The sequence below is a fragment of the Gopherus flavomarginatus genome, chromosome 1, assembly GCF_025201925.1.
Source record: "Gopherus flavomarginatus isolate rGopFla2 chromosome 1, rGopFla2.mat.asm, whole genome shotgun sequence".
Taxonomy (NCBI): Eukaryota; Metazoa; Chordata; order Testudines; family Testudinidae; genus Gopherus; species Gopherus flavomarginatus.
The window spans coordinates 269714243-269786331 of record NC_066617.1 but is presented as its reverse complement, the minus strand read 5'-3'; the positions used below and the strand labels follow the sequence as shown (position 1 = coordinate 269786331).

At 44.3% G+C, this 72089-nt stretch overlaps 1 protein-coding gene across 1 annotated transcript; it reads right to left on the bottom strand.

Moving 5' to 3' along the window:
- Positions 1-41007: 41007 nt before the first annotated feature.
- Positions 41008-60737, bottom strand: LOC127043587 (maestro heat-like repeat-containing protein family member 6). Its single transcript, XM_050937559.1, has 15 exons — positions 60688-60737; positions 58582-59008; positions 54041-54193; positions 52819-52973; positions 52172-52340; positions 49669-49838; positions 47881-48015; positions 47636-47750; positions 47152-47295; positions 46610-46789; positions 45271-45426; positions 44752-44844; positions 44329-44431; positions 43940-44005; positions 41008-41405 (listed from the first exon to the last, which is right to left on the bottom strand). The coding sequence occupies exons 1-15, from the start codon at positions 60735-60737 to the stop codon at positions 41008-41010; spliced, it is 2514 nt and encodes an 837-aa protein (XP_050793516.1).
- Positions 60738-72089: the final 11352 nt, after the last annotated feature.

The following is a 72089-nucleotide window of genomic DNA, read 5'->3' as shown; positions in this document are numbered from 1 at the left end:
TTACCCCTACTTTGGCTTCAGCTACCCAGACATGTTTTGTGTGTTTATTTGAACACTGCATTTCACTGTAGGAACCTTACCTTTTAATGTGTTTTAAATAATACTAAACTGGAATGGTCTTGGCCAATAAGAGTTCAAGGATGTGGAACAGTGAGTGTACAACTATGCAGTTATTTCTAAGTTGTGTGTAGTTCCCTGTACTCAAACTGGTTGTAACTGTGTGATTTACACCATCACTGACATGTTATTTCTCAATAACTGTTAAGTAGTCTACTCTGTGGGCAACAATCAAACAGTATGCTTTGACAGTTGTGATTAACCACTCACAATGCAGAGGTTTACATAATCATATAATTGTTATTTTAAAATAACTTTACTGTGAATATGCAAATATCTCTCTTCTTACTGGCTTCTAAAATTCCTCTGCTCTGGTTGGCTGCTCTACTCAAATTTTTCAAGTGTCAGCCAGCAACAGATACTGTCTCAGATTTTCTTTCATGCTGATTTTGGACAGAAGGGAATGAGAAGAGAGGGGAAACAACACCCCAAAGAATGAGAAAATGAAGCTGAGGAGGGGTGAAGGTGGGGAAAGGACATAATAGGAAGGCAATAAGGAAGAAAAATACGATGGGAGGCTAAAGCACATGATAGGTGGTAAATCATAGAATCACAGAACAAGAAGGGACCTTGAGAGGTCATCTAGTCCAGTCCCCTACACTCAAGGCAGGACTAAGTATTATCTAGACCATCCCTGACAGGTGTTTGTCCAACCGGCTCTTAAAAATCCCCAATGATGGAGATTCCACAACCTCCCTAGGCAATCCAGTCCAGTGGTTAAGCACTCTGACAGTTAGGAAGTTTTTCCTAATGTCCAACCTAAACCACCCTTGCTGCAATTTTAGCACCTTGCTTCTTGTCCTATTCTCAGAGGGTAAGAACAATTTTTCTCCGTCCTCGTTGTAACAACCTTTTATGTACTTGAAAACTGATATCATGTCCCCTCTCAGTCCTCTCTTCTCCAGACTAAACAAACCCATTTTTTTCAGTCTTCCCTCACAGGTCATGTCTTCCTAGACCTTTAATCATTTTTGTTGCTCTTCTCTGGACTTTCTCCAATTTGTCCACATCTTTCCTGAAATGTGGCACCCAGAACTAGACACAATACTCCAGCTGAGGCCTAATCAGCGCAGAGTAGAGTGGAAGAATTACTTCTCGTATCTTGCTTACGACACTCCTGCTAATACATCCCAGAATGATGTTTGCTTTTTTTGCAACAGCGTTACACTGTTGACTCATATTTAGCTCATGGTCCACTATGATCCCCAGATCCCTTTCTGCTGTACTCCTTCCTAGGCAGTCATTTCCCGTTTTGTATGTGTGCAACTGATTGCTCCTTCCTAAGTGGAGTACTTTGCATTTGTCCTCATTGAATTTCATCCTATTTACTTCAGACCTTTTCTCCAGTTTGTCCAGATCATTTTGAATTTTAGTCCTATCCTCTAAAGCACTTGCAACCCCGCCCAGCTTGGTATCCTCTGCTGACTTTATAAGAGTACTCTCTTAAAGGAGGAAGAACCAGAATGGTGTCTTAACTTCTTAAAAACCATTTGCCTTTCCCTCTTTAATTTAAGATTAAAATATTTAAACAAACATTCAGTATAATGATTTGGTAATAGCTTACTATCGCTCATAAAGTCCTTGGCCTTCAGCCTTGGAATCTATTATTCCACATTATGAATACTGACTTGTAAACGAGAGGCACCCTCATGCTATTTTTATAATAATCAGATTTCTTGTTAACTTCTACTACAGAAAACACTAACAAGTATTCTTTCAACTTAAATGTAATACAATAACTAAACTTGAATGACTAAATACAATTAGTACTTTTAAATACTGTATGAATAATGCCCATACAAATATTTTGTTAGTATAAGTTAGCTTCAGTTGTTTAAACTATAAACAAGTTTATGCTTTGAAGAACTTTATGGGCTCCAGTCAAAATGGTGAGATAAGAAAATCTCGACTTCTCTTGGTCTTGTAGTTCTGATGAAAATACAGTTATTCGCAGGCTGTATGGTTGTTATATTCTAAGTTTTTCTGGACTCAAGTGGGGTCTTTTATCTATGAAATATTTATACACAGACTTCATTTCTCCTTCAGTTTAGTTACTCTTGATTTACACTGGTGTAAGTGAGAGGAGAATCAGACCTGTTGTTTTCATGTGACTTTAAGCAGGTGCTTTTGTTTTGTTAAAATTATAGTTTGTTCATAGCATAAACACAGAGAAGTTTGATAAAAATATACATATGCCTGCTGGAAGGTTGCAACCTAACATTACTTTATGTCTTAGAATTCAGCATGATTACGCACCAGAACCCCAAAAAAGAGAGTAAAAACAGGTTGCTCTCTAAGGCAGTGAGGCACAACTCACTTCCCTTTGCTTTCCTGTGTGGCTGACACTGATCAAATACTTTCCTACAGAGCCCCCTCTTTGCAAACATGAGCTGGAATTGCCTCCTTCCTCCCTCCCCCGCCACTCAAAGTGATAGTTTGCAATACCAACACAGACTTCAATACACCACTTACTTAAATCCTATTTTTATTATACTGATCAGCCCCATGAATACCTTGGCAGAAGGGAGCATGTCATCAGTTATCTGCTGCAAAACAGAAGCCACTTTAATTGTCCCATATTCATTTGGTCTGAAATATGCTCTCAAATAATAAGCCAATGTTTTGATGTCTTGCATCTAGGAACAATTTTGAGTCAGTTGCAATGACTCAGTTTCATGAGTACCAGAGTTCCAGCCATTGCTTGGCTCTATGTAGTGTTACTCATCCCCAATTTTTAAGAGAAAAAAACCAAGGAGAAATCATTTAAAAACACAAACAAAATTAAATCTTAATATGAAAGAAAGTTTTCACTGATTGTACAACATGATCTTGTCTAGTTCTTTTGGACCTACACTGGGTGATACAGAGTTTCAAAAACATTTGAACACATAAAGATGCAGAGAGACTCTTGATGGAACTTTCAAATCTTAACCTGTTTAGTCATCTTTGAAAATCCCACTAGGCACCTAGCTTCATATTTAGGCACCTACGTACTTTTCAAACTCTGTCTCTTGGTACGTGCGAAGGGGATAACTAATAATTGCTGCTTGTGTCCTGTGCTTTGGTTTGGCTAGGCAGGCCTGAAACTTAGTTTGGGAATGCTAAAAATGAGAAACAAACTCAAACGATCTGAAATAAAGCTGTCTATTACCTGGAGTAAAAGCATACCGATTAGTCACTCACTCCACGTGGCTAGAGCAGAGTCGAGCCAGCATATAGCTGTAACCCTTCTGCCCCTCTGAGTTGGCAGCAACAAGGGCCGGGTTCAGTATCCAGGGGTTCCATTTCAATAACACAATGCATAACTGGCTGGAGCCCCCACTCAGTGACTTGGGACACTTACATACCACACCCCCCTGGGCGCCTCTAGGAGGCAATACTTCCCCTCTCGCAACCACGGAGTCTGAGTGTAGCAAAATCCTTTTAATGAAGGAAACAATGCGGCATCCCATTGGAGAAACACCACAAACAGGATTATAACACAAACCATAAGCAAAAACCCTCCTCCAAGTATGTTTGGCAATGTCCTTTCCCCCTTAGGGTCTTAAGCCCAATCACCCCAAAGTCCAACAACCCGAAAGTCTCTGGTCAGTGCCACCCCAGAATTCAAAAGTTTATCTGCAGAGTTTTACCACCCCCAGCCTGGGTGGAAATGGGGGGGGGGAGTCCACACAAGGTGTTAAAGGGCACCTTACGTGGGGCCAACTGCTCCGCCTCTCCGTGGAGTTCTGCTGCAGCCTTCACCACGACCAGCTCCACTACACCAGCTGTGCCACTCCTCCAGCCATCCCTGCAAACTACTTCATTCCGCTCACTGTTCCATGGGCTGCTCCAACATGCTGCAAACTGCTCCACTCTGGCAGCCGCTTAATGATAGGTCTTCAGGCTCCCCCACTAGTTAACACAGCACTCAGTGATTTCAGCTCAGCTCTTTCAGTGATTTTAGCTCTTAGTAGGGGAGCCCTGGTGCTGGTGCACCATTGGCCCAACATGAATTCAGCTCAGCAGTCTCTAGATGGACTCTTAATGGAATCAAAATTAGCTCTACTCTTTAACAGTGGAGAGAGGAGGATGTGCAATTGGTGTTCCAGGCCCTCAAAAGGGGCCCATACCATCAGGTACACACACCAATCCCCAACCTCCCTCAATTCACTGGGTTTTGGAACCCATGTCCCTTGTCTAGCAAGTGTCACTTAATTTACATTGATACATCTCTGTCATAAAGCAATCTCGTAGTTCCTCATTCACATAATCAGGTGGCAACACTTTATTTATCCTGCCCCAATAAAAGAGAAATTGGGGATCCCAGAGCTGTCAAAATAACCATCCCAGGCTGCCTTGGCTATGCTGGGTGTGCCCATGCAAATACCTGAGATTTTACACTTCCTGAAATTCTTTCCACACTTCCCAAATTCACCACCAGATGTCAGGGTAGAGCTCATCCTGACTCGGCTTACATAGCAATTGCACTTTTAATTCTTAAAAGTAATAAAAGGTATTGTAGCAAGGTGGTGGGCTATCCCACAGCCCTGCTGCAGGACGAACCTTTCCAAACCCCGCTGTGGGCGGGGACACCGGGGCTTGCGCCCGCCCCTCAGAGGTCATGGTGCAGACCTAGAAGTATAAAAGCTCACCGGCGGAGCTCAGTATGGCTCCAGCCGCCAGAGAGACCAGACGTCTGTGACCGAGCTCCCGCTGGGGAGACAGCAGAAGGTCACGGCCGGCCTGACGTCGCACCAGGCCAGTCAAGCCTACCCCTCGCTCACTACCCCAGGGAGGCCTGGCTGAGCCTGCCCCTAGCTCGTTACCCTGAGGAGGACTGGTCAAGCTTATCCTGCTCCCGCTACCCCGAGGAGGAGCCAAGCCTGCTGCTTGCCCACTACCCCGAGGAGGAGCCGAGCCTGCTGCTTGCCTGCTACCCTGAGGAGGAGCCGAGCCTGCCGCTTGCCTGCTACCCCGAGGACCCACTGAGCCCACCAGTGAACACTTACCCCGAGGAGCCGATGGCGGTTGACCCCTCTGCTGACACCATGACAAATCAGGCACTCGATGAGGGGGAGAGTGGAAGTGGCCTGGGGGTAGCTGACCCCAGTCTGGCTGCAACACTGCCAGAACCAATGTCAGTGTGTTACAGCTTGGATCCCCACTGACAGCAGCGACTCCCCACTGCTGCTAGGGCCCCGGGCTGGGACGCAGTGAAGTGGGAGGGCCTGCGTCCCCCCTGCACCCCTCCAGGGGTGGCAGACTCCCCCTTTTCCCTGGCCTGAGGAGGCCGCAACCCCCCTATTGACTTAGTGTGTTTGCTGCCCTGCCCCGACCTAAGGGCCTGCCCTAGAATTGTTATTGCTCAGCCCTGCCTAAGGGCCTGAGCCTATTGACTGCTGTGTTTGCTGCCCTGCCCTGCCCAAAGGGCTGGACCTAGTACTGTTATTGCTCAGCCCTGCCTAAGCGCCCAAGCATAGTGACTCACGTTGGTTGTTGCCCCGCCCTGACCAGGGCCTGGGGTTAAGGCTAATAACAGCAAGGCAGTGGGATATCCCACAGCCCTGCTGCGGGACAAACTGCGGCCGCGCCGCGTCACTCTTGGGACCAGAAGTGGGGACTTCTGCCCAGAATGTGAGCACGAGCCCTTTGACCCCTGTGAGAAAGGGGCTGCAGGAGAACGACCCCCCTCCCACAAGTCATGGATCTGTCCCAGCTCTTCGCCTTTTGGACAGAGCGCCAGGAGCGACAGCAGGCAGCCCAGCTGCAGCAGCAGCAGGAGCAGCAGGCCGCCCAGCTCCAGTAACAGCAACAGCTGGTCGAGCAGCTAGGAGCCCAGCAGCAGCAGCTAATTCGGGATTTGACCACCCAGCACCAGGACTTCCAGCAACAATGCGTACAGCAGTTCGTGACGGCGCTGTCCCGACCTGCAGATCCCCAGCCAGGAGGCCCAGAGGGGACCGACCCTCGGCTAAACCCGCCTGTAAGGATAACCAAGATGGGCCCCCAGACGACCTCGAGGCCTTCCTGGTGACTTTCGAAAGGGTGGCCTGGGTGGCCCAGGTCGCCGAGTGGGCCCCTGACCAGTGGGCCACCCTCCTGGCCCCTTACTTGACCGGAACAGCACAATCCGCATATCGGGGTTTATCGACAGAGGAGGCCAGGGACTATACCCAGGGGAAAGCGACAATTTTGGACGCTCTGGACGTCAGCCTCGAAACCTTTCACCAGCGGTTTCAGAGTCTCGTCTACAACGCCGGTGCCCGGCCCCGGCTGGTGGTGCAACAGCTGAGAGACCTATGCAAGAGATGGCTACAGCCAAACCGGCGGAGCCCTGAAGAGCTCTTGGAACAGGTTATTTTGGAACAGTTCCTCCACATCCTCCCGCTGCGGGGAAGGGCCTGGGTCCTCTGGCACCAGCCCCAGACGGTGGCCGCCGTCCTCATGGAAAACTTCCTTGCGGCGGAAAACCCTCTTGGGCTGGGGATGCGGGACCGTCCTCCAGGGCTGGAGCGCCCCAACCCCGAGCGATGGCCGAACACCCGCGCCGACCCATGGACACCCCCGCAGAGTCAGGAACCCTGGGTTTGGCGGCCCGATGGGACCCCTCGGCAAACTCCTACAGGCGCCAGACCCGGGACTGGCCGCGCCCCGCGGAGTCCTGCTGCGAGCCCGAAAGGTTGTGCGAACTGACCAGGACGACCCGAACTGGGGCCCTGCTTCTCCTGCAGGAAGCAGGGGCCCCTTCAGCGGGACTGCCCGGCGATGGATTGCAGCTTTGCGCACGTCTGCACTGGCGAGAACCGCGCCCGAGGGCCACAGGCCACTAAGATCACCATGCCCGTAACCGTCGGGGACTGCCAGAAGCGAGCTCTGATTGACTCGGGCTGTGGACAGATGCTCGTCTGCCAAAACCTCGGCATCCCCGAAGACCCCCACCTGGGAACGATACGCTTGCAGTATATTCATGGCGACGTCTGACCATACGCGAGCGCCCGAGTTCCCCTTACGGTGGAGGGAGTCACGCAAACCCTTGTGGTTGGTCTGGCCCCACAGCTTGCTTACCCCGTAGTCCTGGGGCGGGACTGGCCAGAGTTTGTGGGCGTCCTGCAGGCCCACACCTGGGAAGACCCAGACGTCACCCTCGTCTTTGAAGGGGACCGCCCCGAGGACCCAGCCGAGGAGACTGAGGAGGCCGGGCCAAAGAGCCAGGATGTCTTGTCAGGGGACCCCCTGCCGATGCCCGTCAATAACCCCGCGATCGACACAGATTACTTCCGGGACCAGCGGGAGGACCCCACTCTGGGCCGGGCATATGAGCAGTTCATGGCGGTCGACGGCGCCCTGCTTGATCCTGCCCGAGCCAAAACCTGGCCCCACTTCGAGCTGCGGCACGACCGTCTCTATCGAGTGGATCGGGAATCCCGCACTGGGGAACTACAGACTGAACTGTTGGTGCCTCGGTGCCACCGACGGGCAGTGATGAGGCTTGCCCACAATGTCCCAGCGGCTGGGCACTTAGGCCAGGAAAAGACCCTCGCCGGGATCCTGGCCCGGTTTTTCTGGCCTGGGGTGCATCAGGAGGTGCGGAACAATTGCAACTCCTGTCCGGCGTGCCAGCTTGCTGCCCCCTCACGGACGGCCCCAGCCCCCGTCATACCCATGCCCATTGTGGAGACGCCATTTGAGCGGGTGGCGATGGACTTGCTGGGACCCCTCCCGAGAAGCTGGGCCGGGTTTCTCTACATCTTAGTCATCGTGGACTATGCCACCCGCTTCCCTGAAGCTGTCCCACTCCGGAGCATCACAATGAGGACCATTGCCAACGAACTGGTCAAGGTCTTTGCCCACGTAGGCCTGCCCCGGGAAATCCTTACCAACCAGGGTACCAACTTTACTTCCCGGCTGCTGCAGCAGGTCTGTGAACTCTTTGGGATCAAGCAGCTACGCACCTCAGTGTACCACCCACAAACCGACGGCCTGGTGGAGTGGTTCATCCGCACCCTAAAAGACATGCTGTGCAAGTTCTCGCCTGAGGACCTGCGCCGGTGGGACCAGCTGATCCCACCATTGCTCCTGGCCATCTGGGAGGTACCTCAAGCCTCCACCAAATTCTCCCCCTTCGAGCTGTTGTATGGTCAGCGGCCAAGGGGGCTCCTGGACTTCATGAGGGAGACCTGGGAGCAGACCCCCTCACCCACGCAAGGCCTTCTCCAATATGTCCTTCAGCTTCAGGGCCGCCTGACCCGCACTGGAACCCTCGCTCAGGAAAACTTGAAGGCGGCGCAGGAAGCCCAGGCCCAGACCTATAACCAAGGGGCCCAGACTCGCAAGTTTCAACCGGGGGAACGGGTGCTGCTCCTCCTGCCCTCCAACGAGTCCAAGCTACTGGCCCGGTGGCAGGGACCCTACGAGGTAGTTCAGAGGGTCGGGCCGGTCACTTACAAGATTAACCAGCCCGACCATCGGAGGAAGACCCAGAGGTATCATATTAACCTCTTGAAACCCTGGCAGGAGCGAGAAGGCCTCCTGATCGACCCCTGCCCACCCTAGCCGGAATTAGGACCCTGAGCTGCCCCGCCTGAGGACCCCACAACACCACAGCTCAGGGAGTCACTCACGGACGAGCAACAGAAACAGACCGGATGCCTCCTACACGCCTTCTGTAAGACATTTACTGCCCAGCTGGGCTACATGACCCTGGAATATCATACTATCCAGACTGAACCGGGAGTCGTAATCTGAGAGGCAACTAGACCCTTACCTTATCGGATGCGCTGGGTCATCGAGGAGGAAGTTTGGGCGATGCTAGAGCTGGGCGTTATTGAACCGTCACAGAGTGAATGGTGCAGCCCCGTAGTCCTTGTTCCTAAACCAGATGGCACCCAGCGCTTCTGCATCGACTTCCGCCGTGTCAACTCTATCTCCAAGTTCGACGCGTACCCGATGCCCTGTGTAGACGAGCTGCTAGATCGCTTAGGTAAGGCCCGCTTCCTTACGACCCTCAACCTAAGCAAGGGATACTGGCAAATTCCCCTTGAGCCCGCGTTCCGGGAGAAGACTGCCTTTGCCACAGCCTCAGGCCTCTATCAGTTCACTCGGATGCCCTTCAGCCTCCATGGGGCCCCGGCAACGTTTCAGCAACTCATGGATCGCCTCCTTCACCCCCATCATGAGTACGCGGCTGCGTACCTGGACGATGTTGTCATCTACAGCGACCCCTGGGAGAACCACCTGGAGCGAGTGGCGGCGGTCCCGCAGTCCCTACGAATCGCAAACCGCCAACCCAAAGAAGTGCCGTATCGGGTGGCAGGAGACGACCTACCTAGGGTATACTCTTGGGAACAGACAGGTGAGGCCGCTCATGGGGAGGTCCAAGCTTTAGTCGTCTGTCCTCCCCCCACTACGAAGCGCCAGGTGCACCAATTCCTAGGACTGGCGGGTTACTATGGGAAGTTTATCCCTGCCTTTGCCTCCATTGCAGCCCTGTTAACGGGACTCCTGACTAAGGACAGCCCCCGACGGGTGGAGTGGACCCTGGAGTGCCTTTGCCGCAAACACATCTTATACAGCCTGGACTTTTCCCGAGGGTTCGTCCTCCAAACAGACGCCTCAGAAGTGGGCCTGGGAGCAGTCTTGTCCCAGGAGGTGGATGGGGAGGAGCACCGCGTTATATACCTTAGCCAGAAATTGTTTCCACGGGAACAACACTACGCCGTGATCGAGAAGAAAGCCATGGCGATAAAGTGGGCCTGCGACGCCCTGCGTTATTACCTACTGGGGGCCCCCTTCGAACTTGTCACGGACCATGCCACGCTTCGGTGGTTGGCTCAGATGGCCACAGGGCCGAAAAGGACCATGCTAACGTGGACTTCCTGTCCTGCCTGGGGGACATGGATGGGGCTGGCCCCGACGACCGGGAGCCAGTCTTGAGGGGGAGGGTGTGTAGCGAGGTGGTGGGCTATCCCACAGCCCCGCTGCAGGACGAACCTTTCCCCACCCCGCTTTGGGCGGAGCCACTGGGGCCTGTGCCTGCCCCTCAGAGGTCACGGCGCAGACCCGGAAGTATAAAAGCTCACCAGCGGAGCTCAGTGTGGCCCCAACCTCCAGAGAGACCAGACGTCTGTGACCGAGCTCCCGCTGGGGAGACAGCAGAAGGTCGCGGCCGGCCTGACGTCACACCAGGCCAGTCAAGCCTACCCCTCGCTCCCTATCCTGGGGAGGCCTGGCTGAGCCTGCTCCTAGCTCGTTACCCTGAGGAGGACTGGTCAAGCTTATCCTGCTCCCGCTACTCCGAGGAGGAGCCGAGCCTGCTGCTTGCCCACTACCCCGAGGAGGAGCCGAGCCTGCTGCTTGCCTGCTACCCCGAGGACTCACTGAGCCCACCAGTGAACACTTACCCCGAGGAGCCGATGGCGGTTGACCCCTCTGCTGACACCACGACGAATCAGGTACTCGATGAGGGGGAGAGTGGAAGTGGCCTGGGGGCAGCCGACCCCAGTTTGGCTGCAACACTGCCAGAACCAATGTCAGTGTGTTGCGGCTTGGATCCCCACTGACAGCAGTGACTCCCCACCGCTACTAGGGCCCCGGGCTGGGACGCAGTGGAGTGGGAGGGCCTGCGTCACCCCTGCCACTCCTCTGGGGGTGGCAGACTGCCCTTTTCCCCTGGCCTGAGGAGGCCGCAACCCCCCTATAGACTTAGTGTGTTTGCTGCCCTGCCCTGACCTAAGGGCCGGGCCTAGAATTGTTATTGCTCAGCCCTGCCTAAGGGTCCAAACGTAGTGACTCATGTTGGTTGTTGCCCCGCCCTGACCAGGGCCCAGGGTTAAGGCTACTAACAGCAAGGCGGTGGGATATCCCACAGCCCTGCTATGGGACAAACCGCTGCCGTGCCGTGTCACACTATTCATTACATAATAATGTACAGCTTAAATAAACAAATAATGTGTATGTATAAAAATCCCCCAGCTACAGTGTTTACTTATTGTTAGGCTTAGGAGAATTCGTTTTTTAAAATAATTTTGACAGATATCAATGTTTATTTTTGAGCATTTTAAAATATTTGTTTCCAATTTAAATGTTCACAGTTGTGCAAAATTCTGGGTTGTAAGCCTTTTTTATGGGTGTTGATCAAAATTTTCACACTTGTGGGAAATTATGCGGGGGTTAGACAATTATTTAATGAATGTAGGTATTGAGATTCAAAAAGTTAAATCTTTATAAATCCTTGAGGCACAAATTGTCAACATCACATATAAAAATATATAAAATAAATACCCTTAAATTAAACTCTAATAAGTTCTCAAGCAGTATATTTCTTACTTTGCCTATCTGCAAATGTCAGTTATCACTGATGGAAATATTTTTTCATCAGCCTGTGTGTGTACAGTGAAATCGACGTTTACTGACATTTACTGATAAAAATCTAATTCTTCCAAGTCTAATTATAGTAAATGAAGACTGCATCCCACTGTGCCTGAATACTGTCAATATTAAAGTGACATCCAGAATGTGAAGATTACACATGAATGCAGAATATTACCAGAACTGTGAGTGTTTATTTTTCAAAAATTCTTTTTGTTCCTCTCCTTGCTCGCCCACTCAGACTTTTTCCCTTCTGACCATTGGTTTCTGGTGAATATTATAATATGATACAGAATTTCTATGTCTGCATGACAGAGAGAAAGCTTGATTTAGAGCTGAGGCCAATACTGCTTCCTGGTCTGGCTTATGTAACATGACAGCTACATTACTGTCAAAACCATCCTCTTCCTTCCCAGAAATTATAAGCGCTTCTTTATTACTAGGATCAGTTTCTATCTTCTCAGAACCTAGACACTTGAATTGGCTCTTCTCACATGGTATATCACTAAGTATCACTGAGTACCCCACATGCTAAATATTGAATACAAGCAAATGCAGTATCAGTGATTTAAATCACTTTTTAAATTTGGAGATGGTAATCTCTACAAGTCAGGTTTGATGTACTGTCTTACATTATGTGTTATCTACTATGGCAGCACTATAATTGCATGGTCCACCCACAATGCAGAGGTGTCTTTCATATGTGTCTTATGCCAGCCAAAGCCACCAGAGCCAGGGACGTAAATGTGAGATCAGAATTTCACATGGCAGTGCTAGTGTCTTCTACCTGCTCCAGCATTTTCACACGTGCATTGTTTGTTTGTCAAGCAGGACCAGACTGACATGTAGCAGCAGTTTAAGCAGCCTACGGGATAATTTTTGACAAGAAGAATAAAGCCCTTATTGGGGAGGTTTGGAAGTATTCTTCCCCCAGGAAGTATTTTCAGCCAATATAACAGTTATCCCTTATAGGGATGGTTTAACAATATCCAGGCGAGGCAGGGATGAATAGAAACATTGACATTGCCAGATCAGGTCAGACCAATGATCCTCTAATGCTATGGGTCCTAAACCTTTTAGTACTGTGACTCCCTGTCTGATACTTTAAAATGTGATGGCTCAGCCAAAAACATTTTTATTTATTTAACCAACTCAGGACACTAGATTCAAGAGCTCAGAACAGTACAATTTTAACAGTTTTGCAACTTTATTCAGCTACATATAGCTTGTTTGATTATATACTCTGATCTAATCTAGGTTTTAAAAACTGTAATTTGAAACTGGATTTTTTTGCTGTGTTCAGACTCAGACTTAGATTTTAGTGAGAAGACTGAAGTTCAAAACAGTCCCATAGTTGCACAATGTATGGCTGAATCTAAAAGCACCAGACATAAGTCATTTTCCAAGTTTAAACAATTTTTATGTTTATTTTTCAGATATTATTGCTGAAAATCCAGCCTCTCAGAGATAACTGGAAGCAAATGGAAGCAGCTTCATCACTGAATTCTTCCTACTCTCCCTTTACAGAAATCCAGAATTTCAGATTGGTTAGATTTGAAAACTTGGTCTTCGGCATGTGATCCTTTGATAATTCTAAGAGCTTTTCTTGAGCTGAGATACTTAAAATTGGAGTAGAGTCAACTCTTACTGAGAATATATTTCAGACCCAATCACTATCTGGCAATTCGTGTTCAATTCCAGGAAAATAATCATCAACATGGGAGTACAATCCAGACAAATGAGTTAATATTTGGTCTTCAATAACATTTTGATCACTTTCACTCTGTTCTTTTTAAAAGTCTGATAAAACTAAAAACATCTCAGTAACTCCTATTTCAAAATCCCCCTGATTTTTATTTTCACATCTAGTACTATATATTTGTATTCCTACCTTGAAGTATTAGGATCAGTGCCTTTGGTTTGCCAAATAAGTACACCAGCTAAGGAGTCCACATTACTTATGAAATCTACAAGGTTTGTTTTCCCAAGGAGAAAAATTCTAACTTTGTGATGTGATTAAAAGATGTATTGTAACACTTTGCTATATGTTAGCCACCTGACTTAACTATGAAGCAGAAGGTCTGTGTGATCAGAGCCCTTCTCTTTGCACACCTGTGTATTCACTGCTCAAGATTTAATAAAATCAACCATTTTAATAACAATGAGGAGGGCCTCATGTATTTCAGGCTGCAGCTTCTTTGATGCCATAGCTTGATGATGGATCATGCAGTATGTCCAAATTCTGCTGGTGCCACTTTCTTTACTTGTGCCACCACCCCACTATTCTTTCTGGTCATGACTGCTGCCCTATCAGTGCACAAGTTCACGCACATAATCCAGTTAAGACCTTCATCCACTCTGAATTTATCCAGGTTCTAGACTATTTCCTCATTGTTTGGGTTGGAATTTCTTTGCAAAATAAAAGTTCTTCAGCTAGTGCACCTTGCTTTGACAAATCTCACATAACACAGAAGATGAGCGGTGTTGGCTATGTCTGTGGATTCATCAAGCTGCAGTGCCAAATATTGACTTTTCTTAACTTGTTCTATCAATTGGTCCTAGACATTTTCTGCAAGGTCATCAGAGCATTGTTGGATAGTATTATTTGACATAAGAATGGTGTTCAGTGGCATGGCTGCTTGCTTCCCATTCATAATTCTACATCTCTATTGCTTCTGGAAGCAGAAGGGTCTCACCAATTATGTGTGCTTGTTTGCATTTTGCAATTCATATGGTCATAACGTAAGATGCTATTAAGGCTTTTTGAGGAACAGCTGTTTCATTAGATGTGCCTTTTTTCTGCTTTAATTCTTTTGGTTTCAGAAGAAAAGAATTGTGGCTCTTGTTCACGACTTCAGGGTGTTGATTTCTAAATGTTTCTGTAGTTTCCCTGGCCTTATACTTTCATCCACTTGAAACCAAATGCCTCATTGTGGTTGTGGACTTTCTGTAGTAATAGTAAGATACACGAATCCAAGCATAATACAATGATCATTGTATTCAGAGTGGTAGCTGTGTTAGTCTGTATCAGCAAAAACAAGAAGAAGTCCTTGTGGCACCTTAAAGACTAACAAAATTTATTTGGGCATAAGCTTTCATGGGCTAGAACCCACTTCATCAGATGCATGGAGTGGAAAATACAGTAGTGGATGGGTCTTACAAAACCTAATTTTACCATCCTAATTTCCCTCTACTATTACTCATACCTTCCTGTCAACTGTTTGAAATGGGCCACCCTCATTACCACAACAAAAGTGATTTTTCCTCCCTTGGTATTTTACTGTTAATTGAATTTTCTCGTTAGACTGATCCCCCCCCCCAATTGGCAAGGCAACTCCCATCTTTTCACGTCCTATGTATATATATATGCACCTGCTACTGTATTTTCCACTCCAGGCATCTGATCATTGTATTGTCTATGGTTCTTTTGTTTAACTTTATTAAAATGGTCTTCTTCTGCCAAGTGTTTGCTAAATGTAGGCTTAGCACTTGGTAGATATCATTCCATTATAAAGATCAGATGCACCTGTCTCTTCCTTGGCCCTATTGCCCTATCAGCTGGTGCTGGTGCTGCTGGCACTGGGAACCTCTCTTTACCCTCCACTCTAGTAGGGGGCTTTCAGCTGAGGCTTCCTGATGAATGTTTCTCCAAGCAGGAAATCTCTCTGCTGAAGGCCCTACTGCAGCAGTGGAGGGCACAGAAAGGCTCTCAGGCTGTGGAAGCAGCAACAGCAGCATAAAACACAGACCCATAGACAGGGCCGGCTCCAGGCCCCAGTGCGCCAAGTGTGTGCTTGGGGCGGCACGCCGTGGGGGGCGCTCTGCCGGTTGAAGGGAAGGCGGCAGGCGGCTCCGGTGGACCTCCCGCAGGCCTCCCTGCGGAGGGTCCGCTGGTCCCGTGGCTCCGGTGGAGCATCTGCAGGCACGCCTGTGGGAGGTCCACCGGAGCCGCAGGACCGGGGCGTGGCAGAGCATCCCCCGTGGTGTGCCGCCATGCTTAGGGTGGCAAAATGGCTAGAGCCGGCCCTGCCCATAGATAAGACAGGTGATTTTTAAGCCTAGTTTAATAGTCTCTTATTTAGAAAAAAACAAACAGTCATATCAATTACAATTTCTCCTCAAACACTTGGGGCTCTCCCATGAACCCTTTGTAGCTCCCCAAGGGAGGCATGACTCCTAGTTTGGGAAGCACTGCTCTTATCCAGTAACTCATCTCCAATAATGGAGATCAGAGATCGAAAAATACCCCCATGGTTCGCCACGGGTATAGGCAAACATCATCTACATATAACTCTAACTGACCTATCACTTGGGAAAAAAGCCAACCCCAAACAAAACACATCTTCTCACTAAAAGTCTCATGTGTCTTTAATTCTGCCACACTAGACTGGGCAATTGTTTCACAAAGCCACCCAGCAGAGTCCAAAGGTAAAGCGGAGATTACCATATGCTGCTTCCATGACCTCAGTAAGATTTATTCCCAAATTGCCTGGGGGAGAATGTTATTTGCAGGATGATTTCATTGCTCCCAAAACCATAAATCATTTTATGAAATAACAGTGTAAGAAAAACCGAGCCAAGAAGGAGGTTTAAAGTAATGCACATCTATGGAGAGGGAACAAAGAGCTTTTCTCTCTCCTTTCACTCTTGTGCAGGAGTCAGTCACAACAGGTGGGATTTCCAAAAAGTTCTCTGTGCTGGTGTAACTCTGCTACTATTGACATTGATGGTATGACTTCCATTGATGCCAATGGGAGACTTGGGCCAGTACTGAATGCTTTTGAGAATCCCCCCATTGTGCTATGCTAGTGCTGCTGATTGCACAAGTCTTCCTAACCAAAAAGGACAGGACCATGACTGTGTTGTCCCTCCAGTCCAGCCAGGGAAAGTGGCCAGATACAACATTTTTGCCCCATGTACCCAGTTAAAAGGTAGTAGCGCTTCTGCTGCAGTCTGAGTGAACCAGGAATTCTCTTGGGGCTTGTAATAAATGAAGGAGGAATGTTTTCAGCCACCCCAGGATGGACAGAACGGGCGTACTACTCCATTGACACACGTGATGCTCACCCAACTAGAGCCCAACCCTCCTCAAGCCAAAACTGCCACAGAAAGGGAGATGAAGGACATGTTACAAATGAGTGTAATCCACTCCTCTGAGAGTGCCTGCACCTCTCCAGTGGTTCTGGTTCCCAGACCAGATGGGGAAATCCGCTTTTGTGTGGACTACCATAAACTAAATGCTATAACTCGCCCATAAAACTATCCAATGCCACGCACAGATAAGCTACTGGAGAAACTGGAATGTGCTCAGTTTATCTCCATCTTAGACTTAACTAAGGGCTACTGGCAAGTGCCACTATATGACCCCGCCAAGGAAAGGTCAGCCTTCATCACCCATGTAGGCTTGTATGAATTTAATGTTCTCCCTTTCGGACTGTGAAATGCACCTGCCACCTTCCAGAGATTGGTAGATAACCTTCTGCTTGGATTTGGGGAATTTGCAGTTGCCTACTTCGACGATGTGGCTATATTCTCAGATTCATGGGCAAAACACCTGGAACACCTCCAAGCTGAATCCAGTGCATAAGGGAGTCAGGATTAACTGTTAAGGCCAAAAAGTGTCAAATAGGCCTAAACAGGGTAACGTACCTTGGACACCAGATGGGTCAAGGTACTATCAACCCCCTACAGGCTAAGGTAAATGCTATCCAAAATTGGCCTGTCCCTAAGTCAAAGAGGCAGGTCCAATCCTTCTTGGGCGTGGCTGGGTATTACCGACGATTTGTACCAAACTACAGCCAAATTGCCACCCCACTGACAGACCTGACCAGGAAAAAACAACCAAATGCAGTTCAGTGACTGAGAAGTGTCAGAAAGCCTTTAACTAGCTTAAGGCAGCCCTTATATCTCACCCTGTACTGAGGGCCCCAGACTTCAACCAACCGTCGTAACCACAGATGCGTCCAAGCATTGTGTAGGAGCAGTTTTAATGCAGGAAGGACCAGATCAACAATTCCATCCTGTCGTGTTTCTCAGCAAAAATATTTGTGAGAGGGAAAGCCACTGGTCAATCTCAGAAAAAGAATGTTACGCCATTGTGTATACTCTGGAGAAGCTACGCCCATATATTTGGGTTCCACCTGCAGACTGACCATGCTGCACTGAAGTGGCTTCACACAGTCAAAGAGACTAACAAAAAACTTCTTTGTTTGGAGTTTAGCTCTTCAAGACTTTGATTTTGAAATACAACACATTTCAGGAGCCTTTAACAAAGTGGCTGATGCACTGTCCCAGGAAGGTTTCCCAGAATCAGTTGGGTAAAAATGCCCTTGCATTCTAAGTCAATGTAGTCCTTGAAATGTAAAAAGTACTGTTTAGTTCTTCATATAATTATTAATAAAATTAGAGGTGCATGAATCTTATTAACTTTGTTTTCTAAACCTCCAGGAAGAAATCTCAGCCGATGTGGACCCGACCTGAACCAGGCTGGCCAGCACCATCTGTGATAAATGAAGGTGGGGATAGCCCCCGTTTATGAACACGCAGCCAGCCAGTTAGCTGTAAAATCCCTCTTGGTGTCTGTTCTCTGCCTGCTTTACCTGTAAAGGGTTAACAAGCCCACAGGTAAAAGAAAAGGAATGGGCACCTGACCAAAAGAGCCAATGGCTAGAACTTTTAAATTTGGGAAAGAAACTTTCCCTTTGTCTGTTGTTCTCTGGAGAAGGAGAGACGGAGCAGCAATGCTGTGTAAGGTTTGAACCAGGTATGAAAATTCATCTTCCATACCTAGAAGAAATTATTTGGATAGGGAATGTTTAGTTAGACACAATCAGGTTTATTTTTTATTTTGGTTTCTGGATCTCCTCTGTGCTAGCCCCAGATGCTTTTGTTTGCTTGTAACCTTTAAGCTGAACCCCCAAGAAAGCTATTTTAGGTGATTGATTTTTGGAATTGCTTGTTTAAAATCTAGCAAAAGCTTAAGTTCCAGATGTAATTTTTTCCTTTTTGTTTTTAATAAAATGTACCTTCTTAAAGAACAGGATTGGATTTTTGGTCTATCTCTGTGTGTGTATATGTGTCAGAGAGAAAGGGCTTGAGAGTACCCCACAGAGAGGAACTCCAAATTGCTCCTTCCTGGGGTCAAGGGTTTTTATTTTGCATTTGGGTGGTGGCACCATTTACCAAGCCAAGGTCAGAGAAAAGCTGTAACCTTGGGAGTTTAATACCAGCCTGGAGTGGCTAGTATTATTTTTAGAATCCTTGCGGGTCTCCACCTTCTGCACTCAGAGTGACAGAGTAGGGAATCAGCCTTGACAGGACTCCTACTGCAACACAGCCCCATCACAAACAATTCTCTCACAGCTGAGGCTGGGGCTACACCTTTCAGATACAATCTAGCCTTTAATGTAATTTCTCTTCTTAACTAGTAGCCACTCCTGAGCAAAAGGTGCATGATTATAAAATATGGAAGCGATTCAAACAGTGACTCTGTATGGTAGATCATGCAGAATGTGACCTCTATTTGAGATTTAGTTTTCTTGATAGCAATGGTGGATGACACCCTTCCTGAGTGTACCCAGAGTTGTGAGGTGCCTTGCTAGCAACTGGCCTTTGCACAAGGAAATCTTGTCTGTCCCTACTGTGCATCAGCTTCCCAACTCCACCGGCCATGGACAACACAAGCACCCTCCTCTAGGCATTGCAGGCCCTGCTGTCACTTCTACAAGTTGGTGACTACCACACCCCAACCCTTGAGCCCTCCCAGTGTCTCCCTGGAGTGTCCAGCCCCTGGACACTCACAGTATTAGCAGATTTGCTGTTTCCAAAGAAAGAGTACACCCCAGCTTACCAGTTCTCTCTCAGATCACCACTCTGCCTCACACTCAGCTCTGAGTTATGTTTAAAGTAAAATGAAGTATATGTTTATTTAACAAAGCCTAGAGACTTGAGTAATAGCAAGTAGGAGTCCAGTATTGGAAACAAATGATTATATATAAAATAAAAACACAACATGCATTCTAGAGAATAGACTTAATTAACAAGATGCTCTCATGTCTTCTAGATTATTGCCCACCCAAAATCAATGCAGCTCTTTCCCAGCCAGGCTTGGCTGTGACCCTCCTTTCAAGAGACAAGCACAATAGCAGCTTGTTTCCCATGTGAAGCACCCCAAGATAGACCAGAACAAGCCTTTCTCTCCATTCATAATCAGGACACCTCCTACTGTTTCTGAAATCTACAAGAGAATAAATACACAGGATGAAGCAAAGTGCCTTTTGCCTGTGGCTCAGTATGCAAATGAGCATACAATACTCACATGACCAGACAGGAAGCTTGGTGTCTATTATCTCATGCCTGAAAGGAATATCTTTTAGATATGTCACCGCCTGGTGCCCTGGTGCCCTGCCTGAACTCCAAGATCTCAAGAACATAATTTTTAGTATAAATACGTAAGTTCTTTAATATTATCCATCCATACTTCAAATGATGAATATGATGACTCTCAGAAGAGACCTCACATGCCACCCTTTGGTGAACTGTTATGCATATATCTGACCCAGGGGATCCCTGTAAAAGTCTATGCACCACCTGCGCCCTCTACCAATTGGCACCAGGGGGTCCCTGGGTCACAGAGGGGTAAGTTTATTTTTGTGAAAACAGATAGGCAGTAATATTTTTGTTTGCGTCCAAAGGACAGTTATCTGTTGTTCACCATCACAGGAAGAATTGGCATAATACATACTGTGGAATTTACACCCTCTTTTAGAGTGGAAAAACTCTTTGCAACATTTAATATGGAGCCACAAGGGTGCGTCCAAGATGAATGGGATAAGCACACATGGAAACTTGGTATGTAGGCTGCAAAAGAATATTTTGAAGTGTATCTGGTTACTTGAGGCTACTGGAAATGTTACTTAAGAAGGATGGCCCTCCAGAAGGTGACTGGCATTCACTGGAAAAATAATGGCAAGAACTAAACTGCGAGGTAGTTGAGAAAATTACAAATTGATTTTAGGAGTAGGTCTGTTGTGTGGTGTTATTAAACTCAATTCAGTGGTGTTAATCCTAGGTTTCACACTCTCTCAGAAGATTACACCAGGTAACGCCACATTATTTTAGCTTTGAACACCAGATACATGATCCTTAGATTCTCTTCACTCAGAGAATTGTGTGAAAACTGTGATTAAAGATAATAAGAAAAAAATTGTCCCATAGCACAGATTAGTACTACATTTCCTAGTACAATATAGAGGGCCTGGATCTAATCTCACTTTCCAGTTTTACACTATGGTCATTGCATGGACTGAAGTGTAGTTACTCCTGATTTCACTGATATGAGATCAGAATCGTACCAATAGAATTTAAACAGTTGGAGTAACTCTGAGAGTAAGAGCTGTGTTTGAACTTGCTTCCTGATCTGAAACCCCGGACAGCTGTTGTGTATTATTATTTCATTACATAAAATTACATTTTGATTTCACTTTTAATCTGACATCCTTACTAGAACAGCAGTGGGCCATGCATTCAGTTGCCATAACGAGGCTCAAATGCAGCTAAGCTAAAGGGTCAAGTTCTATTTTTGCAGTTACGCTGGCGTAAATCCAAAGTGATTCATTTGAATAATAATACAGCAGATTTACGTCTATATATAATTTAGAGAATAGTTTGCCCCAGAGGAGTTACACCCACTTATAGCAGTGGAGATTTCATCCCAGTATGCCTCCCTTTTAGTGTGGGTATTCAAAAATAAACAGGGAGATGAAAAACGTAAGACCACACTTTGGTCTTGCCTCCAATTCCATTCTTAAAGAAACAAGAGACTGCTTAGGAGTTAGCCACCATGGCTAGGATGGAGAGTAAGAAAGCAAGGTTCTACTCAAATGCTGGTGCTCCTCCATTCCCACAGACAATTCAAAAGTGTGTCTTTGTTGCCAGGTCAATATTTGAATTAGGAAGGGCTTTCAGTGCTGTGTCTATATTTCTCTCCAGTATTTGTCTCATCAATGCAAGAATATTTACAGATTCCTGTGATTCCAAAAGCCCATATAAATTCCAGTAATAGATTTCCCAGTCTCTGAAAGCAATTGTTATTTTGGAAGCAGAGACAAACTTGAGAGAAAAACAAAGTAAGGGACTGAGAGCAATATAGAAGACAGACTTCATTTTTCTATTTTGACTCATGTTTACAGTGTGACCTACAGAGATAAGATTGCGGTGAGGAAAAGATTGCATTTTTCATGCTAAATCTGTCCCAAGATGCTCCTGGGCCAAGATTGCTAACTGAACCACATGTTCTAATCGTGGTTAGATGGTAGTGTTTAGTTTTTGTCTAATGCTCAGCATACTGGGAGCTGAAGTGAGACCACATGTTTCATATATTGTAATAACCTCTCATAAAATCTACCTAGTTGGTGCTGGATTAAGTTAAAGAGAGAGATTTAAAAAGAACTAAATTAAACTACTAACCATTAGGAAAACTATTGCATCATTAAAAGACCAAATTGAGAATTACAGTGTTGTTGTAGCTGTGTTGGTCCCAGATCTGAGAGAGACAAGGTAGGTGAGGTAATTTTGCTGTTTGGTGAGCAAACCAAAAATGCCCCAGAAATGCGGTTCTTTTCAAACTGAAACAGTTAGTTTGAAAGTGAAATGTTGAAACAAAGTGTCGATTTGAAGCATTTTGAAACAAAACAGTTCATTGTAAAACAAAATGTCAAAACGGTTTGTTTCAAAAATGGCAAACTTCTGAAAAAAAAATTTAATTTTTTATTCAGCCGAAACTATTGAATTTGACCTGAATTCTTGAATAGCTTCAGTTGACCCAAACAGCATTTTCTATCAAATTTACTATTTTACTGAAGAGTTTTTCCCAGCTGTACATATGGGTGGTATGAATGTCTCTTATACTGTGGCTCCTCCTCTTGAATTCTTTGCTGCAGCAAGCACCAATTAGTTAGAAGGCATCATCCGAGCTTTGCTCCTCTACCCTTTTTCCTCTGTTACCCCGACAAATGGATTTTGGGACGCTGCTGCAATAACTTGCCTATTACCTCCTTAGTCTGTTCTTCCTGAGGTAAAAGTTCCTGGGATTGCTAAGGAAACACTAAGGACATGGACAGATCCTTCCATTGAAGTAATTGACACAGGCAGTATTCTTTCCAAAACAAAATATTTTTTATTTGTGTAACTAATAATCCCTCCTACAATATGATCTAAAAATCCTAAATAAGTCAGAGTCCCTGAGATACAAATCTATTGCAAGTTAAAGAGCATTTAAATTACAATAACATGTAGTTCAACTAATTCTAAGCAAATAGGGATAGCTCAGTGCTTTGAACCTTTGCCTGCTAAACCTAGGATTGAGAGTTCAATTCTTGAGAGGGCTGCCCAGGGATCTGGGGCAAAATTAGTACTTGGTCCTGCTAGTGAAGGCAGGGGGCTAGACTTGATGTCCCTTCTAGTTCTATGAGATGGATATGTCTCTATATTATTATCATTTTGCATTTTAATATGTAAACTGGTTGATTGTTTATTAAAAGCCACTTCAAGACTCCTGTTCTGCAAGCCCAAAACTCCAGAACACTCATTATTAACATAAAGGGAGAACTGCTTAAGCAGAGCTTGGAGAATCAGTCACTAGAGCATTATTTCAATAGGATTCCCCCCCATTACTAATAATCTGGATAACCTGAGTGTGACGGGTTGGATCACAGAAATCCCCTGGGGACTGCCAACTGATATGCCAAGACTACTTCTGCCCCTGCTTTCCCTGTCAGCTTGGGACTCCAGAGCCCTGCCTGGTTTGAGCCAGACACACCAGTCTGCTCCAACACAGACCCAAGGTCTGAATCACTTGCCCCAAAGCTGCAGACTTAACTGAAAGCAGCTTAAGAAGTGTTCCTGTCTTTAACATTCAGATGCCCAACTCCCAATGGGGTCCAAATTCCAAATAAATCTGTTTTACCTTGTATAAAGTTTTTCAGGGTAAACGCATACATTGTTTGCCCTCTATAACACTGATAGAGAGATATGCACAGCTGTTTCACCCACCCCCGCCCCCCGGTGTTAATACATACTTTGGGTTAATTAATAAGTAAAAAGTGATTTTATTAAATACAAAAAGTAGGATTTAAGTGGTTCCAAGTAGTAAGAGACAGAACAAAGTGAATTACCAAGCAAAATAAAATAAAACACACAAGTCTAAGCCTAATACAGTAATAAAACTGAATATAGATAAAATCTCACCCTCTGAGATGTTTCAATAAGTTTCTTTCACAGACTGGATGCCTTCCTAGTCTGGGCACAATCCTTTCCCCTGGTACAGCCCTTGTTCCAGCTCAGGTGGTAGCTAGGGGATTTCGTATGATGGCCACCCCCTTTTTTCTGTTTCACCCACTTCAGATACAAGAGTGATGCATTTATACAAATAGGATGACCACACTTAGTAGATTATAAGATTTGTAATGATACCTTACAAGAGACCTTCTGCATGAAGCATATTTTAGTTACATTATATTCACACTCATCAGCATACTTTCATAAAATCATATAGAGCGCAGTGTCACAATGAGCATAACAACAAGAACAGGATTTAATAGTTGACAATTACAATCTAACATCACCTCCCATCACATGTTTTCCATTCTAGTTTTAGTTATGTTTTTACCCCTTTCCTTAGCTCCTTTTATAATGGTGCTGGCACTGCTAAAAAGCACAGTGCATTGCACTATAAACTGTCCAACAGTGTGTGACTCTGGTTCTTTTGAATGAAGTGAGCTACTTAAGTGTATTATAAATACTTCTATCTCCCCCAAAAAACACACACTTTGATTTCTGTAGACTAGCACACTTGATTCTCATAAGAATACCAAGTATCTTCTTATAGAATATGATCAAAATACTAGAAATTGTATTGCCATATGTAGTTTCTTCTTTTCCTCTTCTTTCTTTCAAATCTGCGGGGCATTTTCTAATTACAGTATTTGAAGATTGTATTTGGCTCAGAGAGGCTTCTATTTTCCCTGTTTGATTGATATTTTAGGGAGAAAATTGGTATAATGAAAGTAGAGCAGAAGAATAGTAAACTAACATCCATGTTCCCATGACAATAATGTTTTGCAGTAACAAAAATGCATCACGTAATCATGGTAATTTTTGGTTTGTGATGCTGGTCTCCACCACCACACATTATGGTGTGAAAAGGGATTTAACAAGTTGTAAGAGAATCTGACTCTTTGAGTGTGTTAGTTTTTGTCTCCTACTTAGCTCTTTGAGGGTGAGGAGACCACTGTGTATCAAGGCCTGATACTGATCTCACAATCGTTTTCCATCATGTAATTCTATAGGCTTCAGTGGAGTGACTCCATTTTTCATTGACATGAAAGCAGAATTTGGCCCATTGGCTTCAAATGGAGTTTCTCCTACAATAATTGAGATTAGAATGCCTGATTTTGAATCAGACTATAGGAGGTCTGTGTGTCCCTGTATGCTTATTGACATAGGGTCCGATTCTGCTATTCAATGAGGGTTGAGGAATACATAATAGCTTGTAATGGTACAAAAAAAGAGATATCTTCGGTGAGAATTGTGTAGTGTATAAATGAATTTCTTCTGGACTGGCTGAAAATGCTGCTTCATTTAAACTGTCAGAGCATAACCTAACTTTAGAACCTACCTTAAATGTCTCCTAGTAATTGTACCTTTTCCTGAAGCATACATATTCGCCTAAAATGTTCTGTCAAAGGCTGTGAACATATGACTCACCAGCCTACATGGCCCCTGCTGGCTGGGCAGGCTTTATTCTTTAGGGATACCTGCTGACAGCTCCACTCTAGCCCTGTGGTCCTCTGCTTCTACTTACAACTTAGCCCTGTAGCCAGGTCACATATAGTTCCACTCCTTCAGAGGTAAACCAGTAGTCCAACAAACAATTGTCCTTTGACCTCCAGACCCCAGACTCACTAGTCCTTACCCACGTTATCAGGCGGTTTCATTAGTTCTTACCCCTTATCAGGGGATTTCCATGTCACCTTCCAGCGTGGACAGGTAGGGGAACCCAGGGTGCCCTCTCCCCTGGGTTCCAGTCCAGGGATCCAGTAATAAGCAGTCAAGGCCTAACTACGCATATCTCTGCCTTCCTGCACCACTTCCAACCTTACCACAGCCTGTCCCAGGCTCAAGGTATATCAATTTCTCCTTCTCCAAACCTCTTCCATAGGCTCACTGCAGAACTTAACACTTTCTGCCCACCCGGTGAGTTCTACTGCAGGAGAGGTTTCTCTGTTTCCCTGGCAGGGCAGTTCCTGACTCAGCTGACATTTTCCTGCTCCATGCAGGCTTCCCCTCTGCCCTCCAGCATGAAGAATTCTAGGTGGACTGACTTCCTCCCACTCTCCTTCCCAATTGCCTTGGGCTCCCTGTTGCAGGCTACTGTCCTTCAGGGAGGTTCCATCTGCCAGCACTCCCACTGAGTGTCCTGAATCCAGCCAGGCTTCTCTCATTGAGTGAGAGCCAGCGGATTGCTCTCCTGTATTCTACCCTGGTCCTCCGGCTCACTGGGGATATTAATTGATGGCTCCTTTATGGAGCCATGAGCAGAGGCACGTACCGGGTGTGGTTCACCCCCATTTCCGACACTTGCCCCTTCTGCAGTGCAAGGGAGACCCTGTCACACATCCACCTTGAGTGTGTCATAAACAGATAGTTAAGGGTTAATGTCTCTTTTACCTGTAAAGGGTTAACAAACAGGAAACCCAACACCTGACCAGGGGACCAATCAGGAGACAAGATACTTTCAAATCTTGGTGGAGGGAAGCCTTTGTTTGTGTTTTTTGGGTTTTGCTTTGTTCTCTCTGGGCTCTGAGAGTGACCACACATACCTACAAGCTCTCTAATCTTCTATTCCAATTTTGTAAGTACAAAAGTAAAAAGGCGGTATAGTCTTTTTATTTGTTTTCCTTTATTTGCAAATGTGTAGTTTGCTGGAAGAATTTTAAATTGTATTTTGCTGGGGGGGGAGGCTTCTTTCTAGTTTCTATAAGCTGACAGACCCTGTAACTTTTTACCATCTAAATTGCAGAGATAAACTTTTACCTTTTTTCTTTCTTTTTATTAAAAGCTTTGTTTTAAGACCTGTCTGATTTTTCCCCCTTGTTGAGGCTCAAGGGAATTGACTCTGTACTTAACAGGGAAGGAGAAGGGAGGGGGAGAGAAAGGGGGGAAACCCACCTGATTTCTCTGTGTTGTGATTCAAGAAGTTTGAATCACGGTGATCTCCTAGTGTACCTAGGGCGGGAAAGATCTGGGAGGAAGAAAGAAGAAGGGGGAATCCCTTTGTTTAAATTCACGGAGCTTGAATCTGTATAATTCTCCAGGAGCCCAGGGAGGGAACACCTGGAAGGGAGGAGGGGGAAGGGAAATGGTTTATTCCCCTTTGTTGTGAGACTCAAGGAATTTGGGTCTTGGGGGTCCCCAGGGAAGGTTTTGGGGGGAGACCAGAGTTTATCAGGCACTCTACCCTAAGTCCTGATTGGTGGCAGCACTACAGGATCTAAGCTGGTAATTAAGCTTAGGGGAATTCATGCTAGTTCCCATATTTTGGACGCTAAGGTTCAGAATTGGGAATTATACTATGACAGAGTGCACCGGGTTTCAGCCCCTTTCCCAGCTCCTCCAGAACCTTCTCCTCAGGTTATGCTGCACTTTTCCCTGCATCTCTTGATATTTGCACACCACAGGCGCCAACTTTCTTTTTCTCTGGTGGGTGGTCGCGCCCCCGGCTCCGCCCCTGCCCCAACTCTACCCCACCCCAAAATCCCTGTCCTAACTCCGCCCCTCCTTGCCCCATTGGACTCCTCCCCAAATCCCTGCCTTGGCCCCGCCTCCTCCCTGAAGCGCGCTGCGTTCCCTCTCCTCCTCCCTCCCTCCCAGGCTTGCTGCACGAAACAGCTGTTTCATGATACAAGTGCTGGGAGGAAGGGCGGGAGGAAGGGAAGAGAAGCAGGATGTGGCGGCGCACTCAGGGGAAGATGTGGAGGCAGAGTGGAGGCAGAGGTGAGCTGGAGCAGGAGTGGAGAGGGATGGGGAGCTGCCATGGGTGCTCTAGCCCTGGAGCACCCATGGAGTTAGTGCCTATGTTGCACACCCCATCCATGGCCCCATGAAGTCTCGAGGCCTGTCATCAATGTCCTCCTGGTGCTTGCCAAGGTGGCCATCCCCCACACCAGTAGGAGGAAGCGGGACGGGGAGATGCTCTGCAACTGTGGGACCTGTTTCTGCTCCTTCCTCATGTCATGTGTCCAGGCAGAGTTCATCTGGACTGTGTCCATTGGCTCTCCGGATGTCTTTGAGGAGCAGTGGGTGCTGCCCCGGGTTCTCTGCTCAGTATCTCTCTCTGGTTTCCTGATTTCAACCCTATAACCTCACTCCCAACCATGTTTTATCCTTTGTTGCCCTCTAAACTCTTCTGATGCCTGGGTCCAGTGGTTCCTTCCTGTAGGTTTTGGGGGGTGGTCCTTCAGATGTGGGTGAGATTGCACCTCTCCATCCCTGGCAATTCAATAGGTCCATATTTCCTTAGGTCTTTCATTTTAAATGTGGCCCTGAATGTCAAAGCGTTAGGTCAACCATCCTTAGCTTTTCTTTATTAGAGGTAGGGAGGATTCAACTGCCCCTAACGTCAGTACCGGGCAAATTAGTTGAAACAATAATAAAGAATAAAATTGTCAGACATATAGAAGAACATAAATTGTTGGGCAAAAGTCAACATGGTTTCTGTAAAGGGAAATCATGTCTTACTAATCTATTAGAGTTCTTTGAAGGGGTCAACAAACATTTGGACAAGGGGGATCCAATGGACATAGTGTACTTAGATTTCCAGAAAGCCTTTGACAAGGTCCCTCACCAAAGGCTCTTACGTAAATTACATTGTCATGGGATAAAAGGGAAGGTCCTTTCATGGACTGAGAACTGGTTAAAAGTCAGGGAACAAAGGGTAGGAATTAATGGTAAATTCTCAGAATGGAGAGGGATAACTAGTGGTGTTCCCCAAGGGTCAGTCCTCAGATCAATCCTGTTCAACTTATTCATAAATGATCTGGAGAAAGGGGTAAAAAGTGAGGTGGCAAAGTTTGCAGATGATACTAAACTGCTCAAGATAGTTAAGACCAAAGCAGACTGTGAAGAACTTCGAAAAGATCTCACAAAACTAAGTGATTGGGCAACAAAATGGCAAATGAAATTTAATGTGGATAAATGTAAAGTGATGCACATTGGAAAAAAGAACCTTAACTATACTTACAATATGATGGGGGCTAATTCAGCTAAATTAACAGGGCTTGCCTTTGGATTGAATAGATTTTGGACCAAGGAAATTGCTTTCAGTGCTAGTAAAGACAGATTTGTACATGAATAAATATTCTTTAATAGTAGCTGTATTTAGGCACAGTGGATATTAGATCTTTTTTCTAAAATGAGATATTGGACCATCTCACAAAATGCCAAAACTACATGAATTAACCTGTCATTTAGGGCCCAATATTGTATTTGAACCACTTATGCAGCGCTATGATTATGTGTGTGCATGCACAAAAGCAGCTGTATAAATTATGTACTTTGACTTGATCATGTTCCTAATCACTTCTGTTGGTAAAACTCAGATTAACAATAGGGCCTGTGTTATTGTTAATGGAGCAAAATTTACTGTAGTTTGTAGTGCAAGGTAAGATTGCAGCACTCAAGTGTTATATTGAGGCAAACTTTGCATGCCAGCACTTTATAGTTTGTGTATTACATTTAGCCATAATACATCATTATTGAAAAGATTTGCAATACTTTAAGATTGTTTAAAATAGCACTGTGTTTTTAAACTTTCTTTTACTTTCCAAAAGAGAGACCAGGGGGTGCTTCTTATTGCAAACTCCAGCGATTGTCTAGAACAGTGTTTCTCAAACTTGGGATGCCACTTGTTTAGGGACAGCCCCTGGTGGGCTGGGCTGGTTTGTTTAGCTGCCGCGTCTGCAGGTCTGGCTGATCGCGGCTCCCACTGGCCGCAGTTTGCTGCTCCAGGCCAATGAGAGCTGCTGGAACTGTCGGCCAGTATGTCCCTTGGTCCACGACGCTTCCAGCAGCTCCTATTGGCCTGGAGCAGTGAACCGCTGCCAGTGGGAGCCGCGATCAGCCGGACCTGCAGACGGGGCAGGTTAACAAACCGGCCCGGCCCGCCAGGGGCTTTCCCTACACAAGCGGCGACCCCAGTTTGGGAAACACTGGTCTAGAAAGTATTTTTTAATTAAGCTTTTTTAAAATTAAGGGAGAGGGAAAAAAATCTCAGAAATTGTTTCTCCAGTGGGTTTTAAAAATCATTTTACAAGGAAATTCTTTTCCTGCCTATGAATTTAATAAGCCAAGCTTTTCCTCCACAGGAATTTTGTATTGTGTATGTGACCATGTACACTCATTAAAATTGGGGTTTATAACTGACAATCCACGATAACCCACCTGTGATAACACACCTACTGAGTACTGTTAAATTAAATGTCTTAATTTAATCATATAGAAAGCTTGATCCTGTCAACTTTACTCATATGAGTAATCCTTTAAAAGACCATTAACTACCATGTGTTTAAAGTTCGCAAGTCTGGAGCCATAATTACTGAGCTAAATCAAAATATATTATCTATAAACTTTGTTTATATTGTAAGATTCTACTTTTGGATGTCACTTTATAATTCTGTATATGCATTATTCCTTCATTAATAACCATAATAAATTGTGTGGCTAGAGCACAATAATTGCATCTTTAGGGCACTGCAAAATGCAAGATAGACATGCTAATTCCCTGAGGTTAAGATTTGACCTTGGTAACCAATCTCTCTAGAGTCATTTTTTTGCTAATATTGTAAGTCTGGGCTCTACTGTAGAGAAGTACTCACTTCAACCTAATAGAAAGAAACAAAGTTGGCAGTTCAAAATGATAAACAAAAATGTTTTAGGTGAGAAGTATGAGCAAAATAATGTGACTCACTGCACGCTCCACTTCTCTGTACCACAGTGTTAAGTACTGTATCATCCCTTTAAAAACAGACATAATGAACCAAGCCCTTTGCAGTTTGCAAAGCTGACAATTATTTATAAACAGAACAATGTGCTAAAGTGGTCTATTGGAGTCAGGGCCGGCTCTAGCCATTTTGCTGCCCCAAGCGTGGCGGCACGCCATGGGGGGTGCTCTGCCGCTCACTGGTCCTGTGGCTCTGGTGGACCTCCCCGTGGCTCCGGTGGACCTCCCGCAGGTGTGCCTGTGGATGCTCCACCGGAGCCGAGGGACCAGCGGACCCTCCACAGGGATGCCTGCGGGAGGTCCACTGGAGCCGCCTGCCACCCCCCTGCGGCATGCCACCCCAAGCACGTGCTTGGCGCACTGGGACCTGGAGCCGGCCCTGATTGGAGTAGTACAGAGGGGGGCAAATTCAACCTTGACACTTGTAGCCATAACTCTACTGACTTCAACTGACCATTTTATACAAGTTTTTAATTTGTTCCACAGGGCACAACCGGAGACTTCTGGGCCAGATTTGAGAGGTATTTAGGTGCCTGAAGATGCAGGTAGGCACCTACTGGGACTTCAGAGCACCGAGGTGCCTAGTTCTCATTGTGGGAATTCAGCAATATAAGGCTGATATCAGCAATATATAAGGCGCTGCAGTGATGAATAAGTCAAGAAAAATATTGCAATGTATTTAATCCTTTAAAAATTACATACATGAATTCTAGATTTGTTCAGAATTCTTGAATTTTTAATAGCCTGGTGAAGCATAGGTTCTCCTTTTCTCAGTCTCAAGAAGAGTGTTTCACCAAAAGTTATATATGGAGATGTACAGTGGATGAAATTCTGGGCAGCCAAGAGAAAAATTGTCCAGGCACGGTTTATCCTCCTTTACCTTTGCAACTAAACCACGTTTAGCATCAGATCAGCTGCACCGTTTGTTGGCCTCCATTGTCAGCATTACTTATCATAGTGTAGACAGGGCTTAAGACAGAAAACTATTTAGAAGAGATAGCAGCAAATATGAAATTCCCCTCCTTGCATTGACTTACATGGTGTATGAAATTCTGAGGCTATGCTCCATTCACATCAGAAGTGTGAATGCGAGCCCCTTGAAATTAAGTCAGGAGCTGGTTTAACTAACTACTGCTTCTATCATCACAAACTTCTTGCATATTCTGGAGATTTCAGACAGTATTTGGCGGTGTGCCTTTGCTACACTACAAATAGTATGCATAAATTATATGTATTTGCTTTGTGTTAGCCTATGATGGGGTGTGCATACCCCACATTAGGTTGGAAAGGGTTAATCCCACACAATGGGTGGAGGAAGTCCTGCCCCTCAGACTGTGCTGGGCCTGCTGCAATTGCTGTGCTAGTATAAAGGAGAGCAGCCCAGTTCAGTCTGGGCTGACTGCCAAGGAGGAAGGAGACTTGGTGGAGGCTCCAGCCCAGGAACTGTTACAGCACTTGCCTGTGGAAGCTGGAGATTCTGGAGACCCATTGCCTGTGGCTGACTGCGGGAGTTGGAGTCCCAGGGAATTACCTGCACCAAGGAGCCTGGAGACCCTGAGGTCATGTGGACTGAAGTTTAAGGAAGCCAGGTATGAAGTGACCCAGGGACGTGGAGTGAGTGGTATCTCCCACCTGTGTAAGGTCAGCGTGTTGTGGTTGGATTCCCTGCTGACCCAGTGGTGGACCACTCTGCCACTGTTAGGGCCCTGGGTCAGGACCCAGGAGTCGAGTGGGCCCAGATCCCGCTATGCTGCCGCCATCTCCCATTAGTAATGGCCCTGGATTTGGCCATTAGGACACGCTGCCCTGCCTTGAGGACCACCACATTTACTCTGGCCGCTAGGCCATGCTGCCCTGCTCTTGTGGGCTCCTGCATGCACTCATGGCAGCCATATTGTCTCGGGTCATTAGGCCATGCAGCCCAGAACCTAAGGGCTGCCACTTTGACTGGCCATTGGGTGGCACTGTTGTGAGGCCCAGGACAATCTAGTAGACTGTAACTGCGATGTCAGAGCACCCACGATCCACCCCGAGAGGGATGGGGTGTGCATACACCACCACATAGTCATATTTTAATAGGACTGAATGTTTTCAAATAGTTTCATAATCAGTTACCATGCTTCATAATTCCTAGTTTGCCGCATAATTCACTGCTGTTCTGCTGCATAAATTGGCTACTTATAATTTTAATGTACTACTGATTGGAAGAGGCCTTATTCACAAGGAAAAATCAGTGGGCAGGTCCCAGTGTGAGGCTATCTGTAGTAGTCCAGGCATACATTATGCTTTCCTCTACAAGGAAGACAACTGCCACAAAAACACCACTCAAAAGACAGCCCATGGAAATTAGCTTCTAATACGTCTATTAAGGTCAGTGGACTTTTTTCTGTTTTACACCTATGAGTAGAGAGAATCAGGGCCTAAAATTCTCTGGATTAATTTATTTTGGTCTGTTTAGACACTTATGGCTCAGTGCAGATTTAAGAATAGGAAAGCCATATTTTTCCATTTCCCTCAGTTGTCTCCCATCTGTTTTGTCCTTTGCCTTTTTAAAAAAAATGTTATGCATTATATTCCAGTTCGTCTCCCTCTAGGAAATGATATCCTATAATGAAAATGGTTATTTGTCTGTTTACAGTCTTCCTTCCTTCCCTCTCCCATCACCAGCTTCTTCCATTTCTCTTATTTTCTTCACTATTAAATATAGTAAATAATTCTGCAGAATCTCAAAAATATCTGGTTCTCTACTTAGCAAAACACCCACTGTCCACTAGTAAAGTGGAAAACAGTTTTGTTCTATTAGACTTTTTTTTGCAACTGATTTTCCGGCTAAGTTGTGCAACTGGCACACTGTTTTTAAGGGATGACACATTTTTTAAGATTTACTGAAAATTTCCAACAGAAAAACTATTGTACAACATTGATGTGACACTGCCTTTTGATTTTGCAGAAAATATTTTGCAAAGTTAAAAGCAAGATTTGCCTTACTCAAGTAAATGCAGGACTAAAGGGAGGATGTAATAGCAGCTTACCTGGTCCAGCATCAGGAGCTGTCTACTGCGTCAGTTTCCCCTCACTCTACACCATAGTTTCTCCTCTGGCTGAACAAGTGATTTGGGGTTTGTTGGTGATTGACCTTGGTCAAAGTAAGAATCCTCCCTGTCCAGACCAAATTAAAAGAATCCAGAAAAAAACCTAAATAGACCTTTATCGGTGCTCCTCAAACTCACTAGTTCTTTCCCCACACATGCAGTATGCGCATTCCATCTCTGTAGGTGGTACTGTTGAGACATCCACTGCTACAGTCTCTAGCCCTGAACCCCTAAATAACAGGCAGCAGTCTGCTCTAAACCTAGGACCGCCCTGCCTCACTGACTCCCCGGGTCATTTCCTCCAGTGCCTATTGCTGATCAGACTTTCTTTGCCTCTTTTCTGGCTTCTTCTGCTAAGCTCCCATGCAGCCAGGAACCACAAACAGTCCTTCACCCAGTTCCAGGACAGCTTCCCAGTGTAGTGCTTCTCCTGTTAGTTCTCCCTCTGCTAAGAACTGGAGGCCTCATTTTCCAGCAGGCCTGGTTTGAAATCATCTGCTTGGTAAATTATGTGATCAGGAAGAGATGGGAACCAGGCACAGATCAGAGCTGAGACTTGAACCTTTTAAAAGCCCAATGAATCTTGTGATACAGGAGGATATATAGCCCTTTAGTAGCATATCCTACCACCCTTGCCTCTGTGGAGTAGTGTCTAGCACCACTGATGTAAATAGAACCACTCATCAAGAAAAGTAGTACTCCATGGAAGTAAGGTAAGGGTGGCAGAATCTGGCTCTTAGTGAAGAAAAAGATATCCAAGTACATGATGACACTAATAACTAATTACAGAGTGCTGACAAGTGAGTTTCCTAAAACAAATGGTTTATTTCAGTCTCATAAAGAATGCTTAAGTGCAGGTTGTGTAAAATTATGCATTGTATTATTTTTCCAAAGTTTAAATACCATGCAGAATGCCTGCAATAGCTCAACAACACCTTGACACCCACATGTTTATGAGAAAAATGAAGAGCTTGTTAAAAACCTTGGAAACAATAGCGCAAACTTTTTGTTGTGCACTCTATACTTGGGACAGTTAACAAGTCAGTTAACATATTAATACATTCAGAATTTCTTATTTAAATAGATCTGGCTCAATGATTATTGCAAGCCACCAGTCATTTGTATTGCTCCAGAGAACATATACTGTCTGAATTGTACTTGTATTAATTAATTCTCTTCCACTTCACACATAAGTATGGTACTTGACATACCGTCCTTGGTGATGTATAATAGCAATCTGCTTCTGACCTCAAGGTCCCTTTCTTTTTCATGTGTGCTACACACTGAGACTTCAGGAAGCTCATATGCATGCTTATCATGGAACTAGTTCTCTCTAACAACCTCTGTTGCTGAATGATAAATAGTTAATTACTTCTCAGATTATCTTTTGTTCTGAAGATCTAGAACTTCCAAAGGAAGGACTGAAGAGTATAATTTTTAGCTAAACATGCATGTAAAAACGCCTAGATTTTATGGACAGGAGGGAGGGAGAGGTAGACTATCTGCCTCCTCATACATATATTGAAACATGGCATACTTAGTTCAGGCTATTAATGCCATTTGAAAGATCTCCAGTACTGGCTGCTGTTATACGTAGAAGGTTAGTGTTTTATAACTGACCAGGCTAAGAGCGAGGAGATGTTTGAGAAAAAAGCGGCTTGTTGAAAGGAAATTTTAAAATCTCTGTTTTAAATACACAGTGGTGACTTGATATTTAGTATAACCACCCCTATTAAAACTAAGATTATGATATAACATTCTGCTCTCATACAGGCAACACAGTAAATTGTCCGTGGCTCCTGCATGAATTTGCAAGGCAGTGAGGGCACAGGGAACTTCCCCTCTTGCACTGAAGTCCTTGCACTCGCTGAAGTCCTAGCACCCAAAGGTGATGAGAAGAAAATGGAGCTGTATCTGTGCCTGTATCTCTAGCCCCCATGAACACATACGTTGCACCCCCTTCAATAACAGTGCAGCTGTTACATTCCATCTGCTTTCCTGGATGCAGTGCTTATAGCAGGTCTCACTAGGGTGTTGGTCTCTGCAACCCCCTCCCCAGCCCCTCACCACACGTGAAGCTTAGTGATACTACCAGAAACAAGCACCTATCAGATTCTAATGGTCAAGTGGGAACTTAATGGCAAAGATTGTGAAAGCACAGTTAGTATTCTAGTTCTTCTTCAGGAGGCCATTTTCCTACGAGTTATGTTTAACCATGACTAAGGAAAATCCCTCCCTGATGTAAGTACAAAGTTTTACTCAGTTTAACTCTGAACATAAAGACCCACATCCATTTTGGGTGCTAGGACTTTAATGAGTGCAAGGACCTCAGTGCACGAGGGGAAGTTATTTATGCCCTCACACATCCCTACATACTAGGCGAGTAGATCTCAAATTATGACTTAAATAGTTCTTGGACCTGCAGCTATGGAGTCTTTAAGCAGTGATATTTCCTATTAGTTTTAACCCTGTCCAGAAATGTCTCCCTATGGCCTAAACCTAAACCCACCTCATGAATCTTCATGGCTGCCTACCCCTTACATCCCATGCATTCCCTGACACCTATTCATATCCCATGGGACTCCATACGGACTCCTCAGTCATCTCAGGAGGTGCCTTAATAATTTTATAGGCGTCTCACTCAAACGACTTTCTTCAGAGGAACGTTGACTTGGGATACTTGGTCGTGGAAGAGCATGATTTGAGGTCAGAAGATTCCTTCCCATCTTGCACCTTGGAGTGTAAGTATGAGAAATAATGTTTAGAAATCTGAGACACATCAGTGTTCCTCTGTAGCTGCTGTGGATGCCTGAGAACCTAAGTGGGCAGTTCTAGGGTAAGCTTCTCAAATACATGGGATAGAGTGCTAGCCCTGGCTGGTGTTTAAAGTTATGAGTTCAGCGACCTAGAATCAAAAAGAATTAATAAAGAAACTGTTTTTAGGGTTACTTGTTTGTTCTTTTCTCTTCCTGTTTATCTTTGAGTGTAAGGGACCCAGTCTCCTGTTTGTTCCTGCAGAAAACTCCTTTGTGAAGAGTAACGGTGATTTCTGTAGTGACGGGAACTACCAAATAACTGCTGAAAGGCAAATATGTGCAGACTTGCTCAACTAGTTCTATAAGTTTTCACATTGTACTTTTGGGCTACTGACCAATCCTGATTTTCTGCGATTCTGAATTGTTTAGAGGTCAGGGAAGTTATAGCAGTTTTTATTAGGGAGACAGGAACTTCAAAATATTTTCAATAAACAAAATATTTCTAATATTTTGATAATGATTCCAATAAAAATCTTCATAAAAATTGCTGAACATGAAAAAAGTGGTGCTACAAATTTGAAAAAATGATGATCTGAATTTTTTTGTGAAATATTTTTCCTCAATCAGGTAGTCTACTGCAGCAGTTTGAGTTCACTTTGGCAAGAAAACTCTGAAATGATGAGAAAGGCATTAGCATTTAACTAAAATGCTTCAAAATAACACAGACGTATCTTTATCATCAGAGAGAAACAAGCTACACAGCTCAGCACTGGGTCGTTGATGGCAGGCAGCCCAGAAATACATAGTACTCCATATTAAAAGTGGGGAGGCGAGAAAAGGTCTCCTTATCCTTCTTTGAAAGCCCTGGCAACTCACTGATTTTTAAAATGTATTCTCTTTAGCTACCCCAGTGCCAGCTGCCATCCTTCTGATAAAAGGAAGGTTGGATGAGACTCCAGCTGTTCTTTCATTGGCCAGTGGATCACCATGGAGCACTATGGAGTACTTTTGGGGTATATTTGTACTGAAGCTCAGAGGTTACCTCCTGTCCAGGTAGACAGACTTTTTCTAGCTCTGCTAAACTCAGCATGCTACAGATTAGCAGCAAGGACATTGCAGCCTTGGCACTTATGCTAGCCACCCAAGCTCAGAGCCAGGGCAGCCTTGACTTCAGGAGGCTGAATGTCCACACTGCTATTTTTTAGTGCACTAGCTCTAGCAGAGCTAGCACAAGTCTGTCTGCTTGGACTGGGGGGCATGATCCCAGCTGCAGTATAGGCATACCTGTACATGCCAGCTCCATGCTGTATGGCGGAGATGGCTTGAGACCACTTTTGTTCCGCACCTCTCATTCAGAGAACAGAGGGGCCACAGAGCTAGTCCCTTCTGCGGCCAGGGCCGCCTGGGGGGGGCAAGTGAGGCAATTTGCCCCAGGCCCCGGGCTCCGCAGGGGCCCCCAAGAGAACAGGCGAGGCTCCCGCCCTAGCCTGACCCTGCCTCTGCCTCTCACCCAGAGCCTCAACGGATCCAGCAGCGTCCCTGAACAGCAGTGCACTGTGGCTCCGATGGGCCTCCTGAGCTTCCAGCCCCGCCCCCTTACCATGTGGTTCTGAGCAGGGCGGACCTCAGGAGCCCCGCTGGAGCCATGCTGCACTGTTGTCCAGGGGCACTGCTGGATACAACGCGCTAAGGCTCCAGGGGAGGGGGGCACCGGGGGTAAGGGGCCGGGGCCGGGGGGGTTGGCTAAGGGGCAGGAAGTCCTGGGGACAGTCAGAGCACAGGGAGGGGGCAGAGGTTGGGAGGGCGGTCAGGGGACAGGGAATGGGGGGGTTGGATTGTGGGCATTCCGGGGGTTTGTCAAGACTCAGTGGGGGGTGGATAGGGGTCGGGGCAGTCAGGGGACAGGGAGCAGGGGTGGGGTCCCGGGGTGGTGGTGGTGGGTCTCTGGGGAATGGTGAGGGGGCAAGGAACAGGATGAGTCGGGGATTCTGAGGGGGGTGGGCAGTTGGGGGGCAGGAAGTATGGGGGTCAGATAGGGGGCAGGGCCAGGCTGTTTGGGAGGCACAGCCTTCCCTACTCTAAAGCTCATTCAGCAGTTTGAGGCTTGCCGAAGAGTCAAGCTGTTAGCTTTTCCATTACGGCTACCATCCGTTTTACTTTTCAAATGCCAAATTATAGTCTATATTTAATTTCAGTGCCATAGGGAGATTCATGTCAGGGGAGAGTAGCTTCATTTAAAATTAGCCACTGGGGGAGGGAGCACATGAGAAGAGCAATATCCTGCACCACCTACCTCCTTCCCGACCCTACCAAGGGAGACACCTCCCCCCCCCGGCATTCCCTGAGGCTTCAGAGGATTTAATTCAGTAGTTCTCAAACTTTTTTGTCCTGGTGACCCCATTCACATAGCAAACCTCTGAGTGCAACCCCCCCTCCATACATTGAAAACACTTTTTTATATATTTAACACTATTATAAATGCTGGAGGCAAAGCGGGGTTTGAGGTGGAGGTTGACAGTTCGTGACCCCCAGTAATAACCTTGTGACCCCTTGAGGGGTCCCGACCCCCAGTTTGAGAACCCCTGGGTTAATTTAATTTTAGCACCCTATGTCCATTCACATGCATGTGCTATTTTGAGCATGTCAGTTTTCACAACATAGGCTCATCCCAGATTCTGGAACAAACTCAAATGCTCAGTTCGTGGAGTATGTACATAAGCTATACTAAAGACAAACCCACAGTAACTGTCTCCAGTTTTTGAGGGACCCCATGGAGCCAGTCTCTAGGAAACAGATAAATGCATGGTGGTTAAGTCCATTAATGGCTATTAGCCAGGATGGGTAACGAATGGTGTCCCTAGCCTCTGTTTGTCAGAGGGTGGAGATGGATGGCAGGGGAGAGATCACCTGATCATTACCTGTAGGTTCACTCCCTCTGGGGCACTTGGCATTGGCCATTGTCGGTAGACAGGATACTGGGCTGGATGGACCTTTGGTTTGACCCAGTATGGCTGTTCGTATGTTCTAACCTAAATGAACCCAAAGTTATGGAGACAGATATGAGTCAAGGAAGACAGCAGAGTATGAGAAACCTGGAAAAATCTCTGACTGGCTGGGCTCTGGCGTTTGGTCACAAACTGAGGTGGTTCAAAAGTTTTGGATCTTTTTAAGCAGAATTTTTTAGTGTTTCTTTAAACAATCAAACACAGCAAGCAGCAAACATTTGGCCGCATACTTCTGAAACCCCAAACCATATTCAGGTTTGGCAGACTAATTTCAGCTTTTTAATTAAAAAAAAACCACAACAAATTTTGAAGGAAAGCAGACATTGTCCGTGATTTTTTTTTGCTTTTTAAAAACCCCTAGTTTTCAATCCAAAAAAAGTTTTGATGGAAAATATTTGTCCAGCCCTTTTAATGAGCTTTAGTGCCTTTTAGCACTAGTTGATGCTGAGAACCAGCGAAGTTTGTAAAGAAGTTTGTAAAGAAGTTTTCTCAAAGCTGGATTTGTGCCGAGATGCGGAAGGTTTATTTTTCCCAGGGCTGCCCCTGGCAGGGAGCAAGTGGGGCAATTTGCCTTGGCCCTGCAGGGGCCCCCACGAGAATATAGTATTGCAATTTTTTTTATAGAAGGGGCCCCCAAAATTGCTTTGCCTCAGGCCCCCTGAATCCTCTGGGCGGCCCTGTCTGCGGCACCTAAGTGGAATCACAGTCTAGATGCAACCTTTGGAATTGGAAGAAAACAGAACCAGTTAAGAGACTGATTCATCTGTGGTTCTTTGTGGGTCATTTCCCCTTCCTATTTAAATCTGAATGTAAGATGTAAGTGAGCTACTCTCAGGTGTGCCCCTTTTCAGCTGAGCATAGTATAGCAGGCTCTCCTCCTTTAGCATCCTGTGTAGACAGCTGCTCTGGCCCTGTGGGGGCTGCTTCTCCTTGCAACTTGGCTCTCCAGCCAGGTCACATAATTCCACCAACTGTCCAACAAAGGTGAAGTTCATGGACTTCACATTAGAACTTAGGTCTGACTCCTGACTTAGCTCTGCTATCATGGGGTTTCACTAGGCCTTAGCTCTCGTCAGGGGGTTTCAGCTCCACTTTTGTCAGGAGGGGAACCCAGGCCATCCCTCTCCACTGAGTTCTGGTTCAGGGACCCTTTAACAAGCGGTCAAGATCTGACTACACAGACCCTTGGCTGCCTCTCTGGACCACCTCCTACCTTGCTCTATCTTGTGCCTCTGCCACAGACTCCTCTTGGGCTCACAGGGTATCAGCTCCTCTTTCTTTAAATCTCTTCCCAGGCTCACTGTAGGTCTTAGTGCTTTCTGCCCAAGCAGTGAGTTCTGCTGCCGGAGAGGTTTCTCTGTTCCCCTGGCAGGGCAGTTTCTGACTCAGCTGGAGTTTTCCTGCTCTCTGCAGGACCCCTCTCCCATGGAGAATCCTAGAGGACTCACTTCCTCCCACTCTCTTTTCCAGCTGCCTTGGGCTACCTTCCTTCATGGATGCTCTGTCTGCCAGCAGTCCCAATCCGCATCCTGACTCCAGCCAGGCTTCTCTCACTGAGTAAGAGTCAGCAATTTGCTTTTCTTCCTGGTCAGCCCCAACAGGGCTGGGTTCTGTCCCTTTAACTCCCTCCTCTAGGCGTGACACCTATTGCCAGTATAGCAGGGCAAGGCGGATTGAGCCCACAGGTTCTTATTAACCCCTTCTGGCCCAGCGTGGGTTTGATACCTCCCATCACAAACATCAGTGAACATTCTTGGTTGAATTGTCCAACTTTTACAGAAAAACAACCCCAAAGAACAAACAAACAAGGCAATTTCTCTGACGTAATGATCTAACAGAGGAATGCTGGCAATAGTTGACTGCATTGTTAATTGCTGGATGTTACTATTATAAAATAAAGTTCTAGGAAGATGGAGAAGATAATTTTCACTGAGAATTGCACACGTTACTGATTCCTGATCTATCTTGAGGTGGATGGTGATCATCGTGTGGACAGAGGCCTCAGGATCAAGCAGCAAATCCGCAAGAACTGAAATATAGAACAAAGTCCAGTTAGAAACACAGCACAAAAACCTTAACAATTTCTCACAGAAAAAGTCTCCACTAGAATTGGCCATAACATTTTTAACACAACTTTTTTTTAGTCAGAAAATGCAATTTTCCTTGAAACCGCAACTTTTTGTAGAGCTGTATCGATTTTGATGATATATATTTAATAGGAAGATTTCTGAGGTGGACTCTCTGGTCAGTTAGGAGTAGGAGGACAGCAAACCTCACTTTTCAATCTGAAAATGGGCATTTCAACAACATTCTGTTTTGTGAAAACTTTCAAAAAGTTTGGTTTTCATTCCAACTCAGAATGAAAACAAAGTTTGAAACCTCAAAGTCTTCATGAAACAAAATTGTTGGCATCCGGCCAGCTCTAGTCTCTACCTTTTTCTGACTGTGACCTAAATCCAGTATATCCCAGGTACCTCCTGAATCCTCCCCTTCCCCTGTTCCCAATATCCTAGTTGGCACCTACTCCTTGTATCCTATAGACTACTCCTTGTATCCTATAGGCTCCTCTGTGACTGCACAGGAGATGCCATTATTCTAAAGATGACTCATCCAGTGCTTTCTTTTTTCACAAGATATTGGTTTGGAATACAGGATCTGCAGTGGAGAACTGGAGAAGTTGCCAGGTTTTCAGAAGGGATGTGATGGATCCCTTCAAACATCTGAGAAAACCCTACCTGGGTTCCTCAATGAGCTACATCGCTCTAGATTCAGAGATACAAAACTGCACACAGTATACGATATCTTGTAATCAATTGAAGCTTTGCCACTGATTTCAGTGGGCACTGGATCTAAGCCCTATTTATTTATATTTCACTATTTTACTTGTAGGGCTTCTGACTGTTCCTTAGTTCTCTGATTTTAAGCTTTGGCTCTATGACACTTTATATTAGAAATGCAGAAACTTCAAAAAGTTCAGTGGTTTGACTTAGAGCCTTTCCAACACCTCCTCTACACTTTCTGAGCCTCTTGGGTTTGTAAATTTTGGGGTGAAAATTTCAACAAACCAGCATTGCTTGAGATGTGTTTTCCTGGTTGTGGGTCCAGCTTTACATATAAGCACAAATATTGTCACAGCTAATGGAAAGTCTCCTTTAGTTCAGAAGATAGGGCTTGTGCTTTTGGAGAAGGACCTGAATTTGATAAAGATTATGAATATTAAGTCTTTTGTAGTCCTGGATCCATTACACCAGCACTGTGACAATAACTGAGGTCATTGCTCATTTTTGCATGTTTCTATTAGACAAAATGAGGCAAAGCTTACCACAGGAAGCAGCAGGCCATTTTACATGGTGCTGGGTAAGACCTGCATACTCGCTCCACCTCCTGAGTGGCGACACTGGCAACTGTCTGGATTGATAGTTCTGATTCTAATGGTAAAGACATCAAAGCTGAACCAAAGAGCAAAGGGCAGGGCAGAACTGCTGCATAAAGACAGAAATGACCTGGATCACCAGTCCCAGCTACCATGGGGACTCCTGCATGATCATTCACACATCCTAGAAGCCTCTCCACCCCCACTGTCACATGTGACTTGGAGAGCTCTTTCTAGTCTTATTCTTAAGTGACTTTCATTGAGTGCAGCCTGCTCTCATCTCATCTTGTGTGAACTTTGAAGCCTGATCTCTTTCTAAATGTCATGTTACTACTCCATGGGTGAGGGAGGGGGAGAGGTTCCAGAGGCTGGTCTGGAATAGATGATGATGATGATTGATGGAATCATATACATAAAAGCTACAAAAAGTCTATGATTAAGTTATCTATGCTGTGGTAGTCCAACCTGTAACCCAAAGGCCACTTGTAAACCTCAAGCCTCTAAACTGTGGCCCTTGAAGGTGACTGTTTTAAGAAGAGAACTTGTATTTGATTATGAATGTAACAGTGTTATCTGAACTGCATCCTGTGGTTTTTAAATGCCTGAAATAGGGAAAAGTAGGTAGGGGGTACCACCTCCCCATTTGCTTCCGACCACCCCATCTGCAGCCCAAGGAGCTCAGCAGCTCACCCAGTGGATTGGAGAGAGTAACTCTGGGTGTTTTTTGCTTGCTTCCCTGCTGAGCAGTTAGAGCCCCAGGGATAGAAGGATAAGTGCTCTACTCACTCTGCCTGAGACTAGGGGAGTGCCTAGCACACAGCGACCTAGGGCAGTCAAAGGGAGGGTGTGGTGGGGAGATGAGAACCAGCAACCAGTTATGGCACCCTGATTCTCTACCCTGATAAAGGTTAGAGCAGGCCAAGGGTGCCTCTAACTTGTGCTAACTGCCAACCCTCTCCAAGAGAGAGTGCAAGGTAAAGGAGGTTGCTTTGACCTGCACTGGGGCAGAGAATCAGGAAATCGCAACGGGTTGCTGGTTCTCAGCTTGCAATTGTCACACAAGGTTGACATGAAGATACCACAGTTGAAGTGAAGGATGGACATGTGCAGTCACAGACAGATATATGTAGATGTCTGTGTTTCAATGCCAAGGAAGCACACTTGGTTTTAAATGGTAAGTCATTACTTACCACACTGCAATAAATCCATGGCTTCCTTTTCCACTAGACTGTATTCCATATGCTGGATTATGACGTCTAGAGGTAAATAAAAACAATTAATGTCACATAACATTTCATACCCTCCAGTAAAATCTCTAATATTTTGTTCTGCCACCAAACTCCTAGATAATGAGGTGGATATCTGGAAAGTGGTTTAGGGGTAGTGTAGTATGAATAACAAGAGATGTTAAGGGTCTAATGCGTTTCCTCTATTTTTGCATAAACTCTAGTGTTAAATCCTTCAGGTGATGGAAATCAAGACTCTTGGAACTAAGGGATTAGCTCTTGCTGCTGTAGGAAATAGTCCTTGTTAAGGGTGGTGATGGAAGCTGAATGAGATCAAATAACTTAGTGTTCACCTATGAATATGCCGGCAGCTCTTCCTGAAGAAGTCCATGGGCTTCTGAGATACTCTTGGGCCTGGTGTAAGAAGCTCCATAGTCTTCCTGGGTATTGCTCGATCTGGAAAAAAACAAAGAAAAATCTCAAATTAGTGAAGAGCAAACATCCTTTTAGTACCTATATTCCACAAACCTATGCGTAGTGCCTATCAACAAACAATCCTTTCCAAACAAAACTTTTTATGACTGGATTACCCCCAAAGAGTAGAAATACCAGATGGCGATGCTGTGGAACTTCATGAGCCACGTCAGGTGATGTACTGGAGGAGATGGAAGTCCCTCACAATTTAAAAAGGAAGTTTATGTATGTTACCCTTCTTTTCTTCCCACACCACTGAAAAAGCAACATGCAGAATGAAGGAAATCCCAGAGTTCCCTTACAAGATGCTCACAGAGAGTGTCCCAGGACTCCTGGTTGTCATTTAAGGTCCATCCCAAGAAGATTTTACACTCCTGTAAGGTGTCTGTACAGCTCTACAAAAGATGAGACAAGAAGGGTTTCTAGAGTTAACCGAGAGGAAAACTGATAATATTATCAAATAGGTGACAACTGAGAATGGAAATCCAGTTGAAATGAATATTAAAGGAAGGGCTCAGTAGACCATATTGTTCCCCCTGGCCTTTAACATACTTTTGTTCATAGCGATCATAGGGAAGTAGTCTGTTAGGGGCCATATAGTTGTCTGAGCCATTCATATCCCTCTCTTCCTGGTAACGGAATAGATTCTTAATCTCCACTTCACTAATGACCTGCACAGAATGTATGATAGCATGAAAACCAGGAGTCTTGGGATATTATCATGAAAAAGGTGAGGTGATGCAGCCTTGGGAGTTTAGCAGGAAGGTCTGAAGATCAGGCTTGTAGTGTTGTGCTGTGAAACTTATGGCAGTGGCATTTACCTTGATCACATCAAGATGCTGTTGCTGCAGATTCAGCAGCAGTGGGACCATACTGCTGAGGACCTGTTCCTGCATGAGGGATTTATCTTTCCTATTCAGGGCCCTGAGCAGATCCCCAAAAAGCTCAGTTGCAGCACAGCATATTTTTTGCCTCTCCTGTGAATGACAAAGGAAAGAACCTCAACAAAGGGCATTTCAGTGCAATTTACTGAGTGATCCCAGCATAACGCAAACCATGGAGAGAAAATTGTTTTTTTAACTTACCAAAAGCCAGACTGTGTTTAAATGAGTTAAAGAAAGGAATGATCGAATGAATGCTAAAGCCAGAGCCAAGAACTCCCATTTGTTTCTATTTCATGTGTGTATTAGTACAGCTTGTAGTATTTAGGCCCCGAAATACAGTCAAATAAGAGAGGCATAAGATTCTAGTTTAAAGTGTTCTTTACTTTCCCTCTCCTGGGGTTTGGCCACTTATACTTTGAGGTTTTTGTAACTCGTAATGTGACCTTGGTTGTGCAAGTCATTGAACATCTGTGTCCTGGTTTTCTCATCTACACAAATGAGGATAACATTTACCTACTGCACAGGGCTTCTGTGAAGCTTAATTAGTTAAAGTTCGTAAAGCACTTAGAAGACGAAAAGGTCTCTACCCTGTAAGTGCTAAATGTTGCTGAATTAAGGAAATGGTAATATCTCCAGCATGTGCAATATCAGTGACAGATGTATGCAGGAGATGCAACACTCTCGGCCTAGGCATCTGCACACCCTATCAAGTAATACACTGTGTTTGTGTGTGTGTATGTGTGTGTGTGTGTGTATATGTATATATATAACACCAGATCTGCACACCATGCCTTTTATTTTGTTGCCTGTGATCTGTGTATGACTATAATAGCACACCCCATAGTGTATTATTGCTTATACACTCTGGGCCTGATTTTTGCCCTCACACAGATTTCATGCTGGTGGATTATCTTCCATTATCTTCAGTGGATTACTCCTCATTTGCACCAGTGAAAATGCAGACTCAGGCCCCTTATATTGCTTGAATCCAATCAGATAGGATTTTAGCCTGTCCGTAGTTAGTCTTTGTCTCCAGTCTTTATGGGAGCAAGTCTCCTTTTTCCATCAGAAATTATTCTTACCTAACGGGACCTGAAAACAGGAGTGTTCAGTTGCAACCAATACAGTAATAGACAAGAGTAGCAACAATGTTTGCTATAGAGTACGATTTGGCTTCTATTTTTATTTGACATGCACACACAAGCTTTAACACCCCTCCCCCCACAAAGGTTTAACCACACTCACTTCAACAGTCTCCCCCACCATTGTGCCTTACGTCAGCCAGGAATGGGTGAAGCTGTCTGGCAGTTTTCACAAATTCTGTGCCAAGATGGCCCTTGTGCTTGTGGCGGGTGACAATTTTGGTAGCAGCTTCAAAAGCCATCAGAATTACCTTCTCCTCAGGGTCATTAAAAGTCTTCAGGATATCAGTAAGCAGGGCTTTGACTTCTTTCTGCTGCAAGAAATGGAAATTTGCTCACATCCCTAGAAGTATAACAACAATCTCACAATCCCATAGCCATTTCTTCTAAGATGGATGGAAAGGAAGATACCCAGATACACAGCAAAGGTGCTCATCCCCCTGTAGCTGAGGCAGAGAGTATTAGAGACAGTGAGGAACAGTTATTTTTCTCCTTGAAGATTCATGGGCAGATTCTGTGGCTGTGCCAGGTATCTCTCATTGAGTCCTGACTCCCTCCAGCACTTCTTATTCTACTTTGGTAGAGGTGTGGTTTGTTTCATTGCTTTCATGGTAGGTTTAAATATCCTTGACAGTCCTCTAGAGTTTGATTTCATGTATAAACAATCATCACTCACCTTCTGCAGATGAAGTGCAACATTTCCAAGTCCAAGAAGACCAAGCCAACGGACAGTAGGACTTGGGTCAATGTGCCAATTCTTCAGGTGGCCCAGAATATATTGCTTTTTTAGTGTCACATATGTAGACTCAGTAGAAAGAAGCTAAAAAGGCAGAACACATAATAAGTAGCTGACAGGCAAATAGAAAGATTTTCCTATGGGTCATATCAGATATAAAACTTCCTGGACTTGATTCTCTGTTGCCATGCACCTTATGCGGTCATTTTAGGCCAGAACAAAGTGGATATAAGTCACACCAAATCAGAAAGGCAATATTTTATGCCCACTTTGCACTGGTATAAATGACTATATAAGGTGCAGGACAATGGAGAGATTGCGTCAGCTGAGACGTTGATGCAAATGACCCATTACTTCACTGAGCTAGCCTGAGAGTGAGCAGTTCCCAAGAATCTCAAACATTCACAGCAGATAAGAGTCTTACCCCAGTGAACAAGGCCATTGCAGTAAGCTTCTGTTTGTCATCCCTGTGGTGCAGGAGAGGGGACACCTTGGTAAACACAGCAAAATCCAGGCTCCGATAGTGTCTTACAATGGCTCTGTAGAACACACATCAAAACTTTTACTATTGGGAGAGAAAGAGTAAACAAGCCAAGGACTAGAGGATACTCCAGACAGAAACCATGTTGGCCAGCACAGCCAGATGAACTCAATGTTCCAATCACTTACCTAGCCAGAAGGAGAACTCCTTCCAGGTAAGTCTCTGGCATGGATAAAAGGTCCCAGCCTCCTGCCAGACTCACAGATTGCATCAAAGAGGATTTTTCTCTTTTAATCACAGCTTTCAGAGCCTCCACTGCACAGCTAAATTCCAGACAAGAGAGTGATAGATGAGTGATATTTGGAGACGCACCAAAACATAGATTTTGTTATGCAAAGCAATTGAAGGGCTAAACTTGCGTTTTTAATTTTTGTTTTTAAAATTTGTATTTGTTTTTAGGGGTTGTGCAATGGCCTATGGCTAAGATGCTAAGTTAATAAACTAATGTAATTAAGCCATCAGTACCACTCTCATGCACATCTTATATTATAAATGAGACTTTGATCCCCTCCTTTTTCACCACATGGTGTATTGTACTGGAAAGAGTGAGAATTATGTGACTGGCATCTCACATTATTCAAATGGTTACCAGGTAGTGGCTGGACTAGTCAAGAAATATGGCTAATGGAGACTTTATTTGGTTCCAGTAGGACAGGCTTGTGTTTTTGGAGCCAAAATTCCTGAGGTCTATGCCTTCAAATGACATATGTGTGCAGCATAGCTAACACTGATGTTTACATTTTAGCATGTTTGTTACATTTGTAGCCCTGGTGTACAGCCAAGATCTCAAACCTATGAGCACCACCATACTAAACTGCAGTAAGTGTTGGGAAAAATCCATCTGTTTAGGAATGGGTGGGATTTGAGCCCTTTTGAGGTTTACTTGGAATTTTTAGTACATCTGAACTCGAACCCCTAAGTATCTGCCTTTCTGAGTCAGGGAAGGCCAGGGGGTAGCCCCACTTCTCCTCTGTTTCATAGCAAGCATCTGCTGGGAATCATCTTGTCCCCATGCCAATTAAGCTAAGGAAAGGAATGCTGAGGATGAATTTATCTTTTGGAGGCAAACTGTCTTTTTGCATTTTTTTTACCCTAGCCAAGAAAAAACACAAACATTCCTGCTGAATGTCCTTTTGGGGTTTTGGTTCATCTCAAATGAAAACCCCAAATGAAACTCAAAGGAGTAAGAAACTCCAAAAACCACAATTGGAAGAAAGCCTCAGTATTTCCTGGAAACCCAGTGAAGCAAGATCAGCTGAGTGTTACACAGAGCTCACCTCCCTAGATTATCCCTGGCCTGGCACACAATGTTAGAAACATTTCTTTTTTCATTTCAGTTCTTTTAATGCAGCATCTTATGGCTTTTTCATGTTTTTGTTAATTAATTGTTGGCACCCAGTACATAAGGCCTTTTACACAAATAAATAAGCAGAGAAGGCAGTGAGTACAGGTATCAAAATGAGAACAAACAGAAGAGATGAAGCAGGAGAGATTCTGTTTCCAGACATTCTAATACTTTCCTTGTTATCCGCATTAAAAAAAAAAACATAGACTAACCTCCTCCCATCCCATCCTCCAAAGAACATTCATTAAATATTGATACTGTTTCTTTTGCATTAATTAAAGCCTCTTATCTCAAACCCATCAGGGAGCATTATTCTAAGAGATTGCTCTGACAGAAATATTCTTCCAGGGGTTAGGCCTGACTGGAGAATTGTCTTCTAAGTGGGGTGTCCTAAACACTGTCCTCAGAATTTCCCCTATGTAGATCATCCCATAGGAGAGTTGCTAAATCAGAAGTTCCTCTAGTGCAGAGGTTCTCAAACTATGGGGCCATGGCTTACCACTGAGACTTTGATGATGGTGATTCACAGAAATAGGATTATGCACCTAATTAGCACCTTGTCAGAAATTACCTCACAAAGCTGGATGTTTGGAACCTGTCCTCCCAGCCACATACCACCTTTGGGAGGCTCACCAGGTAATGCAGCTGAATGATCAGGAAGATTAACACAGATACATAAAAGGCATCCATAGGCACTGTGCATTCTTTATTACTGAATATTATGCATAGGGCCCTTGTTGCCTGAAAAAGATAAAAATTAGACACAAATTTAACTCTAAAATCCTCCATTTCACTCCAACATTTCTTTTTCTCTGCCACAAATATGCTTTGTTCCTCTCCTGACTCACAGTAAATCACAGAAGATGGAACTGTGTCCCCTGAAATATTGTCATTAGAGCAGCCAGAACACAGCACTACCATGCTACAAAGGCCCAGCTTTGATTTGCATCCCGGTTACTTGTTTCATAAACTGCAGGGCCTGGTTGTACTGAGGAAGTGTGAGAGTCCTAAAAAGAGAGGTGCCAGAACATAGTTCTGGAACTATCTTTTCTACGTGATACTACCAGAAGTACCAGAATGTCCTCCAAAAGTGCCAGAGCGGCATTCTGGAGCATTCCAGTATGACAGGAGATCTACTCAGGGCTTGGCTTCACTTGCAGTTGTAGAGCGCTGGGAGTTAAACCAGCCTTCAGAGACTGCAGCAGGGAAAATGCTGCTGTGTGTTTACACTGTCAGCTGCAAGTGCTCTGGCATGGCCGCATTAGCAGCTCTTGCAATGCCACAAAGAGCAGTGCATTGTGGTAGCTCTCCCAGTGTGCAAGTAGCTGCAATGTGCTTTTCAAAGGGGGTGGGGTGGAGTGGAGTGTGACAAGGACTGTGTTGTGTGTATGTGGGGCGAGAGACAGTGTGTTCTGGGGGGCACAGAGTGTGTCAGCATGCTGTCTTGTAAGTTCAGACAGCAGCAGACCTCCCTCCCCTGTACCACTTCTCTCTCACACACACTCACAACAGCACAGTAATGGTTGCTTTGTCCCAGAGCAGACAAGCATGCCGGTTGTCAGAAACGGAGCATTGAAAGGGGATACCCACATGTCTGCAGCCGAATTCAAAACAATGACAAGAGTGGCCACTTGACTTCAGGGGATTATGAGATGTTTCCAGAGGCCAATCACAGCGCAGTAATGCAACACGTCATCCACACTGACACCTGGGCATTTCAGCTGGGGTGCAGCAAGCTTTATGCTTCTCATGGAGGTGGATTATCAGGAGTGCTCCAGCTGCAGAGTCCTGGTGCTCTAAGTGCCTTGCCAGTGTGGACACTTCAGGAGTTAGAGCGCCCGGGGCTGATTTAGTGTGCTCTAACTTGGAAGTGTAGCCAAGTCCTCAAGTCTGCTTCACAGTGAACCCCTTGTTGAATGAGTAGCTGATGTCATGACCTACAAAAGTACTCATGTTCCGTGCTCCTGTAAGAAGGTTAACGTCTTGGGTGAGGAGAGAGACAAAGCAGGAAAAGATGAGGAAGCTGTCATGGCTTTGGCAAGGACATGAAGGACCTCTCTCGTTTCCCTGTGCCATGGAGCTATCTCTCTCCAATCTCAGACATACAGTACTGAGCATATTATACATTTCTTTCTTGGTGGAGGGAGGCCATATATTGTTGTAGTAGTAACATGGACCCTTCTTCCATTTCTCTGGCCTGTGGGTTGTTTGGGTCTCCAGCTAAATTAAGACCAGGTCTACAGCAGGAGCATTTTGATGGTATATATACCAGTGTACTATACCAGCAAAGAGCTCCTAATGGGGATGCAGCTCATACCAGCAAAACTGTGCTTTTGCCAGCACAGCTTATTGCTGTCCTCCTGAGAGACATAACCTATGCTGGTAAAAATGCAGTTTTACTCTTATAATTACATCCACCCTGGGGCTTTTGCTTGCACAGCTATGTCATTTAGAGATCACTGCTCATCCTACCCCCAGCTGACATAGCTACATCAGCAAAAGTTTAGATCTGGGTTAAATTTCACCCCTTTCAATAAACACTGACCTGCCCTTCCAGAAAAAGTCCAAACAAGAAATCTACCCTTTCTCGGGGTTCTTCCTTCCCCAGTGTTACTCCACAAATAATACCTGACCCATTCTTCAGCCACTCTGGTCTCAGGGTCTCTGCCAATGTTTACAATGAAATTCCATCCCAATGCAATGGAGGGAGGTGAGGAGGTAAAGGGGAGATTTTGACCAGCCTCTGCTATAGGTTGAGACCCTAAATGTATCTCAAAGTGCTATCCATCACTAAGGACCCCAGTTCCAAAACGCCAAAGCAGACCAATTTCCCCTACCCTCGGTTTCTCCTTCCTTGCTGCTCAGTTCTGGAAAGGCTCCTGCAGCAGTAAAAGCTACCATCCAAGAGCTGTCCTAGAAAGACCCAGCAGCATATCATGTTCTCTAGGTCTCTCCATCTTCCAAGGAATGAGAGCTCCCTGCAGAGGTTTCCATGAAGTATATAACTCCCAGGTAGCCATCTAGATAAGTCTGAAAGCTGGGGGTAGGAGGGTAATATTTGGGTTATTACTTACAGCTAGAGGCAAAAGAGAGGCATTATCCTCAAAGTTATTTCTTGACTCAGAGGTTTCATTCTTCTTGAGGTATGGTCTTCTTTTTAGCATCTCCAGGAGCTCAGCAAGCACCCGGAGCCTGACACTTTTTTTGGCTCTGCCTAGGGCCTCCCAGATCTGACTGACATGGCTGCAGATTCGAAAACACAGGAATATGTGATTGACAGATCTCTTCACAGTCGTACTGCGCTAGTAAGCAGAGCTATGGCCATGAGTGGCCGTCAGTGAAGGAACTGGACCTTAGTTTTGGAGTAGCACAGTTGGGAGCTGAGACATAGGTTTAGTAACTGGGATCATGCAGTCTTCTGTAGAAAAAATTGCTGTCCTTCAACAGGGCGTGGAGGAACACCCTGATAGCAGAAGGCACTCTGAGTCTGCATCATAACAAAGTTGACAGGGATTATCAGACTTCTGCTGCTCTATTTGGATTTCTTGTTTTTAATTACAAACCCTATTTTACATATCAAAGAGTCATTGGGATGAACTCCCAATGGTATTCAGCATCCTGTTCCTCCTAGCTTTCCATCTATGGGGAAGTGGATTGAGACCAGATTCCTCTGTCCTCACTCAGCTCTGGAACCATGAAGGGAGCAGTGCAGCAATTTTACCTGTCACATGGGAGCGAGAGTCTCAGTAGGGCTGAGACTACTTCTCTTGTGTGCTTTTCAGCTAGTAAACACACAGCACTCATAGCTGCCTGTCTGGCACTGGCCTCCTCGATAGCCTGCAGGTGGAAATAAATAATATCCATGATCTCTGGCACCTGTAAAAAACAATAAAACTGTTTTAGAGACTGTTTCTTCTGTGGTTTCATTCCCCTTCCAGTTTATGCCTGAATGTAGCAATGATGAGTGTCTGGGTGGGACTGATTCATGGTGCTACAGAATACTCCTGCTGAATAACAAACAAAGCAACTCCAGGGGTCAGAAGAACTAAAGGCCTTGTGCTACAAGGTGATGAGCATATACTGTGCACGCTCAACTTCCATCAGTTTCGATAGGAATTGAGGGCACTAAGCATTTTGCAAGATTAGGCCCTGATAGAGAAACAAACAAAGGGCATATATGGGAAGATTTGCTAATCCAGTTAATCAAGTGTTACCATTGTAATTGCTGGGCTTCTGAGTAATCCTGATCTCATGTGACAATTTACATAATGATTACCCAATGACCATTTATAATTAGTAAAGTTGAATCTTTAAGGGTTCAGATATTTGCATCAGATACACATCCAAAATGTGGACACTCTTTCAAATTATCTGAACCTCCTGTATCTGCAAAACTGGATTTGAGAGCTTGAACTCTGGGTTCCGTACAGGATTTCTGGTAGTTCCTGCCTCTGTTGAGTCTGGAAATACCAGAAATGTGTTTTTTTCTTGCATTATTTTGACTTCTAGTCACATCCAGATCTAGGAAATGCAAAGATGCAGTGAAAATGAAAAACAATGAAAAGAAATACAAATTAACCAAACTATCTCAATTTCCTAAAAATGCTTTGTTTAAGGTTTGGATGATCAATTTGCTGACTCCAATTTACATCTGATATTTCAGATGCATTTTCTTGTTTTGTAGACTATACTTTTGTACAGACAGGATACAAATACTCATAGAAAGACATAGGAAAGATTTGCTCATCTACTTTTAAGCAGAACAAGAGGGGACTGCACATTCCTTGAGGAAAGAGTTTGGATTATCTTTTTAAAAAGATGATTCTGAGCCTGTGCTACAGGCTTCAAACTTGTAAAGAGAAAGACAACTCAGAGACTCTAAAGAATGCAAATTCCATCTTCTAGATCCAGAAAAGAGAATTCTAACTTTCCCAACCTCTTACCTTTTCCTTAATATTGTGCCTCTGCTCTTTCAGGACTGAGGTCAACATTACTGCAGCTGCCTGAGCATTGGTTTTCACTGTGTCTCTCAGACCAGCCACAGCTACAAGGATCTGGCTGGTAACTGTAGCCAGGGGACCAGATTCCTCATAGATCTGAAGAAACAGGGAAAAGCCTTTTGTAAATAAAAATGTAAGAATGGCCATACTTGGTCAGACCAATGGTTCATCTAGCCCAGTATCCTGTCTTCTGACAGCAGACAATACCAGATACTTCAATGGGAATAAACAGAACAGGGCAATCATCAAGTGTTCCATCCCCTGTCATCCAGTCCCAGCTTCTGGTAGTTAGAGGCTTACAGACACTCAGAGCATGAGGTTGCATCCCTGAACATATCAGCTAATAGCCATTGATGGACCTACGCTCCACAAACTCATGAAATTCTTTTCTAAATCCAGTTATATTTTTGGCCTTCATAATATCTCCTGGCAACAAGTTCCATGGGTTGACTGTGCATTATCTGAAGAAGTACTTCCTTATGTTTGTTTTAAACCTCCTGCCTATTAACGTCATTGGGTGGCCCCTGGTTCTTGTGTTATGTGAATGGGTAAATAGCACTTTCTTATTCGCTTTCCCACACCAGTCATGATTTTATAGACCTCTATCATATCCCCCCTTAGTTATTGCTTTTCCAAGCAGGGCTGGCTCTAGGTTTTTTGCCACCCCAAGCAAAAAAATTTTTTGGCTGCCTCCCACCACAGCCCTAGGCTCCCCACCTTCACTCCCCTGCTGCCTCAGCCCTGGGCTCCCCCCACACCCGCACCTCCTGCCACCTCAGCGCTGGGCTCTCTCCTTTTCCCCCCACCAGTGCCCTCCTTCCCCCACTCTCATGCCACCCCAGCCCTGGGCTCTCCCCCGCAACCTGCATCCTCCTGCTGTCCCAGCCCTGGGTCACTGGTAATTTGCTCCCAGGGCGGGTCATTCAGCAGGAATTTTGGATGTGCACAGAACACAGACAGGATTGGTTCCCATATGGTTACACAACTGCAGTAAAGTGGAACAATTTTCAGCTTGTGTGATTGGAGGATATCTGGATGCATATTATAAGACTGTCCTACATAAATGAGGGAAAGTTGAGGTGCCTTTATTATTCTTTTGTTCCACTCTTTGGGCTGGTCTACACTAGGGGGGGAAATCGATCTAAGATACGCAACTTCAGCTACGTGAATAAAGTAGCTGAAGTCGAAGTATCTTAGATCAAGTTACCTACAGTCCTCACAGCATGGGATTGACGTCTGTGGCTCCCCATGTCGACTCCGCTACTACTGTCTGCGTTGGTGGAGTTCCAGAGTTGACAGGAGCTCGTTCGGGGATTGATATATCGCGTCTAGATGAGACGCGATATATCGATCCCCAAGAAATTGATTGCTACCCGCCAATACGGCCGGTAGTGAAGACGTACCCTGAGTTTCTATGGGGAATTTGCCAATGCAGTATTACTGTCTTCCTTTTAAACAAATAAAACATTTTTAAAAAAGGGCAATAGCTGTTGAAAATAGCAATTCCAGTCCTAAAACCACTGGGAAGTATTTCTTGCTCAATTTTATCCTACTTTTTCTACAGCAAATTTCAGTGGATCAGTATATTTGATTTGGGAAAAATGAAGTAACAGCTGCCCAAATTGAGCTTGAGCACTCCTGAATTTTGAGGGTGTTCAAATCTGGAAGGCAGGTGCTAGATTCCCTTTCTGAATATTAGCTAAATCTGGAAAGGAAAAGTCAATTTCTGCTTCCATAGCTCAGAAGTGAAAATCCTCCTACATGCCTGGTACTATATCAAAAGCTGCCAAAGTCCCCTAGCAGAGCCTCCCCTCCCTTACTTTTCATTTTAAATTCTAGTGGGATCCACATACCTCCCTTGCTAGGCTTCAGATAGAGAGGGGCACTATCCATTTAGTCCACTCAATTCCTTCTTTGAGGGCTGCAAGGTGAGGTCACACCAGTATCCCTAATCCAGTCTGGGGAAGTCTTCTGAAGGGGATACCTGGGGCAAAGCCTTCTACTTCTTTGGCACACTTGTTCCCCATTCACAGTGTCACCCCTTTCAACTCATAGCAGGCTGCAGCATGGCACAGCTACCTCACTCCCTACCTCTCCCTTTCCTGTTGATAGCAGCCAAGGCATTGCTGGGAAATGTAGTTCTTTCCCTGCTCCAGGGCTGGCTCTTATAGGCAGGGAGCTAGGCAAGGAACTATAGCTTCCAGGGTCCCATGGGTTCTCAGCTCCCATGCTGGATCCCCAGCTGCTCCGTAGCTCCACTTCTGCAGGGTTGTGAGAAGGGAGGACGTGAGTTTAAAAAAAAAAAAGGATGGCCAGAATGCCGCCCCCTGGAAATGTGCCGCCCCAAGCATCTGCTTGTTTTGCTGGTGCCTAGAGCTGGCCCTGTTTCCAAGCTGACTAGTCCCAGTCTTTTTAATCTCTCCTCAGAGGGAAACTGTGCCATACCCCTAATAATTTTTGTTGCCTTTCTCTTTATTTTTTCAATTTCTCATACATCTATTTTGAGATGAGGTGACCAGAACTGTATGCAGTGTTCAAGGTGTGCTTGTACCATGGATTTAGTAGTGGCATTTACTGTCTTATCTGTCTCTTTCCTAATAGTTCCTAACATTCTGTTCACTTTTTTGACTGTCACTGCACATCGAGCAGATGTTTTCAGAGAACTAGCCACAAAGATGCCAAGATCTCTTTCTTGAGTGGAAACAGCTAATTTAGTCCCTATCACTACAAATGTAGAGTTGGGATTATGTTTCCCAAAGTGAATTACTTTGCATTTATCAACACTGAATTTTATATGCCAGTTTGTTACTCAGTCACATGGTATTGTGAGATCCCCTTGTAAATCTCTGCAGTCTGCTTTGGACTTAACTGTTTTGAGTAATTTTGCATTCATCTGCAAACTTGGCCACCTCACTGTTTATCTCTTTTTCCAGATCATTTATTAACATGTTCAACAGCACTGGTCCTACTACAGATCCCTGGGGGAAACCACTATTTACCGCTCTGACAATTTCTTCCTACCCTTTGTTTCCTGTCTTTTAACTTTTACTGATCCATGAGAGGACCTTCCCTCTTATCCCATAGCTCCTTACTTTGCTTATGAGCTTTTGGTAAGGAACCTTGTCAAGGCTTTCTGAAAGTCCAAATATACTATATCCACTGGATCACTCCTGTCCACGTTTGTTGACCTCCCTCAAAGAATTCTAATAGACTGGTGAGGCATGATTCCTTTTATAAAAGACATGCTGACTCTTCCCCAACAAATCATGTTCATTTATCTGTATGATAATTCTGTTCTTTACTATAGTTTCAACCAATTTGCCTGGTACTGAAGTGAGGCTTACCAGCCTGTAATTGCCAGGATCGCTTAAGGAGCCCTTTAAAAAAATGGTGTCACATTAGTTATCCTCCAGTCATCTGGTACAGAAGCTGATTAGAGTGATAGGTTACATACCAAAGGTAGTAGTTATGCAATTTCATATTTGAGTTCTTTCAGATGACTTACATCACCTGCATTCAAAAGACTGATACTACCAGGAGTCTAGTTAAAGCCTGAATTGGAGAGGAAGCTTCTTTCCTGGTGTCAGATGAGTTATAAAATCTCACAGCAGGTTTCCTTAATCTTTAATGTCATAGTTTATAAAATGGTTTGAACTGTATGAGATAGGTGTACAAAAAGAAGGTCCAGAGCATGCAGGATAAGTGTGTGGAGGGAAAATAGGGCCAGTAGCATGCAGATAAGGGCCAGAAACCTGCAGGAGTAGATGTGTGAAGATAAGGGCCAGAGCATGCAGGGAAATGTGTGCATAGAGAGGACCTTGTTGTATGTAGGGTTAAGTGAGCAGAGAAAGAGCCTCAAGCGTGCAGAGAGTTGACCAGGAGCATACAGACAAGATGCTCTGAGCGTGTGGGAACAAACAGGCCAAGTGAAGGCATGGGGCATACAGAGAGAGGGCTGGAGAGTGAGAGGCAAAGAAGCAGGTGTGAAAGTAATAAGAACCACTTACCAGTACTGGGGCCCAGCTCCGGGCCCCGGGAAGGGGCATGGACTTTGGAAGAAGGGACATGGCCTCTGGCGGAAGAGGCAGGGCTGGGGTCAGCCTCCCCCAGCCAGCCCATCCATGCTGCCTGGCCTGCGCTGTCCAGGGCTCCAGTGGTGATTTAAAAGGGCCTGGGACTCCAGCTCCTGCTACGATATTGACGGCAGTGGCCAGGAGCCCAGGGCCCTTTTAAATTACTGGCCCCGGGGCAGCTGCCCCTCTTACCCTGTGTCGGCGGCCCAGGGGAGGGGGAAGAGGCAGCGATGTTAAAGTGCTGCTGTGGCAGCACTTTAAGGAGGGTCCTTTGCCGCAGCAGTGTTTTAACATCGACTGCGCACAGGCTGGTACCGGCTTCTTACCAGTATGCTGTACCAGCCTGTACCGGTCCACTTTCACCCGTACAAAGAAGCCATGATTTGCATAATAAATGGTGAATGTTTGTACCTCACAGTTGCTTTTCTCTTCCTGCTGTGGGGAGACATCTATATTAAACCCACGATATGTCTTTGCGCTTTCCCCTTCTGCCCTGATATTCTCTTTTTCCTTCTCCTGCTGCAGGGTGATGCTTTCTGCCTCCTCCATTATAATACGGGGCTCAGGCTCTAGTTCACCAGTTAGAACCTTCTCCTGCACCACTGTGTGTCTGATTTTCCTTTTCAGCACACAGCGTTTCTCCTTCCCATGAGCAATGCGCTGAGATGTTTCAAAAGTTGCCTGCTGCTGTTGGTTCCCAGTGTTTGCCTCATTCCCCAAGCGCAGCTGTATATTTTCATCTAAGAAGATGATCTCTGGTTCTCTGATGGGAACCTTCTTCAGCTCCAAATAGATAATATAGGTTGTTTTGATGAATTTCTTTATAGCTAATGCCATCCTACAAGCAAGACAGAAAGAAAATCCACCCATTTTTATTCCTACCACAGAAAGTCTAGTGAAAACGGTATAAGACTGGGAGCCAAAAGCTCCTTATTCTAATTCTAACTCTGCCACTGCCGAACTATGTGTAGCCTTCGGTGCATCCTTTTGGCCAGAATTCCCAAACTTGGGCGCCATTGACTTCAAAGGAAATTGTAGATACTCAGCATCTCTGATAATCAGTGTAGGAACACAAGAAATGCCAGATTGGATCATACTTAGGGTCCAACTACTTAGTATCCTGTCTCCGACAGTGGTCAGCACCAGCTGCTTAAGAGGAAGGTGCAAAAACCTCGCAGTAGGCAGACGTGGGGTAATCTGGCCTCCACATTATGTCTCATCTTAATCTCTAATAGTTAGAGATGGGTTTAAACCCAGCAAAGTTTTCTATCCCTTCCAACATTCTTATCATCAATTACAATTCTGGATAACTTAAGGCATTCAAGTTTGAAATGTTGGCCCTAAATCATTGAGGCCTCAGTTTCCTGTTTGTAAAATTGATATAATAATTACCTACCTATTATGCAGGGGTGTTAATTAATTTTTTTTAACTATGTATGGTAAATTTAAACCTTTCTCTTTCTATGTTAGTAACATACATTTCTACCAGTGGGTATACTTTGCTCGTGAGAATGTCTTTGTTTCCAAATATTAATTTATATTAATTAAAAGTTGATATACCAAGACAATTTTCACCATAAAATATTTCCTATTTGTTTCAAATTCAAAGGGACATACTGACTAACGTGCTGTTGAGATAAGATTGCACAGACTTTCCAAAAATATTAGAAGCTGCCATTAATGACTAGCATTTTATTTTGCTTTGGAACAGTTGAGCTCACAGATGCTTCCAGTGCCAAAACGAGGTACCACATAACAGACATTTCTTCATCCAGACAAGGACTAGAGTTTCAGTCATTCAAATTCTCACTTCACTAATTATGTAGTTCAAAACTCTAAGTTTAAAATTTAATGTTTTTTAATTGCCATTCCCAGGGGACATTGCTGTCTGCTCAAATATTGGATATGTTCAGGTCAAAGAATTTTCCCAGCTATATCCTCTGTAAGAATTTTACTTCAAATTCTATTTCCCAGCCAGGAAACTGGGAGCTACCTCAGGAAATCTGGCATTCAAGAAAGTCTCAGCCTGGGGAAGGCTGGCTGCTGGTAGCAAACAACTCTGAGGATGGCATCAACCTGGTAACTCTCACCTGGAAACTACAGAACTGGGGGGAAGTAGCCAAGTGAAAACTGCATGAGCGATGGCACATCGAAGCTGATGATATCAGATTAGATTGGATGAGAATAACAGAGAGTTAGAGAGAGTAAAAACCATCAATCCGTATTGGGTAGCAGTGCAGGGCTCCAAGGTCAGGGCACAATGGACAGGAATGTCACTCACGGGTAGCGTGGTTACCAAGAAAACAAATTTTTGTTTTAAAATTAAATGAAAAAAACATTGTGAAACCAGCGCCACAAAGTGACCCTGCAACCTACTATTAACAGTGTGGTATATGTCCTCACTCTGTGTCCAGGCCAAAAAGGATATGAGTCTGTTATAGTTTCCAGCTACAAGACTCAGTCCTTTAAGTGAAGCAGTATCTCTTAGCTTAGCTTTTAGCTCTGTGCAATACTCACTCACAATCAAGATGGTGGCCATCATGCCACAAAAGAACAGAAAGCAACATGGAAGAGGCCAGACAGACCCTGCATGATATTCACAAGCTGACAGTAATTGCCACCTGGAGAGCACGAGGGCAAATGATGGCTGATGGGATCAGCACAGTAAATGCCATGTGGGGATGCAGAATGTGCGTAGAAGCATCTGGGTAAATGGGAAGATCCACTTATATGTCTCAGATGATGGGATGCAGAGTAATACTGTGTGTCTCCAGTTTGATTTCTGCAATCAGGAAAGCAGCATCTGTCTTAGTGGAAGTAAAGCAATCACTTGGGGCTGGGCTAGGGAAGGTTCTCACCAGTGGTTAAGCGGCAGGAGCATGGCACAATAGACTCACTTGTGTCACAAGTGTTATGGTTACCATGGCAATGGCTAGGTGATTGCTACTGAGCGTGTGACAATCTCCTCAAGGCACCCAGAACCATAAACTACTGTGTTACCTCTCTGCCTCAGCAAGAGAGCCCTTTGCTGGAGCTTAAACAATAATACAAGCGTGTGTTGGGGGAGTGTGAGAGAGAGACAGAGTGTGTCTGAAGGAAAGATAGAGGGTGTGCTGGGGCAGTGGGAGAGACAGTGTGCTGTCACTTTAAGCTCAGCACCCACCAGTCTGAAGGTTTGTTCAATCTAGCAGCAGCAGCCACCAGCTCCCACTTGTGACCCAGAGGCAGCAGCACAGGCTCCGGTCCCCCCACCCCAGATCAGCAAAGACCAGGTACACAGGTAAGGGGATGTTGATACCCCAGCATTAGCCCCCCTGCCCCTGCACAGCAGACAGGAGGGTCCCAGGATCAGCATGGCCAGGGGCAGCTCCAAGCAGGGGAAGGGGGCAGGAGCAGGGGTGCCAGAATGGGGGGGGGTGGGGGTCAGGGGGCCTGGCCCCATCACTTTTAAAAGTGGGAGGGCTATGCTGTAAGGGCAAGTGATGGGGGGAGTGGACAGAGAGGAGCAATCAGGGAGCAGGGTCTTGGGGGGGAAGAGGTGATGCGAAGGCAGGGGACTCAGTGAGGAGGGACGGCATGAGGGCAGGGGCACATGGGAAATGGGCCGTGGTTCCCCCCTACTTTTTAGGGAGGAGCAGGAGCAGCAGTGGCTGCAGATGGCTGAAAAGCAGTGCGGGGAGGAGGGACATGAAACCCCTGCTCTGGAGGTGCCCCCTGAGCAAGATGCACCTTGGGTGGTCACCCAGCCTGCCCACTGCTGAGACTGGCCCTGGTTACAGATTTTAAATTAAACTGATTTCATAATATCAGTAAATATCCATAATTCCTCATAGAGTATTAATACCTACATTTCACAATGAGATTAGTCACCAGCTTTCATAAAAGACTTTACTCGATCCATTTTTATAGTACAATAATATTACATAGAATCAGTTGGTTTCAATTGCTTATTCTTTGGATGGAGTTCATATCCCCTGTTCTCCCCTGGGATGGCTGGACTCTGATTGTCACAGTGGGGCTCTTGGCTCAGGCTCTGATTCGGCTCCTATTTAAGTCATTGGCACAACTCATGGTGCAGGATGAGGCCACATATAAAGATTAAAACTGATTTTCCTGTTACTGACTTTCTCACTCTTAGAAGAGTTATTATTTCCCTACATGTAATTTTCTGGGACCTTGGAATTCATGGAGGACTTTGGTGGACTAAAGTACTGAGCTACACGACGAGTGAGATGAGTGACAGGTCAAATACAGATGCAAGAAACTGGAACGTTTTTCTTGAAAATCAGAGAGCTTAATCTGAGAACTGTTCACTCAATAATTTAGGGGAAAAAGCTGGAGAATAATTTAAAAGTTTTAGCCTGTACACCCTTCAGGCAGGGATTGACTCTATTCTGTTTTTGTACACAGAACTATGAACCCAGGATAATGGGGCCCAAGGTCTGACTGGGCATCATGATCATGATCATCATGATCATCATCAAATTTGGTACCAATCAGTATAAGATCATAAATAATGACATTGCAAAAAGAGAAAAAAGGGCATGTTTGCTGATGCCTGAGATGACTTACCTGTCTGGATGCAAGAAAGAAGCAAGAAGAGAAGGTACACTGTCTGAGACTCAGAATTTGGCCAAATTTGGGCAGTTTTCATGTGGACATCCATAGGTTTATTGCTCGCACCAAGGTGAACCCCTCACTTTCGAGTCCCTGCTCCAAGCATGAACATGGTAGAACTGCTCAATGAAACAGCTTTATAAGAATTTTTAACATGGGTAAAACAATGTACTTTTTCTGAATCTCACCTGAGACTCATTTCAGCTGAAATTTTCCAAAAAGAATTCAGCCTACGCCGACATCGAGCAGGGAACATTTTAGCCCAACTGGTTAAAGTTTGGCAGAGTTAAATGCAATTGAAAACAGGCTGTTATGGAGAGTGTTGGACAACCTTAACTGTAGGCTTCAGTATAGTGTGTTGCCTATAAGATCTTATTTTTTTTAGCTCAGAAGCCATTTTTCTCGATAAACAGAAATATCCTTGAATAAAACCAACAGCGTGACTTCTTAAAAATACAGGAAATAAAGCTTTGCAAACTCAACCTAGATTTGTCCAATAACAATTTACAAGGCTTGGAAAAAGCACAAAATACACACCATTTGTCTTCCCCCCACCATCAGCAGCACTCTCCTTTTTGAGTCATTAATGAACCGATACCCAGCATGGTTGTAGGGAATGCTCTGTTGCATGTTCAACTCTGTTGAATTAAATGTTAAATCAAAGTTTAACAGCTTGTGTTCATTACAGAATCCAGGTCACTTTTTATAAGAGACTGTGTGCTAGCTTTGGTGTTCTGACCAAATCCAAATTTCACTAGGTACATATTTCTTACTTAAAAACTCCTGAAATTTCAATTCTTTTCCCCTTTCCCATCCTTATTGTATATGTAATGCTGCTGCACACCGTTAATCGGCTCAGCGATTTCTCCCCAAGAATTGGCTGCACTTCAGGGCAAGTGAAATTACTTCTGTACTGTAGATGTAAAATTCAAAAGCATTTTAGGATACTTCAATATAGAAGTGTAATAACATAAATATTATGGAAAGGATGAAGCATAATTGTAGGATTTGTTCAACAGCCCTTGACAGATGTGAATCCGAGTGGGTGTACATGAAACATTTCAAATAGTACCTTAATTTTTTGTCTGTTTGAAAAATACTGGGATCATAATTTCACCTGTAGATATCAGCGCTATAAATAGAGTGAGACAAAAGAAAATGAGATGTGAATGTGAATTTATAATAATATTTTGTATGAAGTCCCTGTCATTAGCATCCATCTGGACAGAGCTGATTAATTTTCTTAGCACAGGTGCAGACTTCACCATGCAGGGAATGTAAAGATTAAAGGATATTTGACAGTAGAGAACCCGGGAAGTTGAACCATCCGTGGATTTAGTACATGAACACTGACAAGAAGTAGATTGCCCTAATTTTCTATTATTTAACTTGTTATTGGTACCTCATGAAACTTCACTTTGTATGAATGGTTCAAAAATACGTTATTTTCAATGAGAACTTCTCTTTTTACTTTGAATTCCTTTCCAGAGATCCTCCTTGGGTGGCACAACTACAGCCAGCCCCATTTCGTGGGCTTGGCTCAATCTATTTCCAAGTGTTGGTCCAGGAAACATAGAGCCTAATCACAGTCAGAGTAGATGGAAATGCCTTGAAAAGAATAGAAAGAAACATGTACTCTCCAGACAACTAGAGCAGAAAGACAGAATATCATAGATACACACTAACATCTTGGATTGAAAGAAAGATACCCTTAGGATAAATTTATGAGAGTGACAATTGATTGCTGAACAAGGACATTCAACTATCAAGGATTTTGTGTTCATTATAATCTTTTTGAATTAAAGGGTTAAAGGGAAAATAGTTTCAAATATTTTAATGAATCTATAAAGTCACTAAACACTCTATTTTACATACAAATATTTAACCCACTAAATCTATGTCTACATTTAAACTGCTAACATCTGTGGCCCTGCAGCTTGGCTGCTGTATTGCTTCAGCGTAGACACTTACTACAGTGGTGGAATGGGTTCTCCCATCGCTGTAGTTAATCCACTAGGTTGAGGGAAGTATTATTCTGTCAAGCTAGTGCTGTCTACACTACGGGTTAGGTTGGCATAACTATGTTTCTCAGGTGTGTGGATTTTTCACACTTCTGAGAGTCATAGCTATGCGGATATAAATTTCCAGCATAGACAGGGAATTAGGCACCTAATTGCTATTTGTGCCTTTGAAAATCTCTCCCTAAAATCTTAGTTAAAAGTCTAATAGTCAGACGCAAAAGTTCATGGACATTATCCATTCTGAGTTACCCAGCATTACCCTAAAATCAGATAGGTAATTTGTCTGGTCTTCATCAGTATGGAACTCTAGCCTCCAACACCTTGTCTACAATCAGAAGATGTATGTTAATTTTTCTACATGGCTGAAGATCCACCAGTGCTACCAATGTTGAAAAATACCTATTTTTCCATTGTACCGTATATAACTTCCATTAAAATTCAGAGATACTACCCATTGGTCAAGTCCCTAGGCCATGGGAAAGGTTTGTTACTACATGAAGGATTGTCAAATTTACCCCATTTTAATAGAGAGGATTGTCTTAGTAAATTCAAATGATCTTACAAATTCTAAACCTTTGAAAGCTAAAGGCTGGGGACTATATTCACTTCTACAACATGTCACCTTTGTACCACTCTAGCAGTGCAAAGAGTCCATAAAGTTGCCCTGACAAAGATCTGAGGCTTCCCCCAGTTACCACAATGTTTCCTGGTCTAAATCTACAGAAAGTCTTGGTAACTATTAACAAATGCTAGGCTAGTTTCTGTGATACAGGGTGGTGAAAAGTAGTCATAAAAAGAGGCTTAAATGACCCTATAGAATACCTTAATCACAGGGGGATTCTCTAGTTGGTATAGAGTTAGTGTAAAAGCTGGCCCTACTCCTGGCATAGGGCATGTGTTGGGGATAGACTGTGGGGTGGAGAAGGTGTTTTCAGATGGCATAATTTAGACCAACCCTAGGGCTGCTCTCAGTTTTGCTAGGCAGGCTTCAACTGTTGCCAGAATTAGCCAGATGCAAAGGACGGCAGATCTGGCTTTTTAATGTAGACTACTATATTGCTGCTGATATGCATATGAAAGATTGGGACCACTGGTATATCTTAGACTGGGAATCATAGCTCAGTTCTACTGTTTATATGTCAGGTGTACATAATTATATGGATTCATGTTCTAATGATGTATTTTAACAAAGGAATGTTTGCAACAAAATGAACCACTTAAAATGATATGACTGTAAATAACTCCAGAGCACAAGTGCTTTGAAGAAGTATAGTAAAAGGTTTCATTGATCTCAGGATGGGGGCCAGATGTTTCTGTGAGCAGTGAGTATACTGAAGCCATTTTTTCTTACATAAAAACAAAATTTGCTCATAGAGGATTCCATCAAGAAACAGCCCTATATATACCCACAGTGAGACACACAGACAGAATTATGCTACTGTGTACTGTGATATATACAATCAAAAATTCAAAGGGCAGGTTCCTTGGCTTTTTTAACTGGGCTTTGAACACACTTGAATGGGGGTTACTACCTGCAGGTTGTTTCTTTACCTACAGTTCTTCCTTTTGAAAATCACATCTACTATGAAATTCATATCTCCTCTGTGGTTTTCCCAATGTTTTCCTGTGAGTCTCAAAAGCTGTAAAACTAGGAGTGTTGCAAGAGAAATGGTTTACTGTATTATGAATATTGTGACATAAATTCCCACTTACTAATCAGAGTCATAAACTCCTGTCTGATCTGAGCAGCAAAATAAGATAAAAAGACATATTGGTGCCAGTATACATCAAAATAACTGTGAGGTGTTCTTTCCTGTCAGACTTCGTAAATATTAGGCCTGACATTACAACTGAGCTGCAGAATTGCAGACAAGACAGCAACAAAGTATTTATTTGATATGCTTATGCTATCAACTTCACATCTGATTTTTCCGTCTCTGATAGAGTAGTATGTTTGATAAGAGGGAACAGTTGTATTGTACACAACATATGTATCATCTATGAATTTATAATCACTATGCCTTTTGTCTCCTTATTTTTTTGATGCACGAGTGATCAATTTTGCTCCTTTTGCTTCATCAAAGAAAAAGCTAATTATATTAATTTCTGCAAATAGGGTTCTTAAAAGTGAGAGAAATGGCTCTGAATAAAATACTGAACACACCATGAATGAGGATTATTACTATTATTAATAAAAAGACATTCTCTTTGCTGCAATTGTGGTTATATTTGAAATAATCTGGCTTCTGATAGTCTTTGCAGAAGGCAAGAAAAAAATCTGTGTATCAAATAATTACTTCAGACAGATGTCTGCTTCTCTATCAGCACTACAAGCCACATGTCAGCTACTTGACTGAAGGTGGTTTGGGAGGATGATCCTTTGAGAGGAGAGACAGACAGTTTAAGGATATTTTCCCCTCATTCACTTCCTTTAATCTCTTCTCATGTTTCTGTTTTTTAATCATTCATCCAATGGCAATGGTGCTGAATGCTAATAAACTAGTACCTGGTGCAACACAGACCATTTAGGAGCAATTAGTGCTGGAACCAAGTGCCCACTCTACACTTTATCAGGCAGTTGGGGTGTGTGTGTGAGAGAGAGAGGGGTGTGGAATCAGGAAATGAAATTTGAAATGTTTCTATTTGCTACACTTCATAAGGAGATGGCAACAAGATGACATATGTCACTGTTCCAGTTCAGCTGTTTTCATTTCTGAAGCAGTTATTATCCTTCAGTTCATTGAATACTTCTGTACATGTGTTCTCACTAAATCTAATTTGATATTTGCAATATAGTTACATAGCAGATTCAAACCTTTTTTATTTATACATTATCTCAGGTAGTTATAGGAGAGACATAGCTCAGTGGTTTGAGCATTGGCCTGCTAAACCCAGGGTTGTGAGTTCAATCCTTGGGGGGGGACTCTGGGGCAAAAGAAGTACTTTATTTTAAGGGGAGGCAGAGTTCAGTGGTTTGCACATTGTCCTGCTAAACCCAAGGTTGTGAGCCCAATCCTTGGGGAGGGGGCATTTAGGAATCTGGGGCAAAATCAGTACTTTAATCCTGCTAGTGAAGGTAGGGGGTTAGACTCAATGACCTTTCAGGGTCTCTTCCAGTTCTATAAGATAGGATAGGTATTTCCTGTGGGATAAATACATGATATCATATTAAATACTATTCACAGACATTTTAATCAGCTTTTAGCAGTTTAAATACATTGAGTCCTCAAGGTGATGTCACAGTGATGGGCCTGTTGGTGTTTGTAATTTTATTTAAAAAGTTAATATCTGTATATAATTTATGATTAATAAGTATTATTTGTATAGTAGCATAAATATATATGGCACTTTAATCGATGTGTAGAAAGAAGGGTTCCCTTTTAATCTAAAGTTAGGTTAAAGACATCACAATTAGCAGTTGTCATGGGAGAATGAGAAGGTGACAGAAAGAGAGAGACAGGTCTTGTTGGTTCAGAATCCTGCAGACAGCGAGGGGAAAAGTAGCTGCCCCACTGATTTCTTGTGAGTTCCTTTTGACAATTTTATCTAATGAAATTTATAAGCATATTGAATATAAAGGCATTAAGAAAATTATCCCTTTTAGAAAGAAAATGTATTTAAAATATACTGTGTAAACCATAAGGTGTACTGATTAAAGTGCCAACATGCAAATTGTGGCCAAAACTACAAATATTCGTATACCTATTTTTCTTACAAAGATTCAGATTATAGAAATGAAATCTTCCCCCCTACATCATAGTACAGTATAAATATTATATTGTATTCCATAAATACAATTTGATTTAAAAGGGCAGAGAGAGGCATCTATCTGTGGTCAATCACCCAGGAGAACAGGTCAGACACTTAGTTGCCTAAGCCCCACTCCTCTCCTTGTCCTGGCCCTCTGCCCCATTCTCCACCCCTCTGTTCAGAATGTCACTAGCTAGTAACATGTCCATGTACTTGCAACAGTAGCTGTTCCTATGAGCTGGGTTTGACTGCAGCAATTGTCTCGGCTAGCCACTGCTGGATGGCCTGCCATGTCTCTCATCACTTCAAGGTTGCCAGGTGTGGATTTTGTCTCCTTCTTGGGTAACCAACGTAGCATCTTACTCAGCAGACCGGTTTCTGAAAATCCCTTTCTTAGGCACTTAACTATCCCCATGTACTCCACAGGAAGCCTAGGCAGCACCTAACTCGGGGCTGAGAATTCCACTATGCAGAAGGCCACCCCAGAGATTAAGTGTTGTTCTGCCCAGTCAAGAAGCACCTAAATCCCTATTAAAAATCTGGCCACAGGGGCTCTCAGCTGGGATGCCTCTTCTCATGTTAGATGCTATTGCTGCTCCACCCACTGGCAGGAAGGCTAGGAGTTCTAGAAACTCCTAGGCCAGGCACCAGCTCCTCCTGCTACCACCAATTTAGATTCCCCTGCCTGGTGCAGCCTTTCTTTGCCAGCCAAGCAAGAAGCAGAGATCTCCAAAGCTGGACAGAAGAGTGGGAGCCCTCCATCTGCTTGTAGCCTCTTCTTGCGCCTTAGTTTAGCCCATGGTGGGTTGGAGCTGACTAAGAGAGATGAAAGTGAGTGAATTTCAAAGTGAATATTCTGCATGCTATGAACTGCAATGTGTCTCGCCTCCTCCCCAACCTCCACCATGAAAGTAAATAGAAAAAGAAATTCTTGATAACTGAGTGGAGCTCTGAACTGCCTGTGGCAGGTCATTATAGTATGTAGATTTGATTGCTTTTTATATAAAACCAGTATCAAAATCTTATATAAGCCTCTTCTTGTAGAATCTAAAATTGCATGTATGATCTTTTACACAACAACCCCGCCCCTTGGAAATACTTTTGCAATTTAAATTCTGTGTGGAGCAGTGTGACAGAGACCCAGTGGTGGTTCACTACTCTGTGTTAGACACTCTTGTCAAGCCTGACATACTCATTATATCTGTTGTCATAATCTGCTGACTGACATCTAAAAGGTGTCATATAAAATATCATTGGAAAACTAATACCCACTGGTCATTAATATTATTGCATGATGTACATATAATGGTTGTACAAAGAGTTATGGGTATGTGCTAGAATTATGTTCTTAAAATGTGTTTGGCAAACAATGCAAAAGTCCAGTCTGCCTAGACAATGGAATGTCTATTTGTTTGTCTGACCAGCCATGTTGTCAGGCAGAGACAATGAAGGTATATTTACATAAAAGGTAAATAAACTTAGGGAGTGGGGGAGATAATCTCAGCTATAAAGACAGGGGTCTGAAGCTCAAACGATAAGCAATTGAATCAACTGATTATATACAATATTACTGTATTATAAAAGTGTATCAACTAAGGTCTTTTATGAGAGCTAATGACACACTGGTGATTAATATAATTGTGAAATGTATGTATTAACACTATATGAGGAATTATGAATACTCTGTGATATTATGCCTTGTAGTCTGTGACCAGCCTCAAGGAAAAACAGGTTTTTCCCCAGACAGGAGGGAAGATAACCTTATGGAATCAAACCAGTGGAAGCTCTATTTACATACAGATCAGCAGCGGGATGGGAGATATACAGGAAGGGAAGAACAGCATAAGGTCATCCTGCCTTTTGAAGCAGGGTTAGTGAATTCTGAGAGAGATAAGTGGAGACAGAAAGCCATTTTGGCATCCTTCATTTAGGAAGACAAGGGAGACCAGCACCTTGTACTTCTGTGGAAGTTCCTGACTGAGAGAAAGTCAGGCTGGTTGGAAATAAGAAAAATTGGTAAGAAATCTACATTGAGTCAAGGCTGTAGCTTGTTAAGTCTTAGCAACTAGAAAGCATATTTTACTTTTACAGTAGATTCTTGTTTAATAGCAATCCTCATAATAGCGACTTCTCATTAAGGGCAACATAATGCCAGGAACCAGTCCTATCCCATTAACATCAATGTTAATGGCATTTGGATATTAGCAACAGGCATGATGCTTAATAGCAACTGTTTTAGAGGGAAGGTCCTACTTGTAATTCATTTCCTGCCTCTGAGCATGCACAGATGAGGGCTTCCACTGTGTGCCATAGTTTCCAAATGCATGGACCTATCTCTTTGGATGCTGACCACAGCTACAAGCCATAGATGTTGCCAAAAAACAACTCTGATTGATGCACTTCATCTTGCTAAGCTGTTCTCCCACAAACTGTTCTACACTGCTTCAGAGACAGAGGATGTGTCTAGGTGCCTGGGATGGATCACACTCAGTGCAGCCTGCAAGAATCAGGACAGATAGTCCCCAAAAGCCAGTAACAAAGGAGCTTCTGTAGTACCGCACTGGTTAACCAGAAGCCAAACACAGTCCTCCTTAGGTATTCCAGCCCTTGGCTCCTTTCCAGACAAAGAGGTCTAATATAGTGAGAGATTACTAAAAATTCAGTTTACCATATGTGAGGTTCTACTAATCCCAAAGGATCAGAGACTTACCCCCAAGTCAATATATCTCAGCTCTTACCCATATATCATGCGGTCAGCCAATCATTAGTAAACTAACTAAACATTTATTGATAAAAGGAAAGAAGAAAGTTATTGAATTGTTAAGGAATCATATACACACAAGTGATTGCAAAGTCCTTGTATCAGGTTGTAGCAGTGGTGGCTTGCAAAAGTCTCTCTGATAACTTCCCAAAGATTGGAAGGTCCTCAGTCCATAGTTCAAAACACTCCTTTTAGTTGTAAATCCACAGTCCAGAGAATTGGAGCAGGAAAGAGGCCAAATGGAGATGTCTCAGGTGTCATTTATATCTTTTGCCATGTGCATGGAAAGGTACTGGCCCAAGAAGGAGTCCAGGGTCATATGAGCATGAAAAGTTACTGGTAAAAGATGGAGTCTTAGGTCACATGTCCACATCATAGTGCTGATCATAGAATATCAGGGTTGGAAGGGACCTCAGGAGGTCATCTAGTCCAACCCCCAGCTTAAAGCAGGACTAGTCCACAGACACATTTTTACCCCAGTTCCCTAAATGGCCCCCTCAAGGATTGAACTCTCAACCCTGGGTTTAGCAAGCCAATGCTCAAACCACTGAGCTATCCCTCTGATATCATATGTCTGTACATGATTTGCTGAATCACAGGGGTGGCCACTGGCTCTTTGCTGTCTGTGGCATCCACAGGAAAGGCCTGTTAGACAATATGAGTTTCTTCAATAGCCCAATGTGAGAGTGGAGTGTCCTTAATGGAACATAAACACATAGCTGGCTAGCCCTGATGTAAATCTATCCAGAGGGGAGGGCTGTCACCCAGGC

Coding starts and splice junctions, on each gene's coding strand:
- LOC127043587 (XM_050937559.1), bottom strand. CDS start 60,737: ATGTTGCTTTCTGTTCTTTTGTGGCATGATGGCCACCATCTTGATTGT. Junction 47,296..47,635: donor CAATGGCCTTGTTCACTGGG/GTAAGACTCTTA, acceptor CTGCCTTTTTAG/CTTCTTTCTACTGAGTCTAC. Junction 44,006..44,328: donor AGCTGCCGGCATATTCATAG/GTGAACACTAAG, acceptor ATTTACCTCTAG/ACGTCATAATCCAGCATATG.